Source organism: Pyrus communis, chromosome 1 (genome assembly GCF_963583255.1).
Source record: "Pyrus communis chromosome 1, drPyrComm1.1, whole genome shotgun sequence".
Classification (NCBI taxonomy): domain Eukaryota; kingdom Viridiplantae; phylum Streptophyta; class Magnoliopsida; order Rosales; family Rosaceae; genus Pyrus; species Pyrus communis.
In genome coordinates this window covers 25,760,285-25,832,373 of record NC_084803.1, presented here as the reverse complement: position 1 = coordinate 25,832,373, position 72,089 = coordinate 25,760,285, and the positions used below count along the sequence as shown (strand labels likewise).

The 72,089-nt window shown below is 37.0% G+C and overlaps 5 protein-coding genes across 5 annotated transcripts; 3 read left to right on the top strand and 2 right to left on the bottom strand.

The window, feature by feature from the left end:
• Positions 1-1,054: 1,054 nt before the first annotated feature.
• Positions 1,055-3,672, bottom strand: LOC137711997 (L-ascorbate oxidase-like). The gene is made up of 5 exons (XM_068451153.1): positions 3,185-3,672; positions 2,923-3,015; positions 2,569-2,787; positions 2,280-2,468; positions 1,055-2,178 (listed from the first exon to the last, which is right to left on the bottom strand). The coding sequence occupies exons 1-5, from the start codon at positions 3,647-3,649 to the stop codon at positions 1,225-1,227; spliced, it is 1,920 nt and encodes a 639-aa protein (XP_068307254.1). The 5' UTR covers positions 3,650-3,672; the 3' UTR covers positions 1,055-1,224.
• Positions 3,673-34,256: 30,584 nt separating this feature from the next.
• On the top strand, positions 34,257-38,820 carry LOC137734297 (bifunctional aspartate aminotransferase and glutamate/aspartate-prephenate aminotransferase-like). The gene is made up of 9 exons (XM_068473589.1): positions 34,257-34,707; positions 34,815-34,908; positions 35,022-35,125; positions 35,380-35,628; positions 35,721-35,834; positions 35,993-36,076; positions 37,808-37,978; positions 38,150-38,263; positions 38,380-38,820. The coding sequence occupies exons 1-9, from the start codon at positions 34,312-34,314 to the stop codon at positions 38,518-38,520; spliced, it is 1,467 nt and encodes a 488-aa protein (XP_068329690.1). The 5' UTR covers positions 34,257-34,311; the 3' UTR covers positions 38,521-38,820.
• Positions 38,821-40,321: 1,501 nt separating this feature from the next.
• Positions 40,322-45,213, top strand: LOC137739645 (bifunctional aspartate aminotransferase and glutamate/aspartate-prephenate aminotransferase-like). The gene is made up of 9 exons (XM_068479294.1): positions 40,322-40,736; positions 40,844-40,937; positions 41,054-41,157; positions 41,412-41,660; positions 41,753-41,866; positions 42,026-42,109; positions 44,201-44,371; positions 44,543-44,656; positions 44,773-45,213. The coding sequence occupies exons 1-9, from the start codon at positions 40,359-40,361 to the stop codon at positions 44,911-44,913; spliced, it is 1,449 nt and encodes a 482-aa protein (XP_068335395.1). The 5' UTR covers positions 40,322-40,358; the 3' UTR covers positions 44,914-45,213.
• Positions 45,214-47,825: 2,612 nt separating this feature from the next.
• LOC137731875 (protein NEN4-like) lies at positions 47,826-49,141 on the top strand. Its single transcript, XM_068471122.1, has 5 exons — positions 47,826-48,278; positions 48,389-48,435; positions 48,556-48,619; positions 48,774-48,956; positions 49,049-49,141. The coding sequence occupies exons 1-5, from the start codon at positions 47,826-47,828 to the stop codon at positions 49,139-49,141; spliced, it is 840 nt and encodes a 279-aa protein (XP_068327223.1).
• A 1,207-nt stretch (positions 49,142-50,348) lies between these two features.
• On the bottom strand, positions 50,349-58,504 carry LOC137725257 (sulfate transporter 2.1-like). Its single transcript, XM_068463888.1, has 10 exons — positions 58,360-58,504; positions 58,036-58,213; positions 57,865-57,931; positions 57,512-57,745; positions 57,311-57,437; positions 56,655-56,941; positions 52,152-52,345; positions 51,891-51,979; positions 50,712-50,788; positions 50,349-50,489 (listed from the first exon to the last, which is right to left on the bottom strand). The coding sequence occupies exons 1-10, from the start codon at positions 58,502-58,504 to the stop codon at positions 50,349-50,351; spliced, it is 1,539 nt and encodes a 512-aa protein (XP_068319989.1).
• Between the last annotated feature and the right edge of the window lie 13,585 nt (positions 58,505-72,089).

Genomic DNA, 72,089 nt, shown 5'->3' with positions numbered 1-72,089 from the left:
ACCGGTAATTATAGTACTCGTCCGAGCCAAGGCCAGCTTCACGTGTATGTTTATATTGCATCGTTACGCTCATTATGGATCATTGAAGGTGCTAGCCTATACTAGTTTGCAATAGGCAACTAGGACTCATATGTGATGTTCTTAGTGCCAACTTTATATGTATGTAATACTTAAGCGTAGATTATTATACCTAGCCTGATCCATGTAGCTACATTCTGCATCGCATTGTGTGTCTGTATAATTGTGATGAGCATGCTATTTTATATAGTTGAGATCTTATGGTTTACTATACATTTAAAAATTGAAATTTTACGATAATTGATTTTCATACTATTACACAGTATGACATGAGCCGAGCATATTATTTTATATTACCGAGGTATTGTGGTTTACCGTATACTTGGAGTTAATTGTTTTATACGGTATTTGATTTTTATACTTATATGTATTATGATTTTGGAAACTATGTGGGTTTTACAGCGAAGAGATATTGTGTTAAGAAAAACAAGGTTTTATTAAACCCTTATTTTTGCCCACTCACACTTTCTGTTTTGCATCCCTCTAAGAGTTCGTAGCTGGATTTATATGGTCAGCAAGGGTTCATTGGTGGTTCTGACATCCAAGCCAATAACTGTAGGAAGTTTTAATTCTGGTAGTTGTGTAATATCCATCTTACCAGGATGAGAATATTCTTACTTTTACTCCACTATTGCTATGCTTTGATGATTACATAATTTGTCATATAGGTATATCTGCAATGTGCACTCCCAGATATTGGCCATCACACTTTGATTTTGGTGTCCACCTAGATATCCAAGTTGAGGTGTGTCAAATTTTCCTTTAATAAAAATGAAGTGTGAACATTGATAAATCAAGTTATAGGTAACATGGATTCACTTTTCAAAAGAAGAAGCTTTCTACACACCCTTTTTTTTTTTTCCCTTAATTTTCATTATTTGTTAAATATAATGGATAAAACAAAAAAAAAAATACTTTGCGGGAAGTGAACTAAAAGGAGTTCAGAAATCATTTCCTTTCAAAACAAGCTGTAAAGATTTACATATAGGTACAAATACAATACAGTTGAAAATTTTGGGACATTTCATCCCTAAGCTGGATTTTTACAATAAAAATGTATATTTGTTTCTTAATTATCTCCCCCTTTCCTTATAACCTCTTTGTTTGTGATATTTACCGGATCACCCAAATCAAATGTTCTAATGACTATGGCCGGACTCCTCTGGTTTCACCACAGCCCATAATGGAGGAAGGCAGTTTTCCCACCTTATCGATGCCTGATTCAAACACCACACCCATTCCCATGTAGAAATGAGACTCTATGTGGCAATGAAACGCCCACGCCCCTGGATTGTCTGCCTTGAACCTCAATGCTGTCCATCCGTAAAGATGAACCGGCACCGTGTTCTTCATGATTGGATTCACCAAATTGTACTTTTTTGGGTCATTGAACATGTCAAACTTTCCCTCTCCGTGTCCGAGCACCCAAAAATCGTGTCCGTGAAGATGCCATGGATGCGTCTCGCTGTTGTTTGGGTTCCTGGTGTTTGCATTTTGCAGTATTATGTCCACTGTTGTATTGAACTTGAGCCTGTAAATTCCATTGCTTGTGGTTCCATTTGTGTTGTTTTGTACTTTGTAAATGTCGTAATTTACAAAGTCATACCCATCGGGTGGAGGTGTTTGATCAAATGTGTCGGTTAAATTCTCTTTGAGGGCAATCAGATAAGGCGTGTGAGGGTGATTGAAGGACACATTGTTCACCGACCACCGGACAACGCCGTTGACGGTGTTTTGTGTGTTGAGAAGGACAATCACTCTGTCTGAAGTTGCAGGAGGCGTGTGGATGAAGCCTTGGCGTGCCTTAATGGCAAGACTTTGATCCAGTCGAGCGCGAACGTTGTTCCAAGCAGGGCCTGCTGGTGGTACGGATGGAGGAGACCTCCGAGGATGGTTTGGATAGTAATTGAAAATGCCCAAACCTGGTGGCGTGGTGGCATTGCGGCTAACCACATTGGTTGTGATCCAATAGTTTCTTGAAGGGTCTTGGTCTGCTTTTACTAGCACAGAGTATGTCTCACCGGAATATAAGAAGAGGTTCTTTACGACGAATGGCTCAACGTTATGCCCGTCCGCTTCCACCACCGTCATGTTATGGCCCTGCATTATGGAGACGAGAATTAAAGTTAATTTAGTACATGCTAGTAATTAAGGCCACAATTAATTCACGTACTTATATGTATCAAGGTTGATTAAACTACCTCTATTTCGAAACTGAGGGCTGATAGAGCAGTCAAGCTAGCAATTCTGAGTCGGTAAGTTTTGCCGGGGACCATTGTCATTGCATAAGGAGAGCATTCGGGGTTGCTTGCGTTACAAACACTGGGATCCAAGCTTGGAGTGGTCAGGGAAGAGCAGTTGAATCTTCCTTTACCTTGTATCAGAAGCGACTGAAATTTTATACAGATCGAAAAGGAAAAATCATTAGCGTTTGTTACCAAAATAAAAGTGAATGTATATGGTTGTAGAGGAATGCAGTAACGTAATTACCTGAGGTTCCCCAACAAAGGCAAACTTAGAATTGGGCGCGGACAGCCCAACGGCATGTTCGTAAGTGCTTTTGTGGTACCAGTCGTTGAGTATGATGCTTCGATCATAATCGTAAGCAAAGGGCTCGGATTCTCCATCTCGAAGTGCTACGCGGATTGAACCGTATATGCCAGCTTCTCTTTGCATTCCGTAATGGGCATGGTACAGGTATGTCCCAGGCTGCAAATTAATTGAAATTTATTAGTTATATATGTGAATCAGTCATTATTATATTCAAGTATAATATTTAATCCAATTCAAGAACAAGAAGCAACAGTCTATGGATAATATATAATATAATTAACTTTTATTTACCCTATCAACCACAAACTGATATTTGAAGGTATCTCCAGGCAGTATTGGACACTGAGTCACCCCTTCGGTTCCATCATACCACGGTGTTCCAATCTGCAACATAAAACACAAATATACACAAACCAGTCACGTTGTTTTCTATTTCTTTCAAACGACACCTCGACGTCACGAGAGAAACTTAAGGAGAAGCAAAGGAATTAACACCTAGACACGAAAAATCAAACAAAACCGATGATTGTGTGTGTACTAGCTAGGTACGTACCTGTCGGATTCCGTGCCAATGTATGGCGGTATTTTCTGTCCCGAGACTGTTAGTAACCTCAACGATGATTGTGTCGCCCTGCTGGGCACGTATGGTCGGTCCAGGACTTAATCCATTGACGGTTATAACCAGTTTCTTGAAGCAGTCAGGGGACTTGTACTCGTACTTGAGCTCCCATTTGTAATGCCTAATTCTACCCTCCACAACTGGAACCTCAATAATCAAGCACAGAACACATACCAACAGAGCCACCGCCGATTTAAAAACGACACCGTGATTTCTCTGTAAATGCTCAGCCATTTCTGTCTTGGAACTGCAGACTAAATTTTTGAAGTTGATGAAATGTTGGTTTTGTTTGATTGCTTTCCGCTTCAGCTTCGTTATATAGTTTCTGAGCTTTTTTTGGTCAACTGTGCTAAATAAGACATAATCAAACTCGGTTGAACAAATTAAATTACTGGGCATCTTCCTCTCTCTATCACTCTCTCTCTGTCCTTAAATAATTCATATATCGAGTTCTATCTACTAACAGTTTGACATGTTCTTCATATTAAATTATTATTAAGCATTATTTAATATGCTTATTTTCTATTAGACTAATGTACGTACAACATTGTATCATAGTTACATAGCCTCCAATTTCTAATTGGTCAAATCATATATCCTCCAATTTCTAATTGGTCAAATCATATATCGAGTTCTATCTACTAACAGTTTGACATGTTCTTCATATTGGAAACAGCGTGGAAGGTAGGAAATTTTGTAGTCCTTGATCATCTCCTTGACTTTAATTTTTCAACTACTCTTTCTTTTTGTTTTATGAGTGATTACACTTTTGTTACATTGAAATCACCGTGAGTCATTTGTGTAGAAACTACACTTATAAGTTCAATATATTAAACTCAAAAATAAGAATCAAACTCATTTCTAATCCAGTGTAAAAGACGTGATAGAGTCCCTTCCCCTCTATATGTATATAATTCTTCGTCTCAGTTTCTAAGAAAATTGTGTGTACAATGTATAGTAGTATATAATAGTTGTGCTAATCATTGAATGTTATAAGTTCAGTCTTCCTCTTCTTTAGAGAATGTTGAAAGAGTAAGCTAGGAAGACTAAATATCTAATTCAAATTTTAGACTAACGTACGTACAACATTGTATCATAGTTACATAGCCTCCAATTTCTAATTGGTCAAATCATTTAATATTCTCCACGTTGAACTTTTCCTTTTCGACAGAGTTTGTGTTGCATTTGTATACGATATTGTTTATAATTTTTGACTGGATGTATATGATAAGCAAAAACAAATGAAATTGCTTACAATACAAGAATGAGGTGACAATTTCTATATTGACCATAATGATGCAAACGCATTTGATCAGATTTGTCCTCAAAGAGGAAGTATCTTCTTTTTGACAAAATCCCGTCTCTTTACATGGGGAAATACAACAAAACAAAAACAAAAAAACAAAAAAAAAAAATTAGAATTCAAAAGAAAAAAACGAAAGTTTGGAACGAATTGGGTAAATGTTGAAAATAATAGTGGGAAATGAATGCCCACATAGAAACTGAAGACATTGGGTAGATTTTCAATGCCCATAAAATTAATCTTGACTTGGGAGATGAAGAAAGATTATATTGTCAAAGATGTGCGCTTGGAGTTGCTCTATAAATAGAGCACTCTGTATGCTTTCAATAGAGAGCAAAGAAAAAAAAAAGAGGAAGAGGAGAGGAGAGAATACATAGAGTTGTCTTTGTACTCCTGTTATTCCAAATTATAATGAAAGCATCACTGCTGCCCGATGACGTACTCCAGTCACACTGACTGTAAAGGAATCTCGTAAATTTTGTGTCTTGTTTTATTTATTCCACTGCACACACACCGTTGATTTTACAACAGTAAAGAGATTTAAAGACGAAAAATAAATTATAAGAGCATCTTCAAAAAAGATATCAAATTGTTCACATAAGCTATAACAGTAAAAAAAGATAGCCACTAATTGTTTCCAACCGAAATGCCAAATTCATTGTGGCATGACATGGAATGACAACAAAAGGACTTGCTGTCAAATTTGATACAAGCTTCAAATTTTTTTTTACTAATTATTGAACTTCTTTTATTAATACTTTAATGTCATTTATTAGGGGCTTCCTCTCAACTTTCAATAAAGCCTGTCATCGTCCCAGAGATATCTTCCTCCTCTGTTTTCTCCTTCTCACTAACCTCTGCTTCTCTATATCTGCTGGGTCCCTTTAAGTCTTTCTGTAGGACCATCAAACCCAGCTGGCTTCGCCATTATTATACCTTCACCAAGCAGCAAAACCCCCATATCTCAAACCCATCAAACCCCACTCTCTCTACTATTTTCTCCACTTCACTCTATCTCTCTGCTCTCTCTCTATGCTCTTCTCAACTATTTCAAGGATTACCCATATGGCTGATACGTTAGACGACCATGCGTTTTGGCTCCCCACCCAGATTCTCAACGAAGAAGACCCACCCGCCATGGAGCTTAACTTAAACACCATGAAAGGTGGGGGGTTCGAATTACAGTTCGACGCTGATGCTTTGAAGGCTCAGAAATTAATATGACTTTTATTATGAATTATTTATATGTAAAATTTAAAGTATAAGACAGAAATTAAGAAAAAAAAATGTAATAAAATAATAGTTTAATTTGACATATCGGGTGGAGAGAAAAATATGAAAATATGTCAAAATGCCACATAAGCTGTCAAATTTAAATTTTAGGTTCAAAATTTGAAATCTCCTTTGGAGATGGTCTAACCCCATCTTCAAATAAGATGTTAAATTATAAGAGTCAAATTACAATATATAGTTGATGTGGCAATCTAAAGTCTTATGTCAAATTTTGTACTTTTCCAACCGAACTGTCAAATGTTATTTTATTATTTAAATAGAACTTTAAATGGTTGTAATTATTAAAAAAATGTTGAAACAAAAGTTTTATTGGTTGAAATGTTAGTAGATTAAGGAACCCACCATTAAAATGAATTAAACATAAATTTGACATTGATGCCAAAATGTATACATCAGCTATAATAGTAAAAAAAGACCACACTAATATTCTCCAACTGAAGTGTCAAATCCTATGTGGCGATGACATGGATTGGTAGTACAAAAGGTTGCTATCAAATTTGACAGTAGCTTCAAATATTTTTTTTATTAATTATTAAATGTATTTTTTTTAATTAGTTTAACCATTTATTATAATTAATGTTGAGTTGACCGATGCAATTATCCTACTTTTTTCTTCTTTTCAATTAAGGAAGGTGAATAGATTACTGATTAAACTTTAATTGTCATTTATTAAATTTTAATTAGTTTAATAATTTCTTTTATAAAATAATAAAATAATAATTTAATTTGACATATTGGTTAGAGAAGAAAACTTTAAAAGATGTCAAAGTGTCACATAAGCTGTCAAAATTTAAATTTTATGTTCAAAATTTGACATATCCATCTCCTTTGGAGATGGTCTAAGACCATCACCAAATGAGATGTAAAAAATGCCACATATACATATAACAGTAACAAATGACATATCACTTACTCTAACCGAGATGTCAAAGTTGACATGAAAAAGAAGACTAAGCTGACATGGACAAAGAGATGTCAAATTTGAAGCTGCCCTTAAATATGATTTTTGCTATTTCCAAATGCATTCTACTTACCTTACCTTAAATGCTAGCATATTTAAGTATATTTTATTATTTTTAAACCAATAACAACCCAACTTTTATTATTTTTGTTAAAAAAATATATATATAAATGAATCAATAAATTTTGGCATATCGGGTGGAAGGAAAAAATATTGACAATATGTCAAATTGCCAAGTTAGCCATCAAATTAAAATTTGATGTTTTGAATTTGACATTTCCTTTGGAGATGCTCTAAGCCTTCAAATCCAGTAAGCAAATAACACTTCGGTTGGAGAGAGTTTTGATCTCAAATATGCACAGTGGCATTCCGCCTAGGATTTTGACATTTCCTTTGGAGATGCTTTAAGGGAACCCAATTTCCCAGAACTTCAATGATTGGCATTGATGTCCCCATCAGTATTAAGTGTTGGGCTTGAAGGGGAGGAGAATCGGGGAAATTTAGGGTGCTTGGGGAACGGAAGTGATGGGCAATAGAGTCAAGGGAGGGGGCGTGGTTGGGCTTAGAGTTGGTAGGTGCCGATGTGTAGTTGTTGAAGGAGACCTGGTTGAGTATGTCATTGATTTGTAATTTTTTCAAATGGGTAATGTTAGGGAGACTAAATTTTGTGAACTAAATGACATGGAAGCTGATGATTTGATTATTATTTAAGTGTTGGTTAGCATTCTTATTTTTTATTGGTGAAATTATACGAGGAATGCTAAGGAGACTAAATTTTGTAAACTAAATGATATGAAAGTTGATAATTGAATTATTACTTAAGCGTTGATATACATGTTTAGTTCCATCAGTGACACATAATTTAGTTTGCAAATTTAGTCTCCCTAGCATTACCTCGTCAAATTAGTTTCTCACCCGTCATTTTACTTTTTAATGAATTGACAAACTATTTGCACCATTATTTATACTATCTTTCTAATAGAGTTGGGACCCACATGTGTTGATAAATTCTACTCTTATTAGAGAGATAATACAAATAATAGGACAAACTAAATTCCTAAAGTGAAAGCTTTTAACACTAAGCGATGGAACATTGAGTGAAGCATGTGCAAGAGAGCTTCTTAGACATTGGCTACATTTTTTCTTAGGGTTCATAAAGTAATTGAAGCCAAACAATGAAAAACTTGCATGAATCAATTGCATGAATCAATTCACAAACGATTTAATCTACACTAAGGGGGAGTGGGTGGAATTAGGCTCACAATGGGCTAGCAATAATATGGTTCAAATTTGTCTTTGGTGAAAATCGAATCCAAGACCTCTCACTTACAAGTGAATAGAAATGCTACTCGACCGTAGTATTAAGTGGCTCATACCTTAATTGGAGGATCCAAAACTTCAAAATTAGCATCCATCCGTCAAGAAGAGCTTGTTTTTCTCTAAGAAAGCATCTTATGATTTTTGTTAGAATAGAACGTAGAAGAAAGACTACATGATAGTTAGGTTTGATTATTGGGTATGGGCTTATGGATAAATACTTTTCATTGTTAATCATCTTGTTGGGTGTGGGTTTATTGATAAACATTTTTTATTGTTGGTTTCATCTTGTACTTGATGGTAATTGTACAAAAAGGTAATAAAGACATTGCAAATTAAAAATTTACGTTGGGTGTAGAACAAGATTACAGGGTTTCAAATAAAATTTTCATAGTATTTTTAATGGATTTCACACACATACTCCATATGGACTTCTTCAATCCAGTGCCGACCCTGGCCTAGGGCAAGCTGGGCAATCGTCCAAGGTCTTAAAAATTGGGAGCACACAAATTATTAAGGTGGTATATTCATATATATATATATATATATATATATTTACATAAGCATATATTTTTACAGAATTTGGTTAAATCATCAATAAATTTAACTAGAAGCAATAGTTTTTGTTGTTTATGTTGTAGGCGTAATTTACTGAACAATTATGGAGGCTAGAGAGAGAGAGGGGGTCTGGAACAGTAGAGAGAAAGAGAGAGATGTGTAATTGTGAGGTGTGTGTTATATCACCCCATTGTGTCTTTATTTATAGTAGTAGGGAAGGTAAATTCCTTACCCTAATAGGATTACAACTCTAATAGGATAATATCTAGCCTAAGAGATATGATAGAATCCCATAAGGATATCCTAGATATGTTATGATTTACACAATCACATCCTTAATCTAATAGGACTGCAACACTCCCCCTTGAGTGTGTAAATACTCAACTAAATAGCGCATCAGGTCTTCAGCGATGAAGTAAGTACAGTTGATGAAGTCGTCAGCATAGTGAGCGAATGCGAGTCTCAAATCAACTGAAGAATGCATAAAAGGTAAAACTCACAAAGCCTCGCTATGGTAAAACCTAAGGTGGGATAAAAACCCATAGACTAAGGAGAAAAGTGTGAAGTTGCATTAAGTCAAAACTATACATCTTCTGGACGTAAGTAGAATAGCTCTCAAGGGTATGACAAGCCCTGGATGGGTGCCTTGTCAAAACCTAGTTAGGTAGCAAAAACCCAGTGGGAAAAATGCTCCTAAGTATAGGGGAAAAAGTACATTAAGATCAAGTGAGTATACTTCTGGATACTCCCCTTGAATTTGACAGAACTTCCAAATGAGAACTATAAGCATTACATATGAATAGTTAAGCATAACAATTTCTTGAACAAGCTTTTAGAAGGTTGACTTCAGCACTGACATTATGTAGAGGTTGGCAAGGTTGTTTGGGATCAGCTTGCATAACTTCAATCTCTTGATGCTTTGCCGATGTGATGTAGATGCAATATGTCTTGGTGTTGACTTCGTTGATGTATCATGTCTTGGTCAAATGGATACATGCGGCATAGTGTTCATGGATTGTCGTCGGGACTCAACAATGGATGAAAACATCAAGTACTTCGAATATGCCCAACAAGAGCTCTCAACCATGTCTCACATGTGGCGAAGTGAAGTGAGGTGAGTCTTGGAACGGTTCGAAGATTTCGTAACGAAGGTCACATCGTGGAGCTCCAAGATATTGCAATATCCCTCATAGTAAAGACATAACCATTTGTTGATGTGTTTTGTGCTGGTTTGATAAGTAACTATCGTCAACATAACAAACAAGGTAAGCATCATTCCCAAGATCAAGGGGTTCAGATCCGCTTGGGATGCATTGTAATTAGCCAAAATCCATAGTACCTTCGGAGTAGTCAGAAACGTTTTAATACCAATTCAATGGATGCGTGTAGGCATGATGCTGCATCTTTACTAATAGATCAACATCGAAGGAGATGTCCTATCTAATACAATGAGCTAAGTACAACAAAGCGCAGAGTCGAACTCAAATATGGAACTTCGGATTCCTTAACCTCTTCAAGCTCATTTGCATATAGCGTATGAAGATCATATGTATACTTAAAAGGTAACACCTTCGAGGTGTAGTTCGACTAGTAGATCAAAGTACCGTAAGAACAAAATTTGAACTTTAGGTCAAGGCATAAACAAGTTTTCCCAAGATCCTTCATCTCAAATTCCGTCTTCAGGTGCAAGGCAAGCTCTTCTAGAGTCTTTGTGAGATTTATGTCATTTGACATAAACTATAACTCTAACAATTTAGAATAAGACTTCATAGTTTAACACGCAAGGGCATAATTTATATCCCTAACTGATCAAATAATCACTCAGACGGGTATACCACATCCGTCGGATTGCTTCAATTCGTAAGTGAACACCTCAAACGAGTTGAGAAGGTGTTCTGTCGTTTGGAACTATTTGAACCAGTCCATGTAATTCTTCAAGAACTTACATGTAGATCTCTGTATCAATATCCTTATGGAGAAACACTAACCACACTTCATAATGCTGCACTCAATCATAGAGCGCTTGAGAGAAACCTTGCGCCATAAGGCGTGCATTATATTGCAATATTTCATTCATCTCATTACGTAACACAACAGGGTTACCTTGGGTAGTATAGGAACTATGGGTCCAAACACACTTTGGCTTAACCTAGATTGTAATTTTGGTTGTCCAATCAGTTCTACGTTGTCACTAATCAACGGTGATGATTTGATATCGTCACTTTTTATTTAAGTCGGTAGCTACCATACAAATGAAAACAACATCGATGATAATCTCATTCCAATTCCATTATCTCATCCAAATTAGTATACTGAACTAAGAACTTTAAGTCTCGGGAGTAATCCGGATTAATCTCATGAGATGGAAATGATTTGAGACAAGGATCAAGTATGGATTCATTATGTGTCATGACCTTCCTCTTCTAGGAAAGTAAATCTTATGGACCGAGTGATCTGTCGTGCATATATAAATCTTCCACCCGAAGGCCCTACATCACCCGCTCGAAGGCATATGTAAATCTTCCACCAATAGGCCTTACATCACCCGCACGAAGGCATATATAAATATTCTGCTTGTAGGCCCTACATCGCTTGCCTGAAGGCATATATAAGTATCATTCGTCCGAAGGCCCTACATCACCCGCCCGAAGGCATATATAAATTAATATCCACTAAGTAAGCATAAAAAAATAAATTCAATAAAGCATGATATTTCAAGAAGCGTACATTTGATTTACTCATCAACATTTCATAAAACGTAGTCATAAAAATCATGTTTTTCATGTATGCATTTCTAGTAATTAAATCATGCATTTTGGAAGGGGTCCACTCGCGGATACTCCGTCGTCGAAGAGCCAAGCAAACTAGAGAGGATGGGGTCGTCCCAACAAACGAACCTAAGCACATAAAGGGACCAATGAATAAAACTTTACTAAAACGATTGAATTTGGGAAAACAGACGTCATAATTCAGGATGTCAAAAAACCTAAGAGGTGGATTCCCCCACACGCCGCCACAGGGCGACGGCCCGAGAGGCCACACGCCATAGCATGTGTCGCCAAATGCCGAGATGTGTTACCAGAAAAGTTGGTTGGAAAGTCGCTGGTACCACCGCGGACGGCTGCGGAGCACAGTACCTTCAACTGAGGCATGTGTGCTCCATGTGCTGGCCATGATAGCCCTCCACACGCGACCCACGTGTTGACCATCAAAATCTGGGAATCAGGTCCGGGTCGGGTAAGATCTGGGTTTTGGGTTGCTGGGTTGGGCCGGTTGCTGGGTTTTGGATTGCGGGTCGAGTCGACCTAGTTTTCAGGCTGTGGGTCGTCCAAAATCTAGGCAAAGGTTTTAGAGCTCTGTTCGAGCTCATTTCTTCACCATTTTCTACGTTTTAGCTATGAAAATGAAGCTTAGAATGAGAAGAAGAGGTTCGCACCAATTTGGAGATTTGTCGTGGCCATAATTGGTTGAAAAATGGTCTGCAAGTCATGGTATCCCTTGCCAGCATCTGGGTTCATTACCCCCGAGCTGGTTCTATGTCCAACAAAAATGAAAACTCAAAAAGGTCCCAAACTCACTCATAAACACGATCTACAAAGATCTAGATGGTTTTCAAGACTTACCAATGTGAAAAATGATGAGAACTTGCTGAAATCTATCGGGGATGAAATGTGAACAGTGGCAGCCACTGTCGAGTGCTATGGCCTTGGCCTGGGTTCAAGATCATGACTCGAAGGCCTTAAGGTGGTGGTGGTTGGCTAAGGTGCTTGCTAGAATGGTAAGTTGTGGTGGTTCTCGGAGAGGGAGGGAAGGTGAGTGAGAGAGAGAGAGTTAACAGAAGGAGAGATGAGAGAGACCTAAAGGAAGAAAGTCACAGGGAGTGAGAAGAAAAGAAGAGGGCCGGGAGACCAAAAATATGGGTAGGCCCTACTGGCACACCAATAAGATCCACCAAAGACAAAATTTAAAATAAATATCCTAACTAAAGTGAAATTACAAAATTACCTTCGATGTTCCGTGTTTCGTATGAATCCAAGAAGGGTCGTTATAATCTACCCTTGTGAAGAAAATTTTGGCCCTAAAATTTGAAATAACTTGCTATACATAAATAGTCGAAGATAGGAAGAAGAATATATATAAAGAAGAAATCAAGTACGAGCGGTTGCATAAAAAAGAATGTCACTCTGTCGCAATTGGATTGCAATGATTCCTCTTTTATGCCTCCAAGCTCATACTTTCTTCCCCCATCCGTATAATAGTAGTATCATAACTATATAAAAATATAAAGTCGAAAATATATAATAATGTAAGGTCAAAAATATGTATGCGTAATAAGATAATGTCAAAATAGATATGTATAAACATAGAAGCCGAAAAATTGTACTGATTTAAAAAACTGAAAATGGAAATGACTCACTTTAACATTCATAACGTCGAAGTATATATATATGTAATCATGATAAGGTAAGTTAAAATGCTTGCACTGAAAATTAAAACCGCAAATGAAAATGGATCTCCCCTAAACATTTGTAACATCACGTACTCCGAAAAATAGGTGTGTTTGTCTTTGGGTCGAGCCCAAACAATAATTAATTAGTAACTACTATCGCAGATGAGTGTACTTGCCCACTTGCTTAACGAACCCATCGAATAAGCCATTGATATTACTGTCTGCAGCCCGCAATATTGACAACACATTTTTGCCTTGATAAACAAGTAATAACTTCCCAAGGGTGCAAAATTACCATTTTGTCTAACTCCAAGGCTACATCATCTGAAGCACACAATTTCCCATAACGTAATTTCGATCTTTTGAATACCAGTTCACAATACTCTTCTGTCTAACAAGTGTTGCCCGTAGAATCTCTTATACCATGTCTCAAATAGTGCCATACCTAAATTGAAAATAATAAATGTCGTTGTAAACAACTCCAATAGAAATCGGTGCAATTTCTAATCATGCTGAAACCACAAAACAGATGAACACAACACGTCCTCCAAGGTCTGAATAGTTCGTTCAGACTAGCCAACCATTTGAGAATGAAATGTGGTACAGGACAACAACTTACTACCTATAGTCTTCAAGAAGGTTTCACAATACTTGGAATTGAAACATGCATCATGATGATGTATAATAGTGATGGCACACGCTAGAACCGAACAATGTGATTCACAAAGCCTAAGCGAGCTAATTTATTGAAAAATTTCTCTCGAATTTAGTGAAAGGCTATGCCGAGAAGCCTAAAAGAACACTCAAGAATTTAAGGGTCAAAATAAGTCCATCAAATCTAGAGTACAAAATAACTGGATTAAATGTGTAACTTTGATGCAAGAACACGTGTGAGTACCTAACTTGATTATGTGGTGGCAAGTCGAGATGGTTGAATGCGAACTCGACTTGATTGGTAGTCTAAAGTAATTTGACAGGCAGGAACTTAGACTTTTTCCCATTCCAATATTCACAACAACTTGTTACAACGATAACCTTAGGGAGATTCAATCACTTGTGGTAATGATTCACTCGATAGGGTGTTAATGGGTGATTGAATGACTAATGGTCTCAGCTAAAACTTTCGAACTTGAGTGGTTTTCCTAAATAGTCTATCTGCTTTAGAAATGATACGAAGTGTTGTAGGGTAAACACGAACCCAAAGTTAACTAGAATGCCCTCTAGTACCAGGAGGTGAATATGGGATTACGGTCGAAACCGATGTTAATCGAGACGTCAGTCTAACGAAGTCTAAAATGAAGAATTATGCCAAGCGGTCTGAAGTATAGTCCTCACGGACTGTTAGATAATATGCTGAGTGAGTTAATCAACAAATACCAAAACGTCATCATAGTCTCCACATGTACAAGGTGGTTTCTACAGGAAACCTATGGTGACATTCACCCATTTCCATTCACATCCCTAGTGGGTCATTGACAACCTAAAAAGGATAACCATGGAAATTTCTTCCCACCCCCAAACAGGAAAAGAATGAAATTGAGATAAGCCCGATGGCTTCTGTCTCTCCGCTTCCATTTATTAGTAAATCAGAAATTTCCTCACATATTCAGTCATATCCTATTCATACCATACTAGTAATAAAATGGACGAAAATAGTGGCACAATTTAGTACTACCAGCATGCATGGCATACACTGAAATGTGAGCCTCATCAAGAATTTTCCTTTTTCACATCTTCATTACCCTTAGGCAAAAGCAATTTATTTCCTATCAACGAAGTTCCAACTCCTCGGACTTTCAAATCCCGTCTTATGTCATCTGACACTTGCTCCTTCAAACTTGCACACCACTGATCAGACTTTTGGGCTTCCTACCTGAAATCTACCGATACAAGTTTGACCTAGAAGTGAGTTGACAATACCGTGGATCAGGCACCAAAGTAATTCCTCGAAGAGAAAACAATAGTGGGACATGGATTGCTGAGAGAGAGGTAAGCTGTCCATGAGATTTTAGACTAAAAGCATCAGTTACGACATTTTCTTGACCAAGACAATACTCAAAAGTACAATTAAAATCACCGATGAGTTCCATCCACCTCTTCTATCTCAGGCTCAACTCCTTCTGTAGGAAAACAATACAACTTCTTTGGTCAGAAGGGATGCAACACTTTTTGCTGTAGAGAAAACATCACCAGATTTTACAGCAAAGGAAATTATTACCAACTCTAGGTCATCGATAGAATGGTTCACTTCATGCGGTTCTAACCGTTAAGAGGCACACGTGTTACTCGGTCATGCTACATCAGCGTGCAAACAAACATTCAATAAAACATCACCGTAGAATTTGAAATTTATCGATGTCATCGAAAGGTGTAAGAACAACAATCAGGTGAAACAATACTTTAGTTGTTCATTTTCCACATCTCAAACAAAATTGACTTGTTTCTTAGCCAAAAAGGAAATAGGGCTATGCTCAAAGAATCGTTAAGAACTGCCGATAGAAATTGACAAAACCAAAGATATTTCATATTTCACAACACCTTGTGAGGATTTCAATTTTCAACAGTCTTAACCTTTTTTGTAAATTGATAAAAATAATGTCTACTACAAAAGAGTCTCCTAAGATAAGTATTTAATCTAAACAAAAACAACGTTTGAAGAATTTGGTGTAAAGCTAACTGTCGATGTTTAGTGAACTTGACCTTATTATTAGAGTAAGCAAGAATGTTGTCGATAAGATAATCACAGAGAAATCTCCTGAGGGTCCATAAGAATTCCCTTAGCGGCAACAACAAGTTTGAGAACATTGATTTGATCCTACCAAACTAACATTTGCTAAACTACGCTTACAACTTAGGCTTCCTCATTTTCTCCAACACGAACTTCAGATGTCTCAAGCAATCTCCATATAGATATGACTCTGCCCGCCATTCCTAGGGAATGCAAGTCGTAGAGTATCATTATCGATTTAGATATTCTGGTCTCATTAAAACTCTATCCCACTAAGATTTTTCTGTTTCACGTCACTTCAATGTAAATCCGACTGCGCCCACTATTCCTAGGGAATGCATGTCGCAGAGTATAGGTCCGTTGTTGAATGTCATCCATTAATCAATTACATCGCCGATGAGGCACAATCCCAACATGAATTTTGTACTTCAGATAAGGATGTGGCAATTCAGACAGAACAAAGATTACACAACAGTGCCGAAAAAACACCAATAAACGAAAGCCGTGACATCCAAATGATATCACGGCCGATAAATTACTAGAGTAAGAGACGATCCTAAGTATGCTCTGAACAAACCATGCTCTAATACCAAATTGACACGCCAGACCTCAATATCCTCCAAACACTAGGGTAGGCACGTGCTAGCCAACACAGGAAGGTTATGAAGTCATATTAACATCTATGTAGGTTATGAAGAAAGAGCGAATGTAAATAAAAACACGTAAATTTAACTAATATGAATATGCAATTGTGGGAACGTGTTCAGAGCATACAACTAATCAAGAATAATGTGGAAGGAATATTATGAAAAGGCACGAACAAAGGAATTGGTCCTTCACCGCCTACGTACTCCTTTTCCTTATCGGATGTAACCCACATCCCACTATGACAAATCATTACAAGTACTTCCCCCATGTTTTGTTCCACAAACTTGAAATTACAATTAACATTGGTGCATCAAAACTAGTAAACAATCGCGATTGTGATATTAAAGTACAAACAAGCATGCCATATGCACAATATATGCCTAACCTATGCACATAATATGCTCAACATATACACACCATATGCACACCACGGAAAAAAAAAAATTCGTCAAATCTATGGAATACGACACTTCAAACAGAAATTGGAACATACCCACCATATCCATAAATTATTGATATAGAAACTTGGAAATAAACAACCTACCTTAGTACCCTAAAAAATTGAGCACAAATGTGCCTGCCGAACCTTCAGTCATCGGAAGAGATAGAATTTCAGTTGGCAGAAGAATTTCTTGTGTTTGGCAATGGAAGAACTTCTTCTGCTAACACAAAAACAAGAGGGAGAAAAATGGGTAGAACAAGGAAACCTTGGAACAATGAGCTATGGGCCTAGGGATTATCTTAACCACCTCACCCTTTTGTCTCGTCACCTTTATTGTCAACTTGGGTCTTTCCAAAACCGAAAAACCATGCACAAAGAGAGAAACCTGCAAAGGTCCCTTAATAATAATATAAAGGTAATGGGTTTTGTTTGGGTACTTAGTGATATGTTACCTTGTATATAAGGTAAAGAAGGGGAAGATTTTTTTCTTCCCACAAATTGGAAGCAACATTGAAGTTGGGACAAAAAAGCACTGCTACGAATTTCTACAGCATTTGATCCAAATCATGCTAAAAAGGCATTCCACTTCTTAGATAGCCAAAACAATTCACAACACATAATGTCCAAGTAGAGACATGAAACTGAGGTTTTTAACGCGGAGTTAAAACCGTGGTACAACCTCGTTTTGCTAACTATTATATGGTGATAACCGTATTGTGGAATGCATTTGCTAACTATTATACGATAATAAACAATAAGGACTACGTGTGTTTGTTATCTGAGTTGTGTTCCATGTCCTAAAGTACCTTAATGTGAAGAGTATGAAATATGCTAATATGCACTATATACACTGTACGTACGATGTAGATGACATAAACACTATATCATTGTGCACACTTCATGTAAAGGATATGCACATGGCATGTAAATACAATGCACATGTCAAGCACATAAAATGTATATTATATGCACATGACAAGAACATAAAATATACACTATATGCACATATTATGCATAAATTGGAGATTTGGCAACGAGTTGCTTCTACCATTTATAAGACACCATTTGCGCCATGCTATTCGTATAGTGGATACAATTACAATATAATCCACAAGGATCATATATATCCAAAAGATTGCAATTTTCACGTTACACAACTCACAATGTCAAATTCATCAACCAAAATAATCATATCATGTGTAACAACAGTAATGTGTACTTTACAATTCACAAAGTCAAAGTGTATACGTGTAAGCTAAAGCATTGACATATGGCTACTGCAACAACCCCAATATGTTTGCCTCAACCACATAATAGAAAGACGATCATGGATGGTTAGATATATACAAACCCATATGAGCAAACAACAACAACCACTTCGATAACTTTGTTAAAATCCACTCTCAGAAATGTAATATTATCAGTCCCAACAAGAAAACACTCAAATATTTGACTTCGAATCCTTAACAAGCCAGTTAATGACTATCAATTTTTGTAGAGTTCTTGGAGGATATCATGAACCAACAAACTTCCCTATCGGTGATGGATTTCAGATCCCTAGACAACAAAATATGTTGGTCAACACACAATTCGTATGTAAAAATAACACAATTTATATGTAAAACAAAACATTCATATGTAACAAATAACACAAACATCGATTTATTCAAAGTAAACCACCACAATGGGCAACCGTATTCCATATAAAGTATGAAAAGGTTCACTTACATTTCTTATGACAAACCCTCTTCAGACGGAGCATCATTTTTGTCAGTCTCGTTACGTAGTACCAATAGTGGAATACCATTTAGCGATGCCTTACTTAAGAGGTCATCAAGTTCTCTTCTTTAGACTTGCAAGTTATCACAATCAACAGGAACCACAACATAACTGCAACGTGAAAAAAGGGACAAATTCAACTAAACATAAAGTTGGTTTCAGAAGATACAACATCTTATGGAAGACTGACAATCATATCACTGCATATGTAAACAAAAGACTAACAATTCTAGTGTCTCACTAGCAATAACTACAATGTTTACTGTCATAGTTGGGAAACAAAAAAAAATATTCAAATCATATGCCTAAAAACTATACAAGTAAGTAGAAACATAACACAATAGAGGAAATTGCACTACAATATCTTTCCTGCATGATTTCAAACCTGGGTTAAATTACCAAGATCCCACAACTTCATTGTTGACATTCCCTTTTCTTACTTTCTTCATCGAACTTGTACACAAAAAGAGATTGGCTCAAGTAAGATAATTGTGTATTCTGTGTGCATGTAGTGTGCATTTCGTGTACAATTTCTTACATATTATACTAAGACTTCTAATTCAAAAACTTTTTCAAACAAACACCGATTCGAGATTGAATTCACAAACATTTCCAAGTTCATAACAAAATTAACAAATATTGACCATCAATTAAAATGTAAAACTCTAAGATTGAAAGCCAGAAATCTAAAATAACAAAACCCATAAAGAATTCCAGAACACATTTCGAGCCCTCTCTTCCCCATCCCTCTTTTGTTTGACTTCCTATCTCTGCAAGCCCAAAAAACATAATTGAACAAATGATCGAGTTAAAGAGAAAAAGAGATAAGAGAGAGACAAATGAACCTGATGGTAGTGGAAACATGGCTACTAAAGCTTCACTAGCCAGAAATAATGGAACTTTCTGGCCAAAATGCAAAATTTGGTACAAAAATCATATCTTTAAGGATGGAACATTGATGCAAACAAGAAACCCTCACTTCGAAGCTTCACTCTTGATTAAGAAATTGTCTCATTTTGGGGTATTTCCCTAATTTATTCCTGGTGCTTTTCTTAATAATGTTCAACCATTAGAAAGAAGGGTGTCAATTGCTAGAACTGTTGGTCTATACAAAACATACCAGCCAAGTCTTATCCCACTAAATGGGGTTGACTGTATGAATCTTAGAATGTTATTGTGCTCGCTTTTGAGCCAAGTCTTCCATTAGCTCCATTCTAGGTTTTCCTTTACCTTTTTTACCCTAAACAACCTCTGTCTCATAGCCACAACTTCTAACTGAAGCATTTGTAGGTCTTCGTTCATGTGTCTATACCGCCTTAACCAATTTTCTCTTATATTATCTTCAATTGCAGCCACTGCTGCTTTACCTTAGGTATCCTCATCATTAATTCTTTCCTTTATTTCTTGCCCACACTTTCGTTGAAGCATTCTCTTCTCTGCTAGACTCATTGTTTGCATGTGTTGATTTTTGACTGCCCAACATTTTGTGCCATAAAACATTCTTGGCAGTATTGTCATCTTATAAATTTTTTCCTTGAGCTTTAGTAGCTTATGACGACCGCACAATACACCTGATGCACTCTTCCGCTTTATCCATTCGCTTGTATCTTATGGTTTAGATCTTCATCTAATTTTTTGTTCTTTTGCAAGATAGATCCAAGATAATGAAACCATTCACTCTTTACTACTTTCTGATCTCCAATACTCACTCCTATCTAATTTGGACCTCCATTCTCATTGAAGTTGTAGTTCATATACTTTGTCTTCGACCTACTTAGGCAAAGACCTTTAGATTCCAACACCTCCCACCAAAAGGTTAAGCTTTGCATTTATTTCCTCATGTGTTTCGTCTATCATCACTATATCATTTGCAAAAGTGTATACCAAGAGATCTCATAGTTCAATTGGACATGTAGGTTATATTCGTACAGGTTTATCATGTGGAACCATAGAAGGAATTCAATCACTACTAATTGGTATCTTTATTTATGCATTAATGACGATAGATGCATTCGCCATTGTTTTAGCATTACGGCAAACCCGTGTCAAATATATAGCGGATTTGGGCGCTCTAGCCAAAACGAATCCTATTTCGGCTATTACCTTCTCCATTACTATGTTCTCATACGCAGATATACCCCCGTTAGCCGGCTTTTGTAGCAAATTCTATTCTTGAATATGTCCCCTTAACTTGTCTGTTACCCAGGCAAAAAGGTAAGAACTTAAAGCTGAGTCTTGGTGTAACCTTATTCTTATAGGAAAGCTTTTGGTTTGTCCCTCATGAGTTCTTATTGCAGTCTTTACTCCATCATACATATCTTTTATTGCTTGGACATATGGCACTCGTACTCTTTTCTTCTCTAGAATCCTCCAAAAAATTTCTCTTGCGATCCTATCATATGTTGTTTCCAATTTTATAAAGGCCACAGGCAAATCCTTTTTCATATCGCATATTGTTTCATAGATCTTCGTAAGAGATAGATTGCCTCCATAATCGAGCACCATAGCATGAACCGAATTGATTCTCTGAAGCATGTGTCTTTTGCCGCACCCTATGCTTAATTATCTCTCAAAGCTTCATTATATGACTTATTAACTTAATACAATTATAGTTCATCCAATTCTGTATATCGCCTTTATTCTTGTTGATATACACCAAAGTATTTTTTTTGCCACTCATTTGACCTTTTCTTCGTTTTCAAAAAATTGTGAATCATGATATACCCGTCTCTCTCAAGACCTTCCACACTTCAATTGGTATACCATCAGGACCCACTGATGGGGAAAATTGTGACAAATCTGATAAGAAAAAGCCAGCGACTTGTTTCTGAAAAGGCATATAAATATTACATAAGGGCCTACATGTTCAATGAGATACCGCCACATGAATGTATGGTGACTAGTGTGACTTCTCAGTCTTCAAAGAACACGATTAAAGTTCTCTTAATTAGGTTGCATTGGAACTATAATATGTTATCTTTAGTTATAGCTATCTTTCATATCATGCTAGTCAATTAGGGAAGTTAAGATTAATCTGAGAAGAGATCATTTTAAGCAAGCGTTTGGTTTGTTTAGTATTGAGTGAATCGATGATTAGGAATGCAGAGCACGCTCTGTCGCCTGTTAGCTTGTCCTGCATTACAATGAACTATTAATATATAGGCCTGTACTACTGTAGATAATTAAAAAATATTTTACAGGATAAAAAAGATAGCCCGATACACTTTTTAGGCCTCCAGATATGCCAACCAATTGGATACTTCGGACCCAAATGTCTCGATTTTGAAAGAAACAGCTGCAATACTTATTTCTATTTAATAAAAGGGTTATTGTACAAAATGGTCTCTGAGATTTGCATGATCAATAGAAATGGTCCCTGAGATTGAAAATCAATAGAAATAGTCCCTGAGATTGTCCACCATCCATGATTTTGGTCATTCCATTAAAAACGATTTTGGGCAATTTTCAAAGCTTTGTAACTCAATCGTTTTTTAACCAAATTCGACCCATAATATATCAAAATGAAGATAAGAAAGTGTAGAATAAGATTATATCTATTTGGAGCCCAATGGTTGCCAGAGATGGCCGGCAAAATAGCCTGAAAGGTGACTGGTCCGCGGGAAAACTGGAAAACTTGCCGGAAACTGGGTAAACTTTAAAAGTTCATAACTTCTTCAATACTCAACCAAATTAAGTGATTAAAAAAAAAATAATAATACTTCTTGACGAGGTGAAGAGAATACTACCTTTTCGAAGGCTAACTCGCGGTGGTTTGATCGGACAACGGCTCGAAAATGGTTAGGACAACGGCTCGAAAATGGCTAACCATTTTCAAGCAGTTTTCCGGCCAAACCACGATGATTTAGCAGTAAACAAAGATACAATTCTCTTCATCTCGTCAAGAAATATGATTTTCGTTTTTAATCACTCGATTTGGTTTGAGTATTGAAGAAGTTATGAACGTTTAAAGTTTACCCAGTTTCCTGCGAGTTTTCCAGTTTTCCCGCGGACCAGTCACCTTTCATGCTATTTTCCGTCCATCTCTGGTAATCATTGGGCTTCCAAATAGGTATAATCTTGTTCTACACTTTCTTATCTTCATTTTGATGTATTATGGGTCGAATTTGGTTAATAATCAATTGAGTTACGAAGCTTTGAAAATTGGCCAAAGAGTTTTTAACGGAAAGACCAAAATCATGGATGGTGGACAATCTCAGGGACCATTTCTCTTGATCATGCAAATCTTAAGGACCATTTTGGATAATAACCCTTAATAAAATCACCATCTAACAGTCATATATATGACTAGTTTGATATTACTGTGCTTTTTTACAAAAAAAATTGCTTTTGGTGTGCTGTAAGAATAAACAGCTGTAAAATAAAGTTGTGTGTTTGTAAACTTTTTGTTTTCTTTTCTAAAAATGCTTTATAAAAATTAAAAAAAAATAGTGGCTGAGTACTTGGTAAACTTTTATATAAAACCGTTATGGATATTGTCAAAGAGAATAATGCAGGGATAAATATTAAAATTTTGTAAAATATGTGAAGGTATACTTATCATTTGAAAATTTCATTAAATGATGTTCCAAACATACCAAACACAATTGGTGTTCTAAATTTTGTAATAAGCTGGTTCTATTAGAAGCACCATAACCCCAAACCAGCCCATAGTCTCCTAAGGAATAGAGGTGGTTAAAATGAACTTTTCCTAGAAAATGGATTTTCAAAGGTGGTCAGCTATATCAGATTATGAAATGGATTCGGAGACCTCCTAATTTGGAGAAGGAATTAATTTTCCTTATTCCGACTTTGCATATCTGTGGGACATGAATTAGAATATAAAATGATTAGGAAACCACCTGATATTTGTTGGAAATTTTTGATTCGGTATTTCAAAATAGAAAATACAACTTATCAGTCAAGAGTTTATTGATCATGTTAATATCATTCCTGATGATTTTTTTTAATTTTTAATTTTAGTTTTGTTTGCAAACCAAAACTGATGCATTAAAGGGGTTTATAATGTTAGCATTTGATTGTGCAATAACGCTCATTGAATTCAGGCCAATGTTTTTTTTAGCCCTACATTTACTATTGCATAAATAAAAAGGGTGATTGTAGTTCCTGCCAAGTCCTCTCCTATTCTCTAAGTTTTCAATCCTTCCCTTTTTATTTGATCACCCATTCTCTTAAGAGCAAGTCCAGCCATCCCATCCTTAGCTGGGCAACAATCCATTTTTCCCTCCCCTCCCCCCCACCCCAAAAAAAACCCAGTCCACCCCACCATATCCAATGGGGTCCAGGGGAGGCCAGCAAGTTACCTAACTGAAAATTGACTGACCCAATACCCAGCCTATTTGACATCAGCATGACATTAGCCATGTGAAGACTATTTTTTTGCACCAGGCGTGTGGGAAACACGCGTGCGTGGGCACGCGTTCCCAACAACGTGCAGAGGGGAGGGCCTGCGCTGCAAGCGCACTAAGGGGACGTGGGACTTGGGCTACGTGGTGCGGCGATGGCTATTGGATTTCCAACAGCTAGTTTTTAATTTATAAAAAATTAATTTAATAAAACGAAAAAAAATATTTTTTTCTTCTATAAATACCTAACCATCATCTTCCACCTTACACCATATTTCAATATTTTCAACACTTTCAACCAAAGTTTTCATATACTTTTGTTTGTAAAAAAATGGCTAATGAAGCACGTCCGAATTGGTTGGTCGTCGAAGATGTTACGTTATGTGAATGCTGGTTCAAGCTAATCATGACCCGATTATGGGTAATGAGATGCACTTACAAGAAGTTTGGATGACGGTTCGTACCTTGTTTTGCGAGAAGCTTGGCGGCAAAAGAATAGAACAAGTCTTTAAGGTTGTTGGAACAACATCAACCAATATCTTACTAGTTGGAAAAACGCCGTCGTTGAAGTTATTTCTAGTCATAGTAGTGGCGAAAGTTTAGCAGATCAGTTGACAATATTTTTATTTATTTATTTGTATTACACCCAAATTGATTAATTAGTTTGATTATAATATAGTCTTCTCCTGCATTTTATAGCACTTTAAGCACAAGTTTGGTACAATGTAAAAAACAAAAACAAATCATTCAACAGCTGGGAATGTTGGAATGTTGGAATGTTGTCAAACATTGTCCTAAATATAGAATTGTGCCAGTCGGTCGAGAAGTTGTCATGCATGGCATCCCTCTACACTCTCCACTAGAAGTAAGACTCGCACCAACAGGAAGGCGACACATTTGAAGTGCCGGAAGCGACCCCTGGAGGAGTGTCGGAATCGACTCGTCAATCCCTAAGGCCTCAAGGTAAAAGAGTTGCAAAGAAAAAAGGGAGTTCTTCCAAGAGTGAGTATCTGGAAAAACTTGCTCACCAAGGTGAACTGAACTTGGCGTGGGATGCGGCTAGAGATGAGGCTAAAGCTGCAACTATGCAAGCAATCTTAGCAGCTACTGAGAGACATGATGCGACTAATGAGAGACAAAGAGAACTACTTAATCAAGAAAGGGAGATGCTTAGAGAAGAAAGGATGGCGCAACAAGATCGTGACATTATGAACAAGTCTTTAGAAGTAATGTCTTCAAATTCTAAATATTTTTGGACATTGGAAAAATAGGACGTGGTGTGAAGGAGGCATGCAAGAAACAAGGGAACAAGTGGAGGGGATCCTAGCTACATAGATCCTAGCACCACATATCTAGCCCCACAAATTGGTGTAGTGACTACGTAATTTCTTATTTATTTTTAGTACTTTTGTAATTTCTTATTTACTCTTAGTACTTTATGTAAGTTCGTATTTATTTTTAGTACTTTATGTAATTTCGTATTCATTAAATTTGGTACTTTATTTAAACTAAGAGCATGTTTATTCAAACAAAAAAAAAATTACAAAAACACACCAAATAAAATTACAAAAACACACCAAGAAAACTTAAAAAAACACACCAAATAAACTTAAAAAATACACCAAATAAAATTACAAAAACACACTAAATAAACTTAAAAAAAAAAAAAAAAAAAAAAAAAAAAAAAAACACACCAAATTAATTAAGAACTTTATTCTTCCACCACAAGCTTGTTTTAAGTTTCTTCGCCTTGCTTCATTCCCCACAAGTGCTCAAGTCACTATGCTGGCTTAAGTGCATGTATGGAGCTTGCATTGAAGTATACCGTTCAATGACCCTTTGATTGTAATGTCCATCCCTTTCCAATGGCTCGTGTTGCACGGGATCTTCGATGCCGTCATGAGCAGAATATACGTGTTCTGGAATTATTGAGTGTGTCCGGTTCAAAATCATCGATGGCATTATAATCATACTCATCTTCCACAATCATGTTTTGGAAAATGTGATGAGCACAACTTGTATACTTATTTTATCCCAAAAATTAGATTTACTTGTGATATATTGAATTTAAATGTAAAGAATTACATGTCATTTGTATTTTTATGGCTAAAATAACATGATGGAGAAATATATCATAACTCTTTGATCTTTAAAGCTAGTCAAGTGAATCAAGTACTTATTTTAAAATGAAAAACTAATGAAAATGACTTGAAAACTTTGAATTTTAACGATAAGAACAAAATAAAAGGTAAACTAAATAGCACCATGATTGACTTTTTAGTGTAAAAATGTGGTTTTTTATTAAAATAAACAGCACCGGGAGCTTTTCATTAAAATTCCTTATTTTAAATGGCCATTTGTCTAGTGCTCTAATTATTTAACCATTTGTGTATTTGAAATATTAAAAGCCAAGACCACCATGTGCTAATTGATTTCAATGTGAATTGGATGCAAGATGAGAAATATAGAAGAACATGTGGCTACAATGCTTATGAAGGGTTGCTCTTATCATTTCATCTGCATAGAAGAGGAAAAAAAAAATTGCTGCTATCTTATTAATTTCTAAGGGGCAATCAACAACAAGTAAACCCAAAAGGCACAAGAGTATGTATTTCTTCATTGAGAAATAAATGAAGGTGTGTAAATGCACAAAGTGGCTATCAAGGAAGGCTTTTTATATTCGCACCCCACATTAAAATTTAGTATTAAATAGCTTATTTACCCTACTATGCAATGATAATTTTGACCTTATTAGGTTAAAAAAATTATATACACCCCAAATCACTTTTAACGTATTATTTATCTTCTTCAACTATCAAAACCCCTTCAACCCTCCATTGTTGAATAAAACCCTAACCAACGAAACTATGAACATGTTGATTGAGAAAAATTATTTTTGACGAATGAAACAGGAAATCGATGTTTCAGAAGCTTCACATGAGGTAAGATTTCATATTTTTTATTGGTTTAGTGATTTTGACGACATTGGTAATTATTTAATCTTGCTTTTGATGCGTTATTCAAGCTTCTATGTTCCTATTCAACTTTTAGGGATCATAGGGATTACATGACAAATTAAACACCTAAAATTACCACCAAATATTAAAAACTGACGACATGGGTTTTAATGGTGGAATTGAAAACAACCCACATATGCTTTAAATCCCAGGCAGCATCTTCGTCAAAATTCCAGTCGACATTTTTTGTCCAAATTAAAAGCTTTATAAGATTTGAGAAATGTGGGGTGTATAGAAAATATGGGGTGCATGTAAAAAATGTAAGGTGTATATTAAGAATGTGGGGTGTGAGGGTATTATAGGGAAGTAAGCGGGGTGTATTAAGATAATTTTTAATTGAAAAAGCAAATGTGGGGTGTATTAAGTATGTGGGGTTTATTCAACAATTTGTGGGATGTTAATATAATAAGCCATCAAGGAATTCAATTGTCATCTCTTCCTTTTTTTTTTTTGGACAAACAAAGTAAATTTCATTTAAAGAGAAAGCTAATACAAAATTAGGACAACTCCAAAAGAGAGTCCAAAATAGCCAAGCAAAAGCCCAACTCCATAACTGAAATCTACAATGAGAAGGGCCCAAAGTGAGCAGCCCCTAGTAGCAACAAAACCAAAAGACCTAGACAGCCACCTCCACCAAAACAGCTGCACCACCACTGCAAATTTGTCACCACCAACCGGATGAAAGGCCAAAGAACCAAATGGATGAACGGAAAATGGGGGTAGGCAAGCTACCTGCACTAGGAGTGCTCTCATAATCCTACCAAATAATGCAAAATGCACTTTAAAAGGGTAGTTGGTAAAAGATTCACGGTGAGGAGTGATGTTTGGAGAGGAACAAGGCAAAGAAAACAAATCTGAGACAAACTCAAGGAGGACTGAGACCAAGCTCAGAGCAACTTGAGACACAAAATGGTCAGACATAAAACAAATGAAAACTAAATGCAAATACAGATAATCTAAATCTCCAACCATGGTGGCTTGGAGAGGGAAAAGTTGTGGTGGAGTTGTGGGAAAAGAGAGAGATGGGGAAATCGGGAGGAAAGAGAAGGAGAGAATGGGAGAAAGTAAGGGAATAAGGGTGGAAAAAGGAGAAGAGGAAGAAGGGCGAAAAACAAGGAGAGATGGGAGATAGTGATGAAATAAAGGGTGGATGAATGAGTAAAAGAGAGGAGGGCGAGGAGGGAAGGGCTAGGCTGCTACCGACCTCAAGCCGAAGCAAGAGGCCGACAACAGAGAAGTTTTCAGAGGTTTAGGTGCTTTACTTTGGGGGAGGAAGATGGCACAGAGTCATAGGGAAAAAGACTGTCATCTCTTCCTTTACTTTAAGCAATAAATCGATGTTAAGTATTTGTCGGTTATGGAAAACGAAAGAAAAGTAAAAGAAGGGGAAAGACAAAGAACAAAAAGAAACGGCTGGTTTTGGTTTAATATATCAATAATGAGGTTAATCATTAATGATGATTCAAGAGGGAAAAAAGGGAGAAGCAATCAGATCATTAAGGAGAATAAGAAAAAGAAGTGGTGCGGCAGCAGAAAAGCAAGGAGTTTTAGAGGTTTTTTTTTTTTTTTTTTTTTTTTTTTTTTTTTTTTTTTGAAATCTTAGTTTTTTTTAATACGGATTCAATAATATTTTCGGTTATGTTTCGGAACTAATTTCTTTGCACTAGAGCTACGATGTAGCATACTATGAATTCTTAATTTCTCAGTTTAATTACTTATGAATTTTCATTCACTTTGAGTATCATTTTGCTATGCTTACAAGCTTGATTTTAATCTTGGTGATTGTCCACCACTTTAGGTTGAGTTGAGTGTATGTGATGCGAGTTAATGCAAATGTCATGTTGCTAATTCGATTTTAGCATCTTGCAAATGGTACCATGAATTCCTTGATGTAGATGTCATCCACTAGGTTTCATGTTGTCTCTTAGTTAGCTCCCAAATCATTAATGAATTCGTATGTATTTAGTAACCTAGATGCCATAGATTGTTGGCACATATAAGTATACGTAGTAATCTAAATGTTATAGATACTATATGAATTAGAGGAACTAGACCGTCAATTTGGATGATTACTCATTAATAATTAACGGAATTGAGTTGGATTGGTTATGGTGAATCGGATGCTCTAGTGTCTTTCGCAATTGATTGATAATTTGATTTCTTTGTTGTTCTCGTCACTTATTTAATCTCATTTGATTTTTGTTTACATTCACAATTTCAAAGTTCTTTCTCAAATTGTCAATCTTACAATTTCAATTCAAGTGCAATTTATATTTAAGTTAGATAATTAGAATTATTTCAATCTTAGTTCGAACAATCTTGTGCTTGCCTACTATACTACTTTACGATTTGTACACTTGCGAGCATTAAAATTTGAACTTAGTTGGGTTGATTTCGGTTAATCTAATTTTGGCAACAGAATGATACACATCTTACAATCAAACAATTTGGTAGCACCTCTTACAATCGCTAAACGAGCTTGGAGGATACCGAAACAATGTTCCACACACTTCCTACATCCCTCTTGACATATTGCAAAGTGTTTTTTTGTGGATGTGGCTCTGTTTTGACAAATGATGTCCACCTTGGGTAAATGTTGTCTTCTAGGTAGTATGCTACCTCGTACTTAGTTCCATTGATCCAATATGCGACTTTCAATGCTTTTTCTTGCAGCACCTCGTTGAACATTGGAGATTGGGCAATGACATTGAGGTCATTTTGAGCTCTTAGAACATTGAAAAAAGCATGCCAAATCCATGCGTCAAATGATGCCACCGCTTCCAAAAAGATACTTTTGGCTCTTTTTCTGTCACCATAACCTCCTTGCCACGCACTTGGGTAGTTTTTTCAGGTTTAGTTTATACAGTCGATGCTTCCAATCATGCCAAGAATGCCTCGTATCTCACCCTTCTTCAGAAGCTTTCGCAGATTTATTGGCGTGGGTTTCCAAATGTACTCATTGGTGTATATAGCTTCAATTGTGGAGCAAACCCTCATCAGGGGCTCTAGAACAGTTGATTTTCCCATTCTTATAATCTCATCCACTTGGTCTATAGATGCTCCATATGCAAGCATACACAAAGGTAGCAATAATTTTTTGCTCAAGAAAGAGACCTATAACATGAAAAACATCTTTTTTTTTTTTTTTTTTTTGCACAAAGTATAGATTATAGTTGCATAAAGCAATCACAATTTTTTTTTTCTTGAACAAACTTCGTTGTATTTTAAAATGACGTCTAAAAACTTCATCAAAGAATACACTATTGGGGATAAAATAATATTCCAAGAGATCCTTACCTCGTTTTTCCATCTTTCTATCCAAGTTTGCGGAACGCCTAGGTTTGGAGATCTCATCCACAACTTGCATGACAGGACAGGAATGTGAGGCTCTCTCCCTTCTAAGTTCATCATCATCTTCCTCTTCTATTATGAACACCTCATCTGCACCATCCTCGAGATTGAACAATTCTTCATCTTCCTCAAACAATTTTTTCTCTAACTCATTGATTTCTAACAATCTCCTTGAAGAAGGCATTGTAAGAACTCAAGATTTATAAACTATGGAGAATGATTATGAGCTAGTTTGAGTTTGGTGTATGACTTATGATGGATGTAGGGTTTATATGGACAAAAAAGAAAAGATGATGTTATAGATAATGTCATGTGGCACGACATGATTGGTTAAAAATCTTGTTGATATCTATTGTAAAGGATTCTAAATAGACAGTGACACATGGTGCGACGGGATTGATTCAAAATCTTATCGGAAATCTATCTACAAAATTCTTATAGAATCATGACATGTGGCACTACGAAATTGGTTAAAATTCTACTTAAAATCTATCCACAAAAATTGTACTTTTGATAATGACACGTGGCGTGACAAAATTGGTTAAAAAATCCTATCCAAAATTAAAAATAAAATTATTTTTTTATTTAACCAAAAAAAAATTTAATAATATTTTAATACGAATTGACTATGTTATTCAATTTAGGGGTGAAGATACACTTGGGCAGTTGCTATTCATTACAGTCAATTACTATTCATTTGGGTGGATTGAATTGATTATTGCCCAGGGGGTTTTTAGGGGTGGACTTGCTCTAAGTGCTATTAGTGTTCACTTCCATAGCAAAGGAAAGAATCAAGTTGTTCACCTAACTCAAGTATTGTGAGTCTATGCTGAAGAAGGTCATATGTTGTGAGTGTATACACACTTCAACCTAAAATCTTGTTCTAATCGATACATAAGATAATTATTTTGTTGTTGTTTTATTACTTTATATGATTTACCAAGTCAACGTAAACTATAGTTTACAATATTCATCTTGTGAATTTTTGTAAGAGAAGCAGTATCTATATCACCAAATTTTTCAACAATTCATATATATGGCATGAGCAGAAGCCAATGAGCAACAACAGTCAATACTTGCTTTCAACTAAATTGTAACTCCACAGATATTAAACTTGAAGCCCATTAGTATGTTTATGGTTAATTTGTTTCTTTAACTTTTTTCTTGCTGTTGATTGTGTACTTCCTCTAATTTTGTTCACTAAACTTTTGCTTTCTATTTTCATGCAGGACAAAAGATCATTCTACAAATACCTGTTCGAAAATACTCAGATATTCGCTTCCCACTTCACAATTTTATTCGCAATTTCTCAACCCCTTTCGGTTTTTAGATTCTTCGGTCATTCATGTAATGTGTTCGATTCCAACTCCAACAATATAAAGTATTTATGTGGATTATGGTCACAGTATTGAATAAAGTTTCTGTTAAATTTCAGGTAGACGGACTATAGACCCACTCTAATAACACCGATACTATCTTCACTTGGCCACCTGCTCAATCCCTCAAGTGTGGGGTTTTAAATTTTAATACAAAAGGGAGTGGGGTAATTTTATTTAAAGGGCTTGTTCTCAAGTGTTATGGCCAATGTGGGACAAATGAATTCTAACACTTCCCTGCACGTGAAACCTCATTTTATGGGTCACATGTGAAGTTCCACACATCGGCAACCACATGGAGCCAAGCCGGGGCTCACCCGTTTGCGCGGGGCCAATGGGAACCCACCCATTTACGTGGTATCTCTTGGCCTACATAGAGCCAAGTCGGGGCTCACCCATTCGCGCAGGGTCAAAGGGGACCCACCCGTTCACGTGGTAGTACGGGCCCATCCCCGGACTTTGATACCATGTTAAATTTCAGGTAGATGGGTCATGGGCCAACTCCAACAACATCAATATTATCCCCACTTGACCACCTACTCAATCTGTTAGGTGTGGGGTTTTAAGACAAAAGGCCTTGGTATTAGTTAGAATGGGGTAATTCTATTTAAAGGGTTTGTTCTCAAGTCTTTTGGCCGATATGGGACAGAGGAATTCTAATAGTTTCGACCTACATAAAACATTTTAAAGAACGTGTAGCATCCCTAATGACCAAAATACAAAAAGTTAAACATAAAAAAAAAAGAGAAAAAAAAAGTTAAAAACATAAAAATTGTATATGACCAAAATAAATTTGAATTTAAAAAAAGTAACAAATTTTAATTTCAGAAGCACATTTAATAAAATAAAATCACTATTTGGCGGTTATATATAATTCATATGAATATATATATTAATTAGGAGTCAACTTCTATCTATTGAGATGATAAATAGATTAGGGTGGTGGTATATGTTGAAAAATACAGGGTCTAATTGCTATATTAAATCACACAGAAAATTAAGAAATAATTCATGCAATTATATATCAAAACAATGCATGCACATGAGCAGTGTTTAAAATATCGAAATCAGTGGAAATATCGATGGATATAACGAATATCGATGTCGATATTCATTGCCTTCGAGGGAAATGGTGGAAATTTGCTCAAAAACATGGAAACTTAAAATTATTTTTTAGGGAATGTCATATAAAGTTACAACACACGTATGAATCAAGAATTAATGATTAGATACTGTGTAAACAATAAGTATGTGATATGTGAGAAGAAAAACTTCTTTCTAATGACATGTAATAAAATAAAGCATTTCACTACAATGAATAAATTATACATAACTTAATTGAAATTTTCATCATGAAAGTAGCATAAGTTTTATTGAAGTAAATTAATACCATAATGAAAGAAATTAAATAATAAAGAATGCATAGGCTCATGGATATTTTCTGCAAATTTTCTGCAAATTGTCTACAAACATTGGATATTTCTTAAAAATATCGAGGAAATTGACTGATTTTTTGAAATATCGCAGATATGGGTAAAGTTGAATTTTTGGATATTTCCATAGAAATATCGAGCATATCCATGATATTTCAAATACTACACATGAGTAACCAATGTTAAATGAACATGACATAATGGATTAGAAAAACCTAGAAAATACGGTCGAGGCAAGTGTTGGACACTCTATCCTTAAGACAAGTTTACACCCCACTATGGTACTTATGGTTGATCAGCGCTTGTCTCCCAAGATACAATGACCACATCCTTGTAATCGTAGCACCCCAAATCATAAGGCTCCATGAACCACGATTGTGTTGAAAACTCTCTCATATGTACTCAATGAGACTATCTAATATTTAGTCCACTATATGTATACATATATGCATGATTAAAAGTTGTTTTATGTTTATAGGGACTTCCCTATTTATAGATTTTGAGATACATCTTTGGAAAGCATGTGCTTATTCATGAAGAGACAAAAGTTACAACTTTTCATTTGAATAGACACATCTTTTTACCAAAAAGGCTTCACTTCTAATTTCCATTCAATTAATAAATTTAATAATTTAATAATATAATAATATTATTATTAATTTTCTAACAGTATTCATACACTTATTTTTACTTCTAAAATAGTCAATCAATTTCCGATTATCGAATCAAATGAATTAAACAATATCGATTGATAAAAATGGGTGACTCATGGCATCCCATCTACCAATTTGCACTGATACAATCGCAACTTGCAAATCCGCACACATAACACATTTTTACCTTAAAACCCAACCTAACTTGCATATTCAACCCTCAACACTCAATTCCGTCAGTCTTCCCACCAACCCCCGCTCCATCTGTCTCTTTCGCTATTCCTTTCCATATTTAAAAAAAAAAAAAAAATATGCAATTTTCCAATTCACCAAACCCAATTTGGAGGAGGAATCCAATTCCAACAACACCACCTCCTCCCCCAGCCCCAATGGCCGCCTTTTCCCTCCAAACCTCCTCCTCCTCCTCCTCCTCCTCCTCCGGCATTGCCCGTCTCAGTTTCGAAACCCGCATCCCCGGATCCAATTTGGGTGCAGACCCGAAATCCGTTTATTTTCCTTGTCAGCCTCGTGTGCTTCCTCTTAAGCATCAATGCAACAGTCAGAGTAAATCAAGAGGAGGAGTGGTGATGGCAGTGGCAGTGAGTGGGAATGACCAGAGCCAAGTGGAAGTTGACGTTTCTCTGAGCCCACGAGTCAACTCCGTCAAGCCTTCCAAGACTGTTGCCATTACTGACCAGGCCACGGCTCTCGTGCAAGCCGGAGTGCCCGTCATTCGATTGGCTGCCGGTGAACCTGATTTCGATACCCCTTCCGTCATAGCTGAGGTACCTTCTTCTTCCACCTTTTCATTCCATATCTTTCTTTGTGTCAATTCCCAGTTGCGAATTATGGGTTGTTTTCAATATATTTACTTATATTTTTGTTTTCAAAGGCCGGTATTAATGCGATTCGTGAAGGATTCACGAGGTACACACCAAATGCAGGAACTTTGGAGCTGCGCCAAGCAATTTGTCATAAGCTCAAAGGTTCGGCTTTTTCGGTTTTTCTTTCTTGTGCTCGTTCTTGAATGTTGAGATATATGTTATATGTTATATGGTTTGAGAACCGGAGTTGTAAGTGACGATTTATATTTTCTTAGAGGAGAATGGGATCACTTACACACCGGATCAGATCGTAGTTAGCAATGGAGCCAAGCAGAGCATTGTTCAAGCTGTGCTTGCAGTTTGTTCCCCAGGAGACGAGGTTACTTTCTCTATATCTATTACTCATGAAATCAACATTAGGCTAGGTATCTTAATATGAATTCATTATATCATTTTTCATGATGTCCTTGAATTTCGATTTGGAAGTATGTTAGTGCAGAGAAACCAAGTTGGCCCGATCATTAAGGAATGGTCTTTATCTTCATTTTTCTGTTTTGGTGTATATGCTAGTGGTTATAGTTGCATTCCATTGAATACTTGTGAAGGTGACACACATTTACGGATAACTCATAGGTTATAATTCCAGCTCCATTTTGGGTGAGTTATCCTGAAATGGCAAGGATGGCCGATGCAACTCCTGTGATTCTTCCAACAAGCATCTCCAATGATTTTCTCTTGGATCCAAAACTTCTCGAATCCAAACTCACGGAGAAGTCAAGACTGTTGATTCTTTGTTCTCCATCCAACCCCACAGGGTCTGTTTACCCCAAGAGTTTGCTTCAAGAGATTGCTAAGATTGTAGCAAAGCATCCCAGGCTTTTGGTACCCTCACTCTACCTGAACTGAAAGACCTGTACTTTATTGCCTGCACCTTAACATTTGAAACCTGAAGTTTCCACTACTGTTTCATTCAGGTTATTTCTGATGAAATATATGAACACATAATTTACGCACCGGCAACTCACACAAGCTTTGCATCCTTGCCAGGCATGTGGGAGAGGACTCTGACAATCAATGGGTTTTCCAAGGTAACCATATTTTTAACACTGCGTTGATTTTATGCTCCTTTTCTGCAAAGGTGGTGTTTCCATGTTAAATCTAGATTCTAGATAACTGGTGAAAAACAAAACCCTGAGTGGTAGGTTTGATGCTGAAGGTTGACATTCATAAGGTGGTACTTTTGTAGGCTTTTGCAATGACTGGTTGGCGACTTGGATATATTGCCGGGCCTAAACACTTTGTTACGGCATGTGGAAAGCTCCAGAGTCAGGTATTTTGTACCATACATCTTCCAAATATATCTTCACGTCATTTAACATGTGATGATGGCACGTTTCTTACTAGCTGTGTTATTCAAAATTTCTTCTTTTCTTGTTACATTTTCACATTCGTTATCAGTCATGGGGTTGGATAAATCGTAAAACACTTTGAATACACACTGAAAGGGGGAAAAAAAATCTATGATCCTTTCCACACACAGAAAAATTGATAATATCTGAGCTATACATTCATAAAATATATTGAGGGTAATGGTAATTTTTCGAACTGATTTCATGTTTGATGTGGTTAACATTGTCAATTAAAGTTCATTCCTTGATTGGAGTTTTAAATATGGATTTAGTGGTGGAAATCTTTTGTTGAATTTTGAAATTATGATACAAGTACAACCGGTGGGATGTGTTGTAATGAGCTTAATGGGCGGACCACTTGTTTAACATTTACCATTACATGAACTTAAACTGACAGCTGAACATGTTTTTAATATTGTTGATAGTCAACCACATCAAAGTAACTAAACACCACTATAGTTGAGAGACAGTTCTTAAGAAGCAGAGAACAACGTGGGTATGTGGGTCGCTGCTGTGGTAATAATTCTTGTCATCGGGACCTTCTTTTCAACTTCCAGCCCAACAATTTGTTTTTCTCTGTTTCAGGGGTGGTATAGTCAATAAAAGTTCCTTTATCTGAAAAAACCACTGATCGTTGTGGACATTGTGGTGAAAAATGTCCAAAGTTTTTACAATTCGAATGTTGCCGCTCAGTTCTAGTTTCACAACAAGAGCCACCACTAGCTCGTGCACTCTTCGAAATAGGACTCACCAAATGGTTGGCAGAAGTGGATCCACCATAGGATTTTTTGAATTCACTTTCCTTTCCACGCATTTACAACTGATTTATTTATTTTCATATTCAAATATTCTTTAACGGAACTCTGTTAGGTATTCCATTTTGTACTCTCAGCCAGTTGACTAGTTCATTTCTTCTCAAGTTCCTACTGCAAATGAGTTTTTGGTTTCTCTTCCATTTAGATTACCACCTAATTAATAAATCCAAGCCCTCAGCAAATTGAGGTATACTTTAAATTGTTGTCTGTTTGGTAATCATCAATATCTAATATCAAATATGTTTATGCCCCCATTCTTGCGAAGCGGCTGAAGATGAGAAATCAGCGTTCCTTTTTCCTACCTTCATCGTTGCTTTCTCAACATAGTAGAGTTTGAAAGCTATTTTCCATCTCATTTTTCAATCAACTGATTTCCTTCTTGTTGCCTGCACGGGCTTAGTCAAAACCTAACTCTTGACAAGAGTTATGCATTTGTAACCATTCTGCTTGAAGAAATACGAGGACTTGGGAGAAAAGAAAGGATGTATAATCGTGAGTGAGTTCTAATATGTCCTAACCCCTCCTTTGCCACCCCTAATTTTAACCAACGCATAGTTAATTTGTATATACAGTTTATTACTCGTGGGACAGGGTTCTTGTTTGCAAGTTCAAACCCAAGTTAAGGTGATGGACGAGTAATTGTTATCATTGTTGTAGGAAAGCGGTTGTTGAAAGAAATCAGGGATAATATGATTTCACCTACTTTGGAGGTTTATATTTGGACATCCCTAAGTACTTGAATAAGCTTTTAGATGTCAATATATATGTACATATGCATATATGTTTTTGTTTTTGCAGTTTGCTACACAGCTAATCCCAGTGTAATATGGCATATAGTTCACCTCAGGTGCCAGTAGTATATCACAGAAAGCAGGAGTTGCCGCCTTAGGTCTCGGTTATGCTGGTGGAGAGGCAGTTGCTACTATGGTTAAAGCATTCAGGGAGCGACGGGATTTCTTGGTCAAAAGCTTTGGCGAACTTTCAGGTGTCAGGATTTCAGAACCCAGGGTACCAACTTAATGATCTGTTTATTTCCCCAATGTTTTTCTGTGTTTCTTTTTTCCCCCTTGTCTTGGAGTATACAAGTCCTTTGACGGATTAATTTTGTGCATCTGTTAATTTCTCTTTTTATTTTCCTTGCTATCCAAATTTCTTCATTGTCTCGCTTCTCACTTTCAGGGAGCTTTCTATCTCTTCATAGATTTCAGTGCTTACTATGGAATGGAGGCTAAGGGATTTGGTAAAATTGAGAATTCAGAGTCCTTATGCCGTTACCTACTTGACAAGGGCCAGGTATGCATCACTTCTGCTTGTCGATTGCTATTTTGGAAAATCAATATTCTAATAGCTATGCTAGTTTGAAATGTCGATGATGTAATAAAATGCTGACATGGGTTGTTCATTTACAGGTTGCACTAGTACCAGGAGATGCGTTTGGAGATGATACGTGCATACGAATCTCCTATGCAGCATCCCTTCCCACCCTGCAGGCAGCTGTGGAGAGAATTAAGAAAGCACTTGTTGAACTAAAGCCCTCAGTCGGTGTTTAACGAAAACTAAAATGTTTCCGGTATTGCCACTGTTCTACATGTTGTGACTCTGTATTCTAGTTTCTGTTTTGAAGTTATGCATAAGTTGGTCACGTCGGGGACGTCTAAAATAATTCTTCCGGCGTTGTATTTAATAGTAATGTAAACACAGGCGTGTTTGTTTCGTTGAATGGGATTTCAAGAATTCGAAACTCATTTTTTGACTGGGTTTTTCTTACTGGAAAAACTATTGAAATCCGACATTTTCAGTGGAATATCTGGAAATATTGGAAATAAAATGGCCACAGTTTGAGGACTTTATCAACTTGCATTCTATATGCTTAAGTTATGCGTTTTCCTTCTTTTTTTTCCTTCTCCACATTTTGGTCGTATGCAATAGTAAAAAAGGAAAAATAAAGTTTTTATTGTTGTGAACTTGAGGATATGTGTGCAATAGAATATAAAGGAAATAAAATACTATTTTTGAGGTTCAGCAAGTGTGCATATGTTCTCAGGACAGCAGTAGGACTTTCTTTTATTATTTGAAATAATAGGAGTAAAATATAACGCTCACTATTTTCTCTCCTCACTAGCTTGACTCACTGGTATTTTCTCCTGCATCTCTTCTTTCTTTTCTCTCTTTGTTTACTTTCTTCCATATGTTTTTCTGTTCTTTTGTGTTATTTTCTTCAACGCAAATACCTCTTGATATAGAGGTTTGCATTCTTCCTTGGTCATATCTAGTTGACTATGTTTATCAACTTAAGAGTCTTACCAGAACTTTTTTTTTTTTACAACATTGTAAAGCTACGGTCATATTTGGTTGCCTATTACTATGGGCATACAAACCTTCATTTACAACATTTGTTTATTCTTTTATCCTAACGTTCACACAACTTGATGATCTATTCCTAGCATTAGGATGAAGGAACCATTCTTCCTTTAATGTCGACGTGGCATCAATTTACTATACAAATCTCATGGCGGAACTATTCCTTTTTTTTTTTTTTTTTTTTTTTTTTTTTTATCACAATCTAAAGATCATCACTAAAAAAGTTTAATCAATTTGAAAACCGTTTAGACATTAATCAATTTGAAGATCGTTTAGACATCTATATGTGTTAAACAAATTAACTTTCTATCTTGAGGATGTTACTTATTATTATTAGTTAGTCTCCAAATTGCATGAATTTTTTTAAAGGTGATCTTTATATGATAAAGACTTCGAATATGACATTTGTAAAATGAAATGATGTCATGCCGTTATGAAATGAGGAGTGGCTCCAAGCATTGTTCACTATTATAAACTATTTTTGTTTACTAGAGGTGGATTATAACTTGAGTGCAAGGAATAGATACCATGCTTTGATCAACTCACCTAATCACGTTTGCGTAAACTAGAACTTTTCTTATTCACATTCACAGCATGCATCTTGTAGACATATTCCTGTCCTCCTAGTAGACTATGCTTCAAATACTCCAACATAATCAGCAAGGCCTTCAATTGTAATGGGTTAAGATTACTTGTCCAAAGGAAGGCTCCCCCAAAAGATTACCGTTTCAAAAGCAATACAATAACCGGAGGAAAAGAAAATCCCCGGAAGTGCTTTTGTGCATGACATCTTCAGGAAGCTAAGGACTAAAGGACCCCCTCATCCAAAGCCAAAGCCAAAGCCTAAGCTCTTGACTTACACCACAAGTAAAGCAATCTCAAATAGGAGGAATACTCTTTCTTCAACTCTGGCCTTTCTCATTTCTTTTCGTTATATATAACCTGCACATACGATGACAAAAACTACCAAAATCCAATTTGGAGGAGGAATCCAATTCCAACAACACCACCTCCTCCCCCAGCCCCAATGGCCGCCTTTTCCCTCCAAACCTCCTCCTCCTCCATTGCCCGTCTCAGTTTCGAAACCCGCATCCCCGGATCCAATTTGGGTGCAGACCCGAAATCCGTTTATTTTCCTTGTCAGCCTCGTGTGCTTCCTCTTAAGCATCGCTGCAACAGTCAGAGTAAATCAAGAGGAGGAGTGGTGATGGCAGCGGCAGCGAGTGGGAATGACCAGAGCCAAGTGGAAGTTGACGTTTCTCTGAGCCCACGAGTCAACTCCGTCAAGCCTTCCAAGACTGTTGCCATTACCGACCAGGCCACGGCTCTCGTGCAAGCCGGAGTGCCCGTCATTCGATTGGCTGCCGGTGAACCTGATTTCGATACCCCTTCCGTCATAGCTGAGGTACCTTCTTCTTCCACCTTTTCATTCCATATCTTTCTTTGTGTCAATTCCCAGTTGCGAATTATGGGTTGTTTTCAATATATTTACTTATATTTTTGTTTTCAAAGGCCGGTATTAATGCGATTCGTGAAGGATTCACGAGGTACACACCAAATGCAGGAACTTTGGAGCTGCGCCAAGCAATTTGTCATAAGCTCAAAGGTTCGGCTTTTTCGGTTTTTCTTTCTTGTTCTCGTTCTTGAATGTTAAGATATATGTTATATGTTATATGGTTTGAGAACCGGAGTTGTAAGTAGTGACGATTTATATTTTCTTAGAGGAGAATGGGATCACTTACACACCGGATCAGATCGTAGTTAGCAATGGAGCCAAGCAGAGCATCGTTCAAGCTGTGCTTGCAGTTTGTTCCCCAGGAGACGAGGTTACTTTCTCTATATCTATTACTCATGAAATCAACATCAGGCTAGGTATCTTAATATGAATTCATTATCTCATTTTCCATGATGTCCTTGAATTTCGATTTGGAAGTATGTTAGTGCAGAGAAACCAAGTTGGCCCGATCATTAAGGAATGGTCTTTATCTTCATTTTTCTGTTTTGGTGTATATGCTAGTGGTTATAGTTGCATTCCATTGAATACTTGTGAAGGTGACACACATTTACGGATAACTCACAGGTTATAATTCCAGCTCCATTTTGGGTGAGTTACACTGAAATGGCAGGGATGGCTGATGCAACTCCTGTGATTCTTCCAACGAGCATCTCCAATGATTTTCTCTTGGATCCAAAACTTCTCGAATCCAAACTCACGGAGAAGTCAAGACTGTTGATTCTTTGTTCTCCATCCAACCCCACAGGGTCTGTTTACCCCAAGAGTTTGCTTCAAGAGATTGCTAAGATTGTAGCAAAGCATCCCAGGCTTTTGGTACCCTCACTCTACCTGAACTGAAAGACCTGTACTTTATTGCCTGCACCTTAACATTTGAAACCTGAAGTTTCCACTACTGTTTCATTCAGGTTATTTCTGATGAAATATATGAACACATAATTTACGCACCGGCAACTCACACAAGCTTTGCATCCTTGCCAGGCATGTGGGAGAGGACTCTGACAATCAATGGGTTTTCCAAGGTAACCATATTGTTAACACTGCGTTGATTTTATGCTCCTTTTCTGCAAAGGTGGTGTTTCCATGTTAAATCTAGATTCTAGATAACTGGTGAAAAAACAAAACCCTGAGTGGTAGGTTTGATGCTGAAGGTTGACATTCATAAGGTGGTACTTTTGTAGGTTTTTGCAATGACTGGTTGGCGACTTGGATATATTGCCGGGCCTAAACACTTTGTTACGGCATGTGGAAAGCTCCAGAGTCAGGTATTTTGTACCATTCATCTTCCAAATATATCTTCACGTCATTTAACATGTGATGATGGCACGTTTCTTACTAGCTGTGTTATTCAAAATTTCTTCTTTTCTTGTTAGATTTTCACATTGGTTATCAGTAGACCTGACAATTTATTACACGACCCGTTAACACGACACGAAAATAACGGGTTTCGGGTCAACACGATAACTAATCGGGTCACATGATTTAGTATTATGTTTTACATTTTTTTGGGTCAAATTATGTTTTTCTTTTCATTTTTATTTATTTAAAATATAATTTTCTTAACGGGTAACAGGTCAGGTCATATTACCTGATAATATTAACGGGTTGATTTCGGGTCGGGTCATATTACCCGTTTACTTTAACAGGTATTACACGACATGACCCGTTAAGCTATCGGGTATGACACGAAAACGACACGAACACGAGAAGCACGACACGAATGCCAGGTCTAGTTATCAGTCATGGGGTTGGATAAATCGTAAAACACTTTGAATACACATTGAAAGGGGGAAAAAAAAAATCTATGATCCTTTCCACACACAGAAAAATTGATAATATCTGAGCTATACATTCATAAAATATATTGAGGGTAATGGTAATTTTTCGAACTGATTTCATGTTTGATGTGGTTAACATTGTCAATTAAAGTTCATTCCTTGATTGGAGTTTTAAATATGGATTTAGTGGTGGAAATCTTTTGTTGAATTTTGAAATTATGATACAAGTACAACCGGTGGGATGTGTTGTAATGAGCTTAATGGGCAGACCACTTGTTTAACATTTACCATTACATGAACTTAAACTGACAGCTGAACATGTTTTTAATATTGTTGATAGTCAACCACATCAAAGTAACTAAACACCACTATAGTTGAGAGACAGTTCTTAAGAAGCAGAGAACAACGTGGATATGTGGGTCGCTGCTATGGTAATAATTCTTGTCATCGGGACTTTCTTTTCATCTTCCAGCCCAACAATTTGTTTTTCTCTGTTTCAGGGGTGTTATAGACAATAAAAGTTCCTTTATCTGAAAAAACCACTGATCGTTGTGGACATTGTGGTGAAAAATGTCCAAAGTCTTTACAATTCGAATGTTGCCGCTCAGTTCTAGTTTCAGAACGAGAGCCACCACTAGCTCGTGCACTCTTCGAAATAGGACTCACCAAATGGTTGGCAGAAGTGGATCCACCATAGGATTTTTTGAATTCACTTCCCTTTCCACGCATTTACAACTGATTTATTTATTTTCATATTCAAATATTCTTTAACGGAACTCTGTTAGGTGTTTCCATTTTGTACTCTCAGCCATTTGACTAGTTCATTTCTTCTCAAGTTCCTACTGCAAATGAGTTTTTGGTTTCTCTTCCATTTAGATTACCACCTAATTAATAAATCCAAGCCCTCAGCAAATTGAGGTATACTTTAAATTGTTGTCTGTTTGGTAATCATCAATATCTAATATCAAATATGTTTATGCCCCCAATAATCTAGGTTCTTGCGAAGCGGCTGAAGATGAGAAATCAGCGTTCCTTTTTCCTACCTTCATCGTTGCTTTCTCAACATAGTAGAGTTTGAAAGCTATTTTCCATCTCATTTTTCAATCAACTGATTTCCTTCTTGTTGCCTGCACGGGCTTAGTCAAAACCTAACTCTTGACAAGAGTTATGCATTTGTAACCATTCTGCTTGAAGAAATACGAGGACTTGGGAGAAAAGAAAGGATGTATAATCGTGAGTGAGTTCTAATATGTCCTAACCCCTCCTTTGCCACCCCTAATTTTAACTAACGCATAGTTAATTTGTATATACAGTTTATTACTCGTGGGACAGGGTTCTTGTTTCCAAGTTCAAACCCAAGTTAAGGTGATGGACGAGTAATTGTTATCATTGTTGTAGGAAAGCGGTTGTTGAAAGAAATCAGGGATAATATGGTTTCACCTACTTTGGAGGTTTATATTTGGACATCCCTAAGTACTTGAATAAGCGTTTAGATGTCAATATATATGTACATATGCATATATGTTTTTTTTTTTGCAGTTTGCTACACAGCTAATCCCAGTGTAATATGGCATATAGTTCACCTCAGGTGCCAGTAGTATATCACAGAAAGCAGGAGTTGCCGCCTTAGGTCTCGGTTATGCTGGTGGAGAGGCAGTTGCTACTATGGTTAAAGCATTCAGGGAGCGACGGGATTTCTTGGTCAAAAGCTTTGGCGAACTTTTAGGTGTCAGGATTTCAGAACCCAGGGTACCAACTTTATGATCTGTTTATTTCCCCAATGTTTTTCTGTGTTTCTTTTTTCCCCCTTGTCTTGGAGTATACAAGTCCTTTGACGGATTAATTTTGTGCAACTGTTAATTTCTCTTTTTATTTTCCTTGCTATCCAAATTTCTTCATTGTCTCGCTTCTCACTTTCAGGGAGCTTTCTATCTCTTCATAGATTTCAGTGCTTACTATGGAATGGAGGCTAAGGGATTTGGTAAAATTGAGAATTCAGAGTCCTTATGCCGTTACCTACTTGACAAGGGCCAGGTATGCATCACTTCTGCTTGTCGATTGCTATTTTGGAAAATCAATATTCTAATAGCTATGCTCGTTTGAAATGTCGATGGTGTAATAAAATGCTGACATGGGTTGTTCATTTACAGGTTGCACTAGTACCAGGAGATGCGTTTGGAGATGATACGTGCATACGAATCTCCTATGCAGCATCCCTTCCCACCCTGCAGGCAGCTGTGGAGAGAATTAAGAAAGCACTTGTTGAACTAAAGCCCTCAGTCGGTGTTTAACGAAAACTAAAATGTTTCCGGTATTGCCACTGTTCTACATGTTGTGACTCTGTATTCTAGTTTCTGTTTTGAAGTTATGCATAAGTTGGTCACGTCGGGGACGTCTAAAATAATTCTTCCGGCGTTGTATTTAATAGTAATGTAAACACAGGCGTGTTTGTTTCGTTGAATGGGATTTCAAGAATTCGAAACTCATTTTTTGACTGGGTTTTTCTTACTGGAAAAACTATTGAAATCCGACATTTTCAGTGGAATATCTGGAAATATTGGAAATAAAATGGCCACAGTTTGAGGACTTTATCAACTTGTATTCTATATGCTTAAGTTATGCGTTTTCCTTCTTTTTTTTCCTTCTCCACATGTTGGTCGTATGCAATAGTAAAAAAGGAAAAATAAAGTTTTTATTGTTGTGAACTTGAGGATATGTGTGCAATAGAATATAAAGGAAATAAAATACTATTTTTGAGGTTCAGCAAGTGTGCATATGTTCTCAGGACAGCAGTAGGACTTTCTTTTATTATTTGAAATAATAGGAGTAAAATATAACGCTCACTATTTTCTCTCCTCTCTAGCTTGACTCAGTGGTATTTTCTCCTGCATCTCTTCTTTCTTTTCTCTCTTTGTTTACTTTCTTCCATATGTTTTTCTGTTCTTTTGTGTTATTTTCTTCAACGCAAATACCTCTTTATATAGAGGTTTGCATTCTTCCTTGGTCATATCTAGTTGACTATGTTTATCAACTTAAGAGTCTTACCAGAACTTTTTTTTTTTTACAACATTGTAAAGCTACGGTCATATTTGGTTGCCTATTACTATGGGCATACAAACCTTCATTTACAACATTTGTTTATTCTTTTATCCTAACGTTCACACAACTTGATGATCTATTCCTAGCATTAGGATGAAGGAACCATTCTTCCTTTAATGTCGACGTGGCATCAATTTACTATACAAATCTCATGGCGGAACTATTCCTTTTTTTTTTATTTTTTATTTTTTTTTATCACAATCTAAAGATCATCACTAAAAAAGTTTAATCAATTTGAAAACCGTTTAGACATTAATCAATTTGAAGATCGTTTAGACATCTATATGTGTTAAACAAATTAACTTTCTATCGTTGAATGGGATTTCAAGAATTCGAAACTCATTTTTTGACTGGGTTTTTCTTACTGGAAAAACTATTGAAATCCGACATTTTCAGTGGAATATCTGGAAATATTGGAAATAAAATGGCCACAGTTTGAGGACTTTATCAACTTGTATTCTATATGCTTAAGTTATGCGTTTTCCTTCTTTTTTTTCCTTCTCCACATGTTGGTCGTATGCAATAGTAAAAAAGGAAAAATAAAGTTTTTATTGTTGTGAACTTAAAGGATATGTGTGCAATAGAATATAAAGTAAATAAAATACTATTTTTGAGGTTCGGCAAGTGTGGATATGTCCTCAGGACAGCAGTAGGACTTTTTTTTATTATTTGAAATAATAGGAGTAAAATATAACGCTCACTATTTTCTCTCCTCTCTAGCTTGGCTCGCTGATATTTTCTCCTGCATCTCTTCTTTCTTTTCTCTCTTTGTTTACTTTCTTCCATATGTTTTTCTCTTCTTTTGTGTTGTTTTCTTCAACGCAAATACCTCTTTATATAGAGGTTTGCATTCTTCCTTGGTCATATCTAGTTGACTATGTTTATCAACTTAACAATCTTACCAGAACGTTTTTTTTTTTGACAACATTGTAAAGCTACGGTCATATTTGGTTGCCTATTACTATGGACATAAAAGCCTTCATTTACAACATTTGTTTATTCTTTTATCCTTAACGTTCACACAACTTGATGATCTATTCCTAGCATTAGGATGAAGGAACCATTCTTCCCTTAATGTCGACGTGGCATCAATTTACTATACAAATCTCATGGCGGAACTATTCCCTTTTTTAAATTTTTTTATTTTTATCACAATCTAAAGATCATCACTAAAAAAGTTTAATCAATTTGAACACCGTTTAGACATTAATTAATTTGAAGATCGTTTAGACATCTATATGTGTTAAACAAATTAACTTTCTATCTTGAGGATGTTACTTGTTATTATTAGTTATTCTCCAAATTGCATGAATTTTTTTAAAGGTGATCTTTATATGATAAAGACTTCGAATATGACATTTGTAAAATGAAATGATGTCATGCCGTTATGGAATGAGGAGTGGTTGCAAGCATTGTTCATTATTATAAACTATTTTTGTTTACTAGAGGTGGATTATAACTTGAGTGCAAGGAATAGATACAATGCTTTGATCAACTCACCTAATCACGTTTGCGTAAACTAGAACTTTTCTTATTCACATTCACAGCATGCATCTTGTAGAAAAGTTAAGTACAATGTGAATCTAATAAAAAGAATGGTACAATGTGAATAGAATATATGGGCAGAGAGAGAGAGAGAGAGAGAGAGAGAGAGAGAGAGAGAGAGAAGGAAGGAAGCCTATTATGCAGGGAATAAACATATTCCTGTCCTCCTAGTAGACTATGCTTCAAATACTCCAACATCAGCAAGGCCTTCAATTGTAATGGGTTAAGATTACTTGTCCAAAGGAAGGCTCCCCCAAAAGGTTACCGTTTCAAAAGCAATACAATAACCGGAGGAAAAGCAAATCCCCGGAAGTGCTTTTGTGCATGACATCTTCAGGAAGCTAAGGACTAAAGGACCCCCTCATCCAAAGCCAAAGCCAAAGCCTAAGCTCTTGACTTACACCACAAGTAAATCCATCTCAAATAGGAGGAATACTCTTTCTTCAACTCTGGCCTTTCTCATTTCTTTTCGTTATGTATAACCTGCACATACAATGACAAAAACTACCAAAATCCAGAAACCCGAAAGACGGAAAAAACTAGCTATACCCTGATCAAAATGGATGCTTCTACGCCATCATTCAAACAAGGCACAACAGAGATTGTGTTCTTTGACATAGAAACAAATGTACCCAATAGAGCCGGACAAAGGTTCTGGGTTTTAGAGTTTGGTGCAATTGTAGTTTGCCCTCAGAAGCTTGTTGAGCTGGAAAGTTATAGCACGCTCATTAGGCCGGGGGACTTGTCTGCTGTGGCATTGAGGTCTGGCCGGTCCGAGGGGATCACACAGGAAACTGTTGTAGATGCACCCTTGTTTGAGGAAGTTGCCGATAAGATATTCAGCATGTTGAATGGCAGGGTGTGGGCAGGCCACAATATTCGAAGATTCGATTGTGTTAGGATTAAGGAGGCCTTTGCAGAGATCGGTAGGCCTGCACCTCAGCCAGTTGGGATGATTGATTCTTTAGGTGTGTTAACTGGTAAGTTTGGAAGAAGAGCTGGAAATATGAAGGTAAACGTAAATGTTAATTACAAATTGGGACCGTGAAATTTACTTACTTTTAACTTTTATAACGTTTGGCTGCAAAGCCAATCTTACTTGATCTATGCATATATGTTTAGATGGCAACATTGGCATCATACTTCAATCTTGGGCAGCAAAAGCACAGGTTGGCATGCAATACATTTTAATTTGTCGGAAGCTAAATTTTATTAATATTAAGTCAATAATGTTATGTCAGAAATTCATGTTTAATTTTATGTTTATGTAATTGTTCAAACATATATAGGAGCCTTGAAGACGTAAGGATGAACCTGGAGGTCCTCAAGAACTGTGCAACCGTGCTCTTTTTGGTACTACCACAAGAACATACATATATATATATATATATGTATCTTTTTTAATTTCATCTAATTTTCAGTTAATGGAATGAAAATTAGCCCTTAAACTTGATTAGTAGCCTTGTGATTGATGTTTCTGTATGTTTGTATGGTGTTGTGGAAATAGGAAGCGAGCCTCCCCGGTGTATTAAATGGAAACTGGCCTGGCTCTTCAACGATCACAACGCGGAGTAGAAGTAGCGGGAAATTGCCATGCAGAGAAGAAACTAGCCGCAAGTCTCCAACAACTACTGCTTCTATTGGTTCTCATAGAGCTGTTCCATATGCCTCAAGGGGGAGCTTGGCAAAGGTTTTAATTACTATAATTAATCTAATATCTTTAACTAAAATTCTTAATAAAAGTGAGATTAATTGATCATTAATTTTGAATTTTGAAAGCAGATGACAGAAAGGGTAAAGAATCTGTTGTGTAGAGCCCAAGGAAATCAGCCTCTTAACAACATCCTCAAGCATTCTCATTCCCTACTACGGTGAGACCGCGAAGGACGTCCATTTCAACAAGTTGCAGATGACCTCTTGGTAAACTGCCTGCCATCAAAATCACAGAAAGGAGAATTAAGAAGCTTTTGTTAAAGATGTTTGCCTTCAGAACTTAGGGAGGAAAATAAATTAGCAAACAATAACAACAGCTTAACCTTCGATTAATTGATTCAACCTTTTTTTTTACCTATATTCTGCCCTTTTAAGGCTGTTTTTCTTTTTGCCTCTTTCCGTCTTATTTCTTTGTACATAACTTGATTCGACTTAGTGGGTTTTAGTTTACATTAGTTAAAACAAACACGAATATTGAAGGAAGTTGATGTTGCACCGTCAAAGTAATTGGTAATAAAAGAGAGTAATCCAAATTTTCGATATGATGAGATAATTCTTCACATCACATCATCAACTAGCTCACACGAATTATAAATGAGCAATGAGTTTTCATCATGTAACTCGGTTCTAGCACATACTATACATAAAACCAGTTTAAGAAGTATCCTGTGAAGAAAACAATGAAGTTTATTTGTGTTTGATCCATTTTGACACAGATAGTTAACTAGTATTTTATATATAGAAGCACAAATTGATACAAAGCGGACACAACCTGTTAACTACGTACCATATGTAGGAGCCTCCCAATTATATTATCCCTTGAGTTGGGCACTTCGTACGGTTGCAGTAGTTTCAATGGTTGACGATATTTCAATGGTGGTTTGAGCCAACCAATCATAGTGGCAGGGACACAAATGATATATGGAAATTAACTTTACCCAGTCTTCACTGTTGGTCCTCTTAACATAACTACCCATCATTACATCCGCAGATTTAGCAAAATACATACGATTCGAAACACAGATCACTACATTACAAGTACGAAACATTACTTAGAACAAAGTTTTTATTGCATTAATATGTTACACACGTCCCTTACAATTGTATCACAAATCCACAACAATATAACCTAGCGCCAGTGGCAGATCAAGTTGCAACAATAAAGCCAAACATTTATTGTCTAGCTATTTGTGAACGAGGAGAGAGCGAGAAGATTGAAATCATCTTCTCATTATTCATACGTGTCCCATCTACACATATATGTACATAAGTGGGATGGGAGCTAGCACACATGACAAGCGACAAACAAGAGACCTAAATGAGAAAGATCGAGCGTTTTATCCAAAAGCTTTAGGTATAGCTACTTGCATTAGCAAGTGATGGCCATTTTTTCACTGGATCTCGCGTCCACTGCTTCTCCGACCGTCACGAAGACCCTTCCTCCAATTTTTTCCCCAAAGTTGGACAGCTTTAATTTGTGAATGACTTGCCACCTAGGGTTTTGCAACGGCTAACTGAGATACAAAGCGATAGGTCACAAGTTTAAAAATGCAAAGGACACTGTAAATACAAATAAAAATTGGATCTATTTCAAAAGTCAAAAGTCACTAAAAATTGATCTATTTCAAAAGATGGTCTATAAAATTGGACCTATTTCAAATTTTCCCATAATATAAACATGTAGGGCGTGTGCGCGCGCTTATACCTGAAGGGGGAAAAATCGATGTCTTACCTCAGTTCCTTCGGAGATCAAATTCTCATGCAGCTCCTCTAGAGTAGCTATTCCCGATGTATCAATGTTAATCAAATCTGTCATATAGAAAGGGGGAAAATCAAAGGAGAGGAGGTTATAAATCTCTTGAACTGCATATATGCACAATTATGTGCATGTTTATACATATATGCATATACATACACGCACACATACACACACACATGTATACATATATGCATATACACTGTATATGTACAGTCAATGGCTCATATATGCTAAATGGAATAGCTGTCCTTATACTGAAATTTGTAATGACTAATGATAGTGCATTAAAGAAAATAATGTCATAGGCCTACAAACAAATTTTAAATAATTGTGAAATTTGTACTTTCCTAATAGAAATCAATTTGTCCGAATGAGGATCCTCTCAGGATCCTCTTTGTGAGGATTCCAAGGATCATCCAATCACGTCTGTTTATTGTATATTGTGCGACCAGTTTTCGTCAGATACTATTTATATTCAATTTTAAATAAAAAAATTTACAATAATTTTTTACCATACGATGTACAATGAACGAACGTAATTGAAGGATCCTCGGGATCCTCACAAAGAGAATCCGGAAAGGATCCTCTTGGCATTGGTCCATTCTTATGTCAGCCAAATACTTTGTATTTATGCTCTTTTACCATTGAACACAACTATATATGGGACCGAGCACTTATGTACGGTATGTCTATGAGCAGATAGTATAAACATTTGTGTCCATACTAAACTAAATGATGTGTCACCAATAAGAAATAAACATGTTAATCAACACATAAATAACAATCTAATCATCAACTTTCATGTCATTTAGTTTACAAAATTTAGTTTACAAATTTAGTCTTTTGGGATATGTATAAGGGTTAATCATTTTGGGTTTAGAATTGGAAAGTGCTATTTACACACTTAGTCTTTTATCTTCCACACACCGTTATTAATCTTTTGCCATTGATATTTTATAATTCATTCAATCTGATGACCGAAAATTAAGAGCGAATGAGTGTGTGAATATCACTACTCTTAGAATTTAGTGAGATTAGGGTTTTTTTTCTATAAGAATAAATATAATTAAATGGACATCGAGAATGACTATAGTTTTAGTATCTAAGACTCTAAAGACATTGTCTCTAATTTTTTTTCGTTTAGCCACTTACTAGATATGTCAAGAATTACGAGTTGAATGGGCTCTTTGGTATGTCCTTTGGTGTCCTCCCCTTTCTTTGCAGTTATCCACCTTACAATCCTTGCATTTACAATACAATACAAACACATGTTAATCTTCATATATATGTTTTTAAGATTTATTAAATCTTATTCACCAAAAAAAAAAAAAAAAAAAAAAAAGAGAGAAGATTCATACTCTATATATATATATATATATATTTTTTTTTTTTTTTCTACAATTAAATAAATACCTTTCTCTAACCAAATTGGCATTTGCAAAACAAAACATGGTAGACTTGACACGTATTATTATGACTCCAGGAATTTTAACAGCTATAGGATATTGTGCAATGTTGCAAAACTTTTCAGTTCCAGGAAGTTTTCCAAGAGTTTCTCTGCCCGATCGAATTGAGATGATAATAATCTTTGTGAATGATATGGTCACCTGATCAAAACATACAGTTAACTGTTAGAGACATCTTTTGTGCATAAACATCGTTAAAGAGATGCCTACCAAACATATATAGATGCATATATATTTTGTCAGTGGTAAAAAGTATCAGAATCAGATAGTAAGAGTATGTTTAGCATTACTTCTATGAGACTAAATAACTTAAAATGATTCTCATAATGTTTAACATAAAAAATGTTTTAAAATATTAAAAGTTATAAACAATTTTTCGAAGAAATTAAGGTCACCAAAAAATCAATTGGCAATATGGAGAGTAGCTTGATAGTTATAAGCACATACAATGCCCTTTCTTTCCTCGATGTAGGATTTATAATCTTAACACTTTAGTGCTATTCCAAGAAACATGTCATTTTTTTGATAAAATTTTCAATGTTCTCCCAAGTAATAAAATGTTTATAAAAAAATGCTTTTGGAGATTGTTGTATTTGAATAAAAGAGATTATCAATTGAAATATTCTTTTGGTCACCTGGACCTATGAATGTTCCCTATTAGGAAATGAATATATTAAGAATAAGAATAATGAATGTACTTTTAAATGTTTTAATCTCAACTCTTGATATCAAATTTAGCGAAAAGTGACTATATATGTATCCTTGATTAGTAGGTGACAATAGAGCCGGATGCATTGAGGGGCAGGGGGGTCAGGTGGCCCCCTAAACTTCAGTGAATGTCCAGGGATAACTTGAGTGATGACCCTCCAAACTTCGGTGAATGTTCATGGATAATTACGGTTGTGCTCCTTTAAAGATTGGAGTTGGCTTCATATATGTCCTCCAACTGTAAGACTGGCTCTTCTCTTTCTTTTTTTTTTTTTTTTTTTTAATAAATATTACTTTGTCAAAACGACATAGTTTTGGACCCTTAGTTTAATAAAAAACATAAACACCAAGAGGCAAAAAAATAAACACATGGATGATGGATATGTTACTCGAGGGAGATCACGGCGTAGAGCTTAAAGAATCACAAACATCCATCATTATCATGTGGAGCTCTTTGTTGCTATTGTTGATAAGCAACTTGTGGAATTAAATAGTCGCTTGATGAGGTAAATATAGAGTTGCTTCTTTGTTTAGCAAGTTTGAGCCCAAATGATTCATTCTCGGCTTTTGATGAACAAAAGCTAATTTGTTTTGCTCATTTTATCCGAATGAATTTACTACTTGTCAACTCTTGGCACTTGAAGATCAACTTGGGCATTATATTCTTGATATGTGTTCAGGTAGTGAATTTTCTCAATTGAAAGGAATTGGTAACCTTGCAAAAAAAAAAAAAACAAAAAGAAAAAAAAAAACGGTGGAGACGGGGAGGATCAGAGTATATAATCATGTGTATTTGCTAATTACATTGGCTTTGGTTCTACCAGTTGCTACTGTTTCAGTGGAGAGAGCTTTCTTCTGCTATGAATATTGTGAAGATTCCAATGCGTAACCGAATGAGAGATCAATGGTTGAGTGATAGCATGGCGGTTTATATCGAGAGCAATGTTTTTTTCTTCGATTGACAATGAAGCTATAATGCAACGTTTTCAAAATATGAAATCACGTCAGGGACTATTGTAACTTATATTGTTATTTGTTATATAAGTTATAAATGATAAAACTATGATTTAATTTTAAGGTTATTATATGTCTAAAAATTTTTTGTAAACTTTTACATGCGACCCCCTGAAATATTTTTTCTGGATCTGCCACTGGGTGACAAAAAAAACAGATGAAATTCTAGAATTGACATGTGAAACACGATTCATGGAAGAGGTGCCTAGAAATATTTACCAAAAAAAGAGATGCCTTCAATTCAATTAATTTAATCATATGCTTCTATCTCCTAGGAACAAGATAAATTATTCTGTGTATGGTAATATGAAATGATATCGTACCAAACTGGCTACGTGTGATAAAAGAATTTATAGTTTGCGTTCCACCTCAAAATTATTTGCTCGTTCCTCGTATCCCACTCATCTACTTTTTAGTTATTTTTGGGCATTGTTATTTTGTTTTTTTTTTTTTTTTTACTTATTTTACAAATGTAATGTTGCACAAAATGATACATTTGACACTATTATTTGGTTGAGATTCACTTACGTAGATATCTATCTTATGTGTCTTTTTTTTTTTTTTTTTTTTTGGTCGAAAATGAAGCTTCATTAATGAAAGGAAGATACAATTTGTGCTAGAAATATCTAAACCTAAACAGAGCACAAAGCCCTACACAACAAAGCAAACATAAGATAGAGGACAAGACCAAACAAGGAGAGCTACAAATTTAGCTATAAAGAGAGGCCCACACTGATTTAGGCTCGTAGGCTAGGGCTAGGTTGGTTTGAAACGGTTTGGTTTTTTTCCAAAACTAAAACCGAACCAAAATTTAGGTTCAGTTCGGTTCGGTTCAATTTTTTACGGTTTTGGTGTTTTTCAGTTCGGTTTCGATTTATTTTCGATTTTTTCCATGAATTTTTTTTTTTTTTTAATCTGGAAGAAATCTGCAACGATTGAGCAGTGAAGATGCAGGAACTTCTGCATCAAGTGAATACGAACTGGGACAATTGGCCATGGATCTGACATTATTGGATGTCAGTGCGTCTTTCTTGTTGTGGATTTGAGAGCTCTCGCAGAGAAAACGCATGCATGTGTTAAATCTTTGATTTTTCCATGAAAATAAACCCAATAGAACTAAATAGCAGCCAGGAGAGATTTTTACCTTGGGGGTTTATCTTTAGTCCCAAACCTCTCGTCAGCCATGGCAACACTTATGCATCTGTTGCCAAATTGGAAGATTATAATATGAAAAACCCCAACAAAATAATTAAAAGAAAAACCCATTTTAATATAGAAAATCACAATATAAATCATATTCACTTTGATTCGAAAATTACCTGTGAGAGATCGGAAAACCCAGATTAGAATCTCCCAATTCGGAGGGGTTCTGATTCGAAAGGGGGGGGGGGTGGGAGGGAAAATCATGGTTTGGAAGAAGGAATCCGTGAGGAGGACTGGAGAAGACTGGAGAGAGTGATTTGGAGGAAGAGAGGAAGGGGAGAAAGAGAGAGATTGAGGAAGCAAAGGCAGAGACTCAAGGAAGAAGCGGTGGAGGGGAGGGAGAGAGTTTGAGAAAAGGTGAAAAACTGAAATGGGAGTGTGATTGACGGCTAGGGTTTGTAACTTAAGAAATTTTATAAAGCGTTAAATATTAGAAACCTATAAATAAATTACCGGTACAATTATAACAACATAAAGCTTACAGTCAAGTTGCTTTGAAGCAACTACCCAACCTGGAGGTTAGGGGTTCAAACCTTGATGCTAACATGTTTTTGATTATTTTTTTATGAATTTTTTTATTCGGTTCGGTCCGGTTCGATTTTCGGACCTTAAAAACCAAAATCGAAACCGAACTGGCCAGATTCGGTTCGGTTTGGTTTTGGCAGTTTCTGTTCGGTTTTTTTCAGCTTTGGTTTGGTGCAGTTTTCGATATGTTTTGGTTTTCGGTTTTTTGAAACCGTAGACTACAAAAGAAACAATAAACAGTGAAACCCTCAAATCCTGAAGCCAAAAACCAGTCACCACCTCCACAATCGTCGTTACCTCTGCGAAGAAAGACATCGCACCAAATAGAAAAATGCACCCGAACCAAGACCCAGATTTGAGAGTATTGCAGTAATCAATCCACCAAGAGCCAAAGCCACCATAGCCACACCTACAAGAAAAGTCACCAAACATAATAGGGGGAGGGGGAGGGCGAAGGGGGTGTGTAAAACACCCTTGTTCTGTCGTGAATCGTTCCACACTTCACCCAATTTTTCTGGTAAGCCAAATCAATAGTGGGCTGTGCGGGTTGGGTCTTCATTCAAGATAGAGCCCAATACTCGTAGATCTAAATCATGGTTCAGAGTTGGGAAAGATGAAGGGCAGCAGGAGGGAGGTAGGAGAACAAGGTGTGATGGGGAGGGATGGGGGAGTTGACGGTGTGTGACCGATGATTGAGGTGAGGGAACAAAACAATACTTTGTGAGATGAAGAGAAAGTCATCAAGCACTATACAAGCCAGGAAAGTCTACCCTATCAACCTTCCAAAGTAGTGGTGCTTTTTTCTTTCTTTTTTTCAGGAAAGTTGGTAAACATATGGCTAAGAGTTGTGATTAATTAAAATGTGTTCTATTTGCTGACCCAAAAAATAAAAATTAAAAGGGTCCTGTCCTGTCATACTTTTATACATGGATTATATATGCAAACATATGCATCGATCTACTGTTGCACACATAAAGTAATTAAGAGAGCTATATGTTACCGCAACTAGAAGGCCAATCTCCACGGACGCAAATAGGACCCCAAAGAAGGCTCCAATGCAAGCCAAGAAATCTAGCCTATCAACCTTCCAAATTTTGTAGACTTCACTCAGGTTAATAAGTCCGGGCAGTGCAGAGAGAATAATTGAAGCAAGGATTGCTGTTAGTGTGTAATACAAGAGCTTTGTCAAAAACTGCAGTGAGATGATCACAGTAATGGCCATGACCACGTTTGACACTGGAGTTTCACAACTGGCACTGAAGTTTACGGCAGTACTTGAGAATGAACCTGTTCATGATCATGATATAAACGAAAAGGAACTGAATTATTATTGATGAAGTATCATTCTTATTGATGAAGTTATTTGTAGCATCTCAACTGAGCATGCGGTACTGTCTGACAGTGCAATTAAAAATCGTTTTAAGATAAGAAAAAATACTTTCCGCAGTTTTGCGAAAAAACTGTTTTACTAAGAATAAAAGTGCTTTTAGCAAAAACACTGTTTAGAAAAAAACATTGATAATTAAGAAAATGTGTGTCCTAGAGAAGCATGGTCAAATGAGCTGTAAATAGAAGCAATTTGTGTTAGAAGGATGGTACAACTGTTAGTTCGGTGAGAATATTGCACATAGTCAGTACTCTTCTATCCATGCTTACCGGCTGCAACATAGCAAGAAGTACAGGATCCCACTATGTTCATGAATCCCATTGATATCATTTCTTTGTTTCCATCTATGAGGTACCCTTTCATGGATGAGAAAGATCTTCTAACTGCAATTGCTTCCTGTATTTTGACAAAATATAAAAATTAGTAAACCATTCATTAATTTGTTGTTCAGTAATATATATGATACAAACCGTGAGTGCAACAAGGGCGACTATGAGCCCAACTTTAGCCACATCCCCAACATGGGGGCTGTTCATCTGTAACAGATTCATCGAGCTAGGGTTCAAGCCATCTTTGATGTGTTTAACAATTTTAATTCCATGTTTATCTCCTCGTGTTAGATAAACAATCAGAGTCGATAGTATAACGGATAGGAGAGGAGCAACGGTTGGCAACCGGAAAAGTGTCTTCTTCCTTTTATTACCCTGCAAGTGTACGTTCATTGAAATTTGGTGCGTAAAATGAATAAATAGTTACCCCATTAATTAATTAGAACAACAGCTTGCAAAACAATAATAGCTAACACGTTCGAAGTGTTACTCACCAGAAATCTAGAGATTAGGATGAAACACAGGAATGAGCAGCCAATGATAAAATCATGAGGACTCCACTGCAATTGAAGTTAAAAGAAAATGAATGATTGGATAACTTTTATATGGATATTATTTTAATATAAGGAATCATTTCTTTTCCTTGGAGAAAAATAAAAGATAAAGGGTGATGGAAAGATGCCCAAACAGCTTCCATAACAGATTTAATATCAGTGTTGATTGGAAAGTGAGTGATCCCAAGTAATGCTTTTAGTTGTTGAAGACCGATTATGATGGCTGCTCTGCCCACGAACCCTACTATTGGAGCGTGAGAAAGAAAATCCACAAGAAATCCCAATCTGATAAAAGAAGGGTAAGTTTAAGTTTAAGAAATATCCGAAAAAATATTTGGACAACTCCGCGCACATGTACAATATACGATGCTTAAGTCATTGCTAAAGAGCCCTAATACTCCGCATAGTCTAATCCAGTACAGTCGAATACCCTGAAGAGTCCGAACGCAGCTTGAAAAATACCGGTGAAAAAAGTTGCAGTGAGGACGAGCTTGGTGTAAGCAATAGGATCACCCCTGGGGTCTTGTAACTTCTGGATCATTGAGGGAAAAAGAAGCGAAATCAACAATATTGGTAGCATGATTCAAACCAAGCTAAGGCGCCACAACTACCTTGTGTGGAGGTCTCTCTTTGAACCGATCTTTCGCCATTACAAACTCACCGGCATCGTTGATGGATATGAACCTCCACCTCCTCGTTTTCTTACTAATATTTCTGGAAATCTCATTCAGATTCCGAATCTGGAGTTCGATCTCCGATACGAAAAGGATCAAAACATCATCATATGGATCAATTCCACACTTTCTGAAGATCTAATTCCATTTACAGTTGGTGTTCAATCTGCGCGTGATCTCTGGCTTAAACTTGAGAAACAATTTTGCGGTGTCTCTCGTTCTCACATCCATCAGCTGCGCACGAATCTTCAATCTGCAACCAAAGGTTCATTCTCAATTTCTGAGTACTTGCAGCACATCAAGGAGGTTACTGATGTTCTTGCTGCGGCTGGTACTCCAGTTGAAGATTATATCTACTTCTCATCATTCTCAATGGCCTTCTTGATGAATATGACTCTTTTGTGGACTTGGTTCAGTATCGATTGGCTGATACTTGTGTTGATGATCTTCATGGCCTCTTGCTTAGCAAAGAAATGGCACTTGCTCGCAAGAAACAATCTCAAGGATCTTCCCCTGCTGACTCCTATCAAGCTCTCAATTCTGGTCAAGCACCTTCAAATCTCCCTCCCTTGCTTCCTACACCTCAAGCATACACTGCTCAACACAACAATCCTTCTTATTCCACCATAGGCAATTTTCAACGCCATAACAATTCTTCCAATCGTGGTGGAAATGGATATTGATCCAATGGCTACAACAATAATTCTTACAATCAAGGAGGCAATCGTGGTGGTTTTCGTCAATTCAATAATAATTTCAAAGTCAATCCTTGCCAAATTTGTGAAGATCTAACTCACCTTGCCATTGATTGCCCCAATCGAATGAATCCTAATTTTCAAGGCCGAGTTCCACCAGCTAAACTTGCAATGTATGCTAACACCAACTTTTCTTCTCCACCTTCATGGCTGCTTGACTCCGGTGCCAGCTCTCACATGACCAATAATCTCAACAATCTTCAGAATCCACAGCCCTACAATGGCCCTGACAATGTGTATATGGGAGATGACCAAGGTTTGCCAATTCTCCACTTTGGCTCTACTTCTCTTCATACACCTACTGCCACCATTCATTTAAACAATGTGTTGCATGTTCCACAATTAAAGCATGATCTACTTTCTGCAAATATGTTTTTTCGGGATAATTGGTGTTCATTGACTCTAAATCCTTTTGACTTCAATGTCAAGGATCTTACTACGGGGATGATGCTTTTTAGAGCTCCTGTTCGACGAGATCTCTATCCTTTCTATGCATCTTCTCAATCTTCAACATCATATCATGCTAATACTGCAATAAAAGCCTCTCCTACTACCTGGCATCAACGTTTGGGGCATCCAATGTTCAAGACTTTGCGATATGTGTTATCAAATTCTACCTTGCCTACCTTTAATTCCATTAAATAGTTTTTTCTGTTCGAATTGTGTTCTAGGAAAATGTGTCAAGTTACCATTTCAAAATTCAATCTGTAATACATATAGACCTTTAGAGTTGGTTCATGCAGATGTTTGGGGACTAGCTCTATTGCTTTCTGTAAGTGGCTATCGGTTTTATGTCATCTTTGTTGATGATTTTACAAAGTATACTTGGTTGGATCCATTTAAGTATAAATCAGATGTATTTTAGACTTTTACTGAATTTCAAAAACTTGTTGAAGACTTGTCTAGTTATAAAATTGGAACCCTGAGATCTGATTCAGGGGGTGAGTTTCTTAGTTTTGGTTTCAAGAATCATCTGTCTGTTCATGGTATTCAGCATCAACTGAGTTATCCTCATACACCCCAGCAGAATGGTTGTGTAGAAAGAAAGCACAGACATATTGTCTAAACTGCCATGACATTTCTCATTGCTTCTAAGGTTCCTCATTATTTCTGGGTAGAAGCTTTCCTTACTACAGTTTATTTGATTAAGAGACTCCCTCCAGTGTCCAACTCTTCACTTTGGGAACAACTCTTCAAAAAATGTCCAGATTATTCTCATCCTAGAATTTTTTGTTGCAGTTGTTTCCCTTGGCTTAAACCTTACACTCAGTCAAAACTAGACCCCAAGAGCAAGCCTTGTGTCTTCATTGGTTGCAGCCTTTTTCATAAAGGTTATAGATGCTTGGATCCAACTACAAATCGCATATATATTTCCAGATATGTTCACTTTGATAAAGCCACATTTCCCTTTCATAATCCTAACCTTCTACAGGTTCACTCTCAACATTCTACAGGCTCCTCATCACCTCATTCCTCCCCATTTTCCCTCACCTTTCTCAATCTTTACTCTTCATCTCAGCATTTTCCCACTTCCCAATCTACATATATCTCTCCAATTCCTATAGTTGTCCCAAGTTCAACTTCAAATACAAACCCTGCACCAATTCCTCCTACCCTACCAAAATCTCAATCACCTTACACACTTTGCACCAACTTTTTCTGCCCTACCAGATCCTGCACCTACCACTGCCTCCATTCACCCTATGCAAACTTGATCAAAATCAGGGATCTTTAAACCTAAAGCATTTACAGCCACTAAACATCCACTTCCACCTTACATTGACACTGAGTTTATCTCATCTACATATATTCAGGCATCCAAGTCTCCCCATTGGAGAACTGCAATGCAGGATGAATTTAATGCCCTGCAAACCACTAGAACCTAGAAACTTGTGCCTCCTGACTCCACCTACATTATTGTTGGTTGTAAGTGGGTTTTTAGAATCAAAAGAAAACCTAATGGTTCTGTGGACAGATACAAAGCTAAACTTGTTGCTAAAGGGTACAATCCACTAGAAGGTATTAATTACAGTGACACCTTTAGCCTAGTGGCTAAACCAGTGAACATTTGAATACTTCTCACTCTTGCAGTTCAATCAAACTGGTTCCTGCATAAATTGGATGTCAGCAATGCATTCTTGCATGTTTTTTGAAAGAAAATGTCTACATAGCTCAACCTCTTGGCTTCATTGATCAAGACCATCCTAATCATGTTTGTCATTTACAAAAGTCCCTCTATGGTCTAAAGCAAGCACCACGAGCCTGGTTTGAGAAGCTTCAATGTGCATTATTGACTATAGGGTTTCAAGCTTCTCAATCTGATCATAACTTATTTGTCATCAAACAGCCTATCTTTTTTTTGGTATTAGTCTATGTAGATGACATTATAGTCACAGGACCCTCCTCTACTGCCTATGCTAATGTGATTACTCAACGTAGTACTTAGTTTCCAGTTAAGGATTTAGGTGATTTGCACTATTTTCTTGGCTTTGAAGTTATTAGATCTTTAAAAGGCATTTTTCTTTATCAATCCAAATATATTTTGGTTCTTCTCAAAAGAACAAAAATGGATGGTGCAAGACCTTGTCATACACCTCTTGGTTTTGCTAAATTGGATCTCACAGGATCTCTATTACACAATCCTGAAGAATATAGATCCATAGAAGGAGCACTTCAGTATCTTACTTGGACCTGTCCTGATCTATCCTTTGCAGTCAACCTAGTGTGTCAGTTTATGCACTCTCCTCGAGAACCACACTTTCAGGCAATTAAACGCATCCTTCGATATCTAAAAGGAACTCTTGGCTATGGCTTATGGTTTCCCAAATCAACTTCACCTCTTCCAATTAGAGCATATTCTGATGCTGATTAGGCCGGATGTCCTTGGGATCAACGTTCTACTGGTGGTTTTTGTATTTCTCTTGGTTCATCTATCATTAGTTGGAGTGCCAAGAAACAACATATTGTTGCTCGTTCCTCCATAAAGGCTAAGTATAGATCCCTTGCTCATACTGCTGCAGAATTGACATGGATATGCAAACTGTTCACAGATATTAGGTTTCAGTTGCATTCTGCACCTCAGATGTGGTGTGACAATATTTCAGCTATTGCATTGGCTTCCAACCCAGTGTTTCATGCTCTTACTAAGCATATCGAGATCGATTATCACTACATCAGAGAACTCGTTCTTGCCAAACTTCTCATAGTTCAGTTTGTGTGCAGCAAGGATTAAATTGCTGACATTCACACCAAAGCTCTTCCCAGGTAGCGATTTCTTCATCTTCGTACCAAGCTTTCACTTCAACCTTATTCGTTTAGCTTAAGGGGGTGTGAAAAGAAAGTTACTGAAGAGCTGTCAACAGTTAGTTAGGAAAGTTACCCTTTTGTAATTTACCCTTTCTGTTAGTTTGTTGTATTTTAACTTTCCTACAAATACTCTTTGTAACTTAATCATTAAATGATGAAATGAAATAATTTCTCAATAGTTTCATGCATGCATGTTCGATAACTTATTTCGTTACCTAAGGAACGCAGAGACTTGCTATAGTTAAACTGCCATTAAACCATTCTTGAATTTTGAAATGTTGTAGCTTCTACCCCATAAAAGAATAGGAAATATCTCGTGCAGCACAGAGACTACACTTTTGAGTGTTGGTTGATTCTTGAGAGATAAGTACTTTTTTCGACAACACGAAACAGTATCCTTTATAGAATCCATGAGCTGATGCCATAGACATGGGGGTTCAAGACTATTAAGCACCCACTGAGACCTCTCAACAGGGCCGCTGTTTTTCTCAAGGTCAAGATCAACGTCAAGCCTTTCCTCAACAATATATGAGGTAGTGCTTGAATTTTTGAAGTGTTGGGGAAACCTGGAACTGGATAGGTATCTTTGGGACTAATTTTTAGATGAGGCTACTTATCAGAAGATGGAAGATTTAGGCACCAAAGTATACAAAGTTTTATGCTTAAGTGCATGTCCAATCTTGATTGAAGGATCTTATAAAACCATCAAAAAAGGTGAATTTAATGTTGAGAGAACTTTTTTAAGCAAAAATCTATTACAGGTCCACATAAATTAGATTTAGTGTGGAGGCTAGAGAAAAGACTTAGTGGAATGCATACTTTTTCAAAACAACATATTAGGTATCTTTAACGTGGCCATGGTGGCATTTCAGAGACCAAACCTGAGATAAATTATGTGAAGTTGTTTGCCTATACTCATTTTGTTTATATATATTGATCAGTCAATTTAGAACTTTCTTGTGGTATTTCAGAGACCAAACGTGAGGTAAATTATATGAAGTTGTTTGCCTATAATTGAAAGTGAAGCACCTTATTATTTATGAGGTGACTAAAGCATAATTGTTAAAACTGATTTAAAACCATATATAGCCATCCCATGCTTGTTTGAATATAAGATTTGATGGAATCTTAATATGGCATCTTTTGGACTTGGATTAGTCCTAACACCTAAGGTAATAATTAATAGTACAGGTTTAGATAGGGACTGGCACTCCTTGTGAATAAAAATTATGAAGCAGTTGGTATTGCAGTTGGCATTAAAACTCTTCGAAAGAAATGTATATAAGCGTATATGCATTCTATAATAATTAAAGATGCCTGTAACTTTCTTAGTACCATACCCTACCCCAAACTATCAGCCTTCATGTGTGGCAAGACCTCCTTTGTCCCTTTCCTTTCTCCATTTCACCCCCCTTCTTTCTAAGTTACATCTATTCTATTGTTGGTGTAACGATTTAACGATGAAATCCCAATTCAGTTTTTGAGCTCTCAAATAAGGATTACTCAACAAGGTCTTGGCATCGAGAAAATCCTTGGAGATGTAGTATACCAGAGACTGCCAGGTAGATGTATAGGTCTTCCCTATATGCTGCTTAGATAGTAGTGGTGGTGAAGGGAGGTAATCCTTCAAATTTTGAAAAGCTTGCTCACACTTGTCGTTCTACTTGACTTGTTACCCCCTTCCTTTTTAAAGCCTTGAAAAAGATTACATTTGTTTGTTGAATGTGATAGGAAATGCTTAAGGGCCACAACTTTGCTAGTGAGGCTCTGTATTTCCTTGGTCACTGACGAAGACTTCATGTCTAGCATGACCTTTTTTTTTCCTCAGATGGGCATTGATTCCTCGCTGACTCATAAAGTACCTTAAGAATCGACCCGAGGAGACGCTGAATGTGTACTCGGTCTGATTCAACTTCATCCTATACTTTTCAAAATGTCGAAAGCTTTGGCCAAGTTGGTGATATAATCTTCATGCTTTAGGCCCTTGACCATGATGTCATCCACGTAAACTTTTATGGATTCACTAATGAGGTCGTTGAACATCTTGTTGACTAGCCGTTGATAGGTCATGCCACCATTTTTTTGGCTGAATGGCAAGACTTATTGTAGTAAGTCCCTTGCTCGATGATGAAGAGGTCTTGATTTTATCCAGCTCAAGTGTCATGATTTGATTGTAATCGTAATCGGTGTCGAGAAAGTTGAGTAGTTGGTTGCTGAAAGTTGAGTTCACTAGGATGCCAATGCCTGGGATAGGGAATAGGTATTTCAGACTAGCCTTGTTAAGGTCTATGTAGTCAACACTGACTTGTTTCTTGTCAGGACCTTCCTTGAGGACCAGGACGACATTGGCTAACCATTATGAATAAGGTACCTTATTGATAAAGTTGGCCACAAGAAGCTTGTTGATCTCGGCTTCGATGATGTTAGTTTGTTTTGGGGTAAAAGTGTCACCGTTTCTGCGCAACTGGCTTGGCCAATGGGTTTACGTGGAGCTTATGGTAAGCTATCTTGGGGTCGATCCTTGGTAGGTCCGAAGGTAACCAGGCAAAAACATCTTTGTTAACGTGAAGGAAAGGCTGTAAGTTCTTGCTTTTTCCGGTATCGAGTCGGAAGCTTATGCGCTAAGCCTACTTGGGGAGTTCAGGATTAAGATAAATGCCATCTGCCTAACCTCATAGGAGGCATTAAGATGAGGCGGTCTGCTGACCTTCGGGCTATGATTGCTACGCGAAACTGGTTGAGGTATGTCACTTATCCGTTGCACACGCAAGGGCGAAGATAGGGTGAATTCCTTGTGCTTGGCCTCTTTCAAACCTTGTATAACACATCTCTAGTTCATGGCTCAATTGCCATAGATTTTCCCTACTATGCCCCCTGAGTTGTGAAAACGGACTTTGAGGTAGTTGTTGTCTGAAGACGAGTCAATCTTGTTCTTTCAAGGCATAAATTTCCTCTACTTCACCCCTAGTAGAGAGATGGCTTATCAATGACCATGAAGGTCTTAGCACTGACAATATGCAAGGGTTAGACATCCAGGATAATGGTGCCTATAGTGGTCAATGTGGATCCATTAAAAGTATAAAGTATTTTCACCTGTTTGTTAATGTCATTCACTAACCTTATCTTTTACACTGCAGAGAGTTGTAAGATGTTAGCCATGCTGCCTTCATCAATACAGATATGGTCAACCTCAGCATAACTGATTTGGTTGGTGACGATTATGGCATTGTCATAGAGCATGTAGATTCTAATGTGATCATTCTTGGAGAATGTGATGATAGTGTCGTCGATCACTTCAAATTTTTGTTCTACAATACATTGAGGGCCTTTTGGATTTTCTTTTTTCTCTCCTTGGATTTTTATCCAAGGTATTTTTATTCATTGAAGATAGTATTGACTTGTAGAACCTTATGTTGGGGCGGTTTTCCATCATTCAGCTTCTCGATCTGCTTCATCGCGTTGCGGGTGATGAACTTGTCAACCTTTTCCTCCTTGGCAATTTCTTGAGGTAGGTTTTCCATTTCCTACATGTCTCTAGAGTGGCACATACCACATGATACAAATAGTAGAGTGAATGTCATTTTCTAGGGATCGTCCTTCAAAAGAGGTGGCCTCTTAAGCCAGAGTTCGTTTTTGGTCGCTTTATTGATCAGATGGACTGGCGCAGTGAACTTGGTGAAAGTCCTTGGTTGAATCTTCATTTGTACAGCACGACTTGTGTTTGTCATCATCCTTGGGCTTTGACAAGCTCTTATGGTCTGCGCCTTTGTGGGCGGTTTCTGAGTTTATCTTGTAGATGTCGGCAACTTTATTGGTGCAATTCTTATCGTTCGACAATGAAGGAAAGTTTTATTATTCTAAGTTCATGGAGCAACATATTACATGCATTTAACAATTTGGATACATGCTTGGATGCACTCAAAAATATAACTTAAACCATAAAACTTAGAGCCTAGTAATTGTGAACGAAAGACCCAACTCAAATTCAAAAAGTGAGTTGAGATTTGTTATACTTTTGAAGTCCCTCTTTGCCTTGCAAATCCCCCAAGAAAAAGCCTTCAATCCTTTGTATCTTTGCTCCTTGGCTCTATGGATATGATAAAGGAACTTTGTTTCTTGGCATTTTGTTTTTTGGATTTGGATGGAGGAATAGATTCTCCAAAAGCTACCAAAATATGAGGTCTCTATGCTTCGACACCAAGGAAGACTTGAGGAAGGAAATGGACGGCCTCCTACTAAGAAAGACTTGCACTTGTTGGTAGATCGCGAGAGAAAACGGCTAAGTGCCATTACCCTTCCAGTTAGACTCTGTATATTCTTTATTGTTCTTGGGGACTTTATATCCATGATTGCGTTGATTTGGTCAGTGTTGGCCTCTATTTCACATTTGGTTACTAGGTAACCCAATAACTTTTCAGATGCCATTCCGAAGGTGCACTTTTACAGATTAAGATTCATGTTGTACTTCTAAAGTAGGTCAAAGATTCCTGAAAGTGGTCAAGATGGCCTTTTTTCTCCTTGCTTTTGACGACCATGTCGTCCACTAGACCTCCATGGTCCACAAGACCTCTGGTTGACCAACCTTTGATATGTTGCCCCTGCATTTTTTTAGACTAAATGGCATAACTCTGTAACATTACATACCTCGTACATCTTAATCTGCTTATAATCGGAATAAGCCTTCATAAAGCTTAGCAACTCATGCTTTACCGTGGAATTTACGAGCAAGTCGATCCGAATGAGATGATACAGATCCTTGGGGCAATGCCTTGTTGAGATTGGTGAAGTCCATGCAAACTATCTAGTTTCAGTTCTTCTTTTGTACGAACACCACATTCTCTAACCACTCGGGGTGTAGACTTCGACAATGAAGTTGGAATCTTTGAGTTTTTCAATCTCTGACTCAATAATCGTGCTCTGCTTTGGGACATGATTTGGTTTTTCCTGGATAACCGACTTTGCAGTTAAGTCCAAGTGGAGCTGATGGCAGATAAAGGAAGGGCCGATTCCTAGCATATCCTTCACCAACCATGTGAATAAATCCTTGTTGGTCCGTAAAAAAGCTGCAAACAACTCTTTTTCATGGTCAGATAGTTTTGACCCTATCTTGGCTCTACGCTCTGGCTTGTTGAGGTCGAGGCCGATGTAGACAGCACCCTCATCAGCTTTAGACTTTAGAGTGCTATCATCTTTGGGGTTAAGGTCTAACTCGAATTCTTTGTAGTTTGACTGTTGATCCCTTATCTGTGATTATTATGTCGTTTCATCCATAGTGGTGCTGGAGCTTCGTTCCCCATTTCAAATAACGTTCATGCTTTCTACTACATAGCAACGCCCCGCTACTTGGTCTCCCCTGATATCTTTGACATCACCAGGCCTTGGATAGTGAAGCAATTAATGGTAAGATGAAAGGAACACCTTCATTTTGTCCAGCTAGTTTCTTCCAAGTATGGCATTGTGAGGAGTTGTGCAATCAATAACACGGAAAAACACCAAGTAATTATATAGCTACTCTTGAATCACGAGTTTTACCATTCTGAGAGACTGGACCAGAGTTTTACTGAAGGTGTGGGGCAAGGTCTTGGTTTTGGTAATGTTGTCTAGTATCCTTATCCTATTGATTTTGTCTTTAAAAAAGATTTTGACCACTAAAACGCGACTAACCATAACATTGAAGATTTGGACTTTAATGACAAGGGCATCATTGTGAGGGGAGTTGACGTCCTCCAAATCCCAACCAGAGAACATCAAGATGTTGAAGTCTATTGGGAGTGGTTTTTTTATGGTTTACATCAATCAAGGCTTCTCCAAGCTGCTTTCTTTTCTTTGTGGGTCTTTCCCAAGTACTCATGTTCCCCATAAATGCAATTAATGTTGAGTGTAGGGCCTTCGGTTAGGTCCTTACCCTTCGAGGATTCCTAAGCTCTCAAGGGTTTCTTACATAAAGTCTTAGGAATGCGGCGTAGGCACTTTGTTTGTGAGTTTAGATCAGCCGTTCTTAGTAAGGTCTGAACATACGTTGCCTCTGCTACAAGCTCTACAAAATTGGAGACAACCTCCTTCAGGGTCTTTTTCACGCATCTTTCAAGGTCGACAAGTCTCATGTGCTTTCTGTTTTGCAATTCCTTTCGAAGCTTGTCGACGGTCACATAAATCTTAGCAGACTTTCCCATTTCGACTTATAGGTGAAGCATCTTCATTGACAGAAGCAGTGTTGAGCATCGGGGTGGCACAGTTACACTATAATGTTAATGCAATCACAGTAGTGGTAGAGTGATATGGTCGAGAGGTTCTTGAGTTCAACTTTCAATGAAACCACCAATTGTTGGAACCAAATTTGCGCACCACCGCTTGTAGTAGAGACGCCCAAACTTGTTAACTTGTAAAAGAACAAATAGTCATAAGAAAGTTTATGACTAGGGGAAGGTGTGCCAGTCCAAGGCTCTCCAACGATCAAGTTAAGAGTCTGATCCATTAGGTTCTAGTTAGTGGGGCAGTGGGCAATTAGAACTCGTACTAATCGATTATGAATTGAAACTTAGTTTCAATTTTCCTTTAATGATTATTAATCATCATGACTTCTACAAACCATGAGTGACACCTAACAATATGTCATGGTCGCCCAAGCTAAGCAAAAGAGTTTGAGAACCTATTCAATTTGTGATTACAATTCAATATAGTCTTTATCAATATCAATACTCTTGAGCACATTGTTTAGTTGATAGTATATTCAGTCTATTATCCAATATTATTCTCTTGTCTATATGATTACCTTGAATATGATCACATTGTTTGGTTGATAGAGTATTCTACCTTAACATATTGAAGTTCTAAGATCGTTTGTTGTATAATTATATGCCTACATAATTAAGTAGCTTAACTGTGGGACCATGACTTTCTACGTTTAGAGTAAGGCGAATCTGATACAATTACTTCAAAAGTCTGGTCATGGAATCAACAACTCCGAGCAGAGCTGGATTAACGGAGTTGTGGTGCCACTATCATTCTGTTTAAGGGTAGTCGGCGAAGTTCAAGTTGGTTCGCTGAGATTGACCATTCTTGTTCCACAAGACACGAAAACCTAATCCAGCAACAAATCAGCAGGTTCTCTATGTTATTGGATTTCCTACAATATAGGAATTAACGTGCGCCGCAAGTAATCATACTCTTAAGATGATACAATATCCACTCCTAGATATCCTCTTGGGTTCTTTCGGCTTAATACATGATTCTATCCTAGAAATGTCTCTCTCTTTACTAGTATAAATACACCTTCTTGGGGTTCATCTCTAGTAAAGCAATCACTGCACTCTAACTTTCTTGCCCACTACTTGAGTCTTATATTTGCTTACTAACTTGACCGTCAGAGAGCCTTTGGCAAACACACATACACACACACACACACCCTTCCCCTATCTTAGGCTTACGCACAGTTGTTTGCTCTTTTATAGGTTAGTCGGATTTATGCATCTCCACACCTGCAACAGTGTAGGAATTTGTATCCAATATTAACCCCAACCATGTTGTGGATACCCTCGCATTAGAGTGCATTTAACATAGTCAAAGATTAAGGACTTAATCACAAGACAACTAAGATTTCTCAGGTCAAATAACTACTTTGCTATTTCTCAACCAGTGAGTTCTCATATGACATAAGTATGAGAACTCCTGATTGATCGCGTTCAATGAACTCACTCTTTATTGACCACTTACATAATTATCTAGTTGTCATTCATACCAATGACTCGAGACCAATCACACTCTGAACAGAAGTCGTAGTATGTACCGATCTAACCAAATTGTCAATGCCCAATTATAAGAGCAACGAGACAATTAATAACAGTTAGGATAAGTGTATCAAAGAGAAAGGTCTCATGAATCTAACATCTTTAGTTGCATTTTCTTAATTGTATCAAATTGTCACTAACAATTAATAATAGTTAGGATAAGTGTAACAAAGAGAAAGGTTTCATGAATCTAACATCTTTAGATTGCATTTTCCTAATTTCATATTCCTCAAACTTATCTTTTAATCGCATAACATTTAATGAGATGACTTTAAACAATAATCTTTACCCTTAGCTTAAACTAGATTAGTGTAATATGTGAAATGTTTGTAAAGTATCACCTCATGATTGGTTTTGGGCACAATTCCGACATACATAGCATGGTGTTCTGTGGAGGCGAAAATCTAAGCGAGAGATTGCCTGGGATACATAGTGATCTCTTCATACAAGGGGTGATCAGTATTCAACGTCGTGGAGGTGATTATCTCACGCAGGCAATAGTTTTAGCATTTTCCATCTTGAACCTCTTGATGGAATCGCGAAGCGATTCACTAGGCTTCTTTTTCCTCACTACTCGGTTTAAGTGTGGAACCAATCATGGGCCACTCTTTGTAGGTTATTAGCAAAGACCTTGTACATCAGCGCATCATTCTTTTTTTGGAGTATTATGATACTAGGGTCGTGTTTCCCATGCGGATTTTGGATAGAGTCTCCCTTAAATAGAGAGAAGGGCAACTAGGTGAACCACTTGATGGTGGGCACCTGTTCAATCTCATCGCTGAACGGCAAACCACTAACTTAGGCCACTTCTCTTTGTAGAGCTTCCTTAACATAGCCCTCTCTTGTTCGAGCAGGTTCTGGATTCAATCGTTCACCAAGCGAAGGACATTGTTGCTTTGGAAGGGCTTTGGTTTCTCCGCAGCTTATTGACATTGCGACAAGAGTTTGGGCCGTAAAGCAACATGAGAGGAGTATGCCTCAAAGTGGGTATCTAGTACTTGTTTGGTGAGTTAAGCATGGCGTTTAAGTTAGAGGGAAACGGCTAGCGAGCAAGTCTTGATTGTTTGTTGTCGCAGGGGTTTGGAGCTAGGTGATGGCTAGCTTGAGGGCCAGTTCTCAATTGAAAGCTTCGATGTTCCCCAAACCTAAAATGAATTCTTCTTGGGCCTTAAGTCTCTTCAAGACGTTGGCCTTTAATCCCATATGTGAATGTGAGCTAGCCGCAAGCTGATGGGCTTTAGACTCTGCGTGCAGATTGCCTTTAGCAAGCATTGCAAGGAGTGTCTACATGTGCCTGGTATTGAGCTCTTGCTTTTTGAGCTGGCTGACAAGGCGATCGATCATGGCGGATTACAAATCCTCCTTTGCTCCCAAGCACGTGTTTTGCATATTAATGTCTTCTATGATACTAAGGGAACGGAAAGTGCGATGATCATAATTCTGGGGCCTTGCGTTGATTGATGGTTAGGGTGTGTGTCAACGCCTACGGGTTGACAGGGCCTCGAGAAGGTTGGCCTAAAGCTTTTAGGATTTCCAAAGCTGATGTGTTGAAAGTAGTGAAACTCGTGAAGGGCAAAATATCTCAAGCTAGGGGAACCTAGCCACATCACGAAGTGGGAGCTGAGCCATCATCCTTATAAGTT

Bases quoted from the DNA above. Each gene is read 5' to 3' on its own strand.
- LOC137711997 (XM_068451153.1), bottom strand. From the start codon at position 3,649: ATGCCCAGTAATTTAATTTGTTCAACCGAGTTTGATTATGTCTTATTT. The intron at 2,788-2,922 runs GTAAATAAAAGT...ATTAATTTGCAG, and splicing joins ATCAGTTTGTGGTTGATAGG to CCTGGGACATACCTGTACCA. The intron at 2,179-2,279 runs GTAGTTTAATCA...TCCATAATGCAG, and splicing joins CCCTCAGTTTCGAAATAGAG to GGCCATAACATGACGGTGGT.
- LOC137734297 (XM_068473589.1), top strand. From the start codon at position 34,312: ATGGCCGCCTTTTCCCTCCAAACCTCCTCCTCCTCCTCCTCCTCCTCC. The intron at 35,126-35,379 runs GTTACTTTCTCT...GATAACTCATAG, and splicing joins TTTGTTCCCCAGGAGACGAG to GTTATAATTCCAGCTCCATT. The intron at 38,264-38,379 runs GTATGCATCACT...GTTCATTTACAG, and splicing joins ACCTACTTGACAAGGGCCAG to GTTGCACTAGTACCAGGAGA.
- LOC137739645 (XM_068479294.1), top strand. From the start codon at position 40,359: ATGGCCGCCTTTTCCCTCCAAACCTCCTCCTCCTCCATTGCCCGTCTC. The intron at 40,737-40,843 runs GTACCTTCTTCT...TTGTTTTCAAAG, and splicing joins CCCCTTCCGTCATAGCTGAG to GCCGGTATTAATGCGATTCG. The intron at 41,661-41,752 runs GTACCCTCACTC...TGTTTCATTCAG, and splicing joins CAAAGCATCCCAGGCTTTTG to GTTATTTCTGATGAAATATA.
- LOC137731875 (XM_068471122.1), top strand. From the start codon at position 47,826: ATGGATGCTTCTACGCCATCATTCAAACAAGGCACAACAGAGATTGTG. The intron at 48,620-48,773 runs GTACTACCACAA...TTGTGGAAATAG, and splicing joins GTGCAACCGTGCTCTTTTTG to GAAGCGAGCCTCCCCGGTGT. The intron at 48,957-49,048 runs GTTTTAATTACT...TTTTGAAAGCAG, and splicing joins CAAGGGGGAGCTTGGCAAAG to ATGACAGAAAGGGTAAAGAA.
- LOC137725257 (XM_068463888.1), bottom strand. From the start codon at position 58,504: ATGCTACCAATATTGTTGATTTCGCTTCTTTTTCCCTCAATGATCCAG. The intron at 57,438-57,511 runs GTTTGTATCATA...GTCAAAATACAG, and splicing joins TCGCCCTTGTTGCACTCACG to GAAGCAATTGCAGTTAGAAG. The intron at 50,789-51,890 runs GTAAGTGGCTAA...TCTATATGACAG, and splicing joins CGTAATTCTTGACATATCTA to ATTTGATTAACATTGATACA.